The 72,089-nt window shown below is 40.4% G+C and overlaps 4 non-coding genes across 4 annotated transcripts; all 4 read left to right on the top strand.

Annotated features, from left to right (window-relative positions):
* Positions 1–16,718: 16,718 nt before the first annotated feature.
* Positions 16,719–16,791, top strand: TRNAH-AUG (transfer RNA histidin (anticodon AUG)). Its single transcript has one exon. It is a non-coding gene; the product is annotated as a tRNA-His (tRNA).
* A 1,194-nt stretch (positions 16,792–17,985) lies between these two features.
* On the top strand, positions 17,986–18,058 carry TRNAH-AUG (transfer RNA histidin (anticodon AUG)). Its single transcript has one exon. It is a non-coding gene; the product is annotated as a tRNA-His (tRNA).
* Positions 18,059–19,745: 1,687 nt separating this feature from the next.
* Positions 19,746–19,818, top strand: TRNAH-AUG (transfer RNA histidin (anticodon AUG)). The gene has a single exon. It is a non-coding gene; the product is annotated as a tRNA-His (tRNA).
* A 3,987-nt stretch (positions 19,819–23,805) lies between these two features.
* On the top strand, positions 23,806–23,878 carry TRNAH-AUG (transfer RNA histidin (anticodon AUG)). Its single transcript has one exon. It is a non-coding gene; the product is annotated as a tRNA-His (tRNA).
* The last annotated feature ends 48,211 nt before the right edge of the window (positions 23,879–72,089 follow it).

Here is a 72,089-nt window from a genome sequence, read left to right on the forward strand (position 1 = left end):
TATAGTCCAAATTGTCCCCCATCTAACCATACTAAAAACATTGAGCTACGACAAACAGGAACCGAGATATTAAGCAAAATGTTCGTCAACTTTGGTATCGTCTCACTTATTTTTATTATGTTAGTTTTGATTTTTGCACTAAATTTTGGAGGCTCATAACTCTTGTTCTACAAGAGATACTGGGATCTCCTTTGGATATGTTATAGTACTCTTTGCTCCCCATACAAGGATACTTTAAACTTGAGGCTACCTCAATATCGTCGTCAACTTATTTTTTGTCTCACTTATTGTTAGAAGGTTACTTTTGATTTTTGAAAATAAACTTTGCAGGCTCGTATCTCTGGTTCTACCAGAGATACGGGGATGTAAATAATGTGACCTTGACACAAATGTTCGGATAATTATAAAGGTCTTTGCATGTTCCAAGCAAAAAAAAAACTTCGCGGTTTCGAACCTGTGGCCTTCCGGGAGTGAGGCGGATGCGATAACCGCTACACTAAAACAAGCAACCCGTCCAAAGGAAATGCATTAGACTATGCTTTGCAGGCCCATAACTCTGTGTCTACTAGAGATACGGGGATGTCCTTAGGATATGTTATAGTCCAAATTGTCCTTCAGCTAACCATACTAAAAACTTTGGGCTACGACAAACAGCGGCCGAGTACTTAAGCAAAACGTAAAGAAACAAACCCCCTCCATAGGAAATGAGTTAGACTATATTTTGCAGGCTCGTAACTCTGTTTCCACTGGAGATACGGGGATGTCCTTTGAGTATGTTATAGTCCAATTTGTCTCCCATCTAACCATGTTAAAAACATTGAGCTACGACAAACAGGGGCCGAGTAATTAAGCTAAACGTAAACAAACAACCCGTCCATAGGAAATGCATTAGACTATACTTTGCAGGCCCATAACTCTGTGTCTACTAGAGATACCGGGATGTCCTTAGGATATGTTTTAGTCCAATTTGTCCTTCATCTAACCATACTAAAAACATTGAGCTACGACAAACAGGGGCCGAGTAATTAAGCTAAACGTAAACAAACAACCTGTCCATAGGAAATGCATTAGACTATACTTTGCAGGCCCATAACTCTGTGTCTACTAGAGATACGGGGATGTCCTTAGGATATAATATAGTCCAAATTGTCCCCCATCTAACCATACTAAAAACATTGAGCTAAGACAAACAGGGGCCGAGATATTAAGCAAAATGTCCGTCAACTTTGGTATCGTCTCACTTATTTTTATTATGTTACTTATGATTTTTGCACTAAACTTTGGAGGCTCATAACTCTTGTTCTACAAGAGGTACTGGGATCTCCTTTGGATATGTTATAGTACTCTTTGCTCCCCATACAAGGATACTTTAAACTTGAGGCTACCTCAATATCGTCGTCAATTTACTTTTTGTCTCACTTATTGTTAGAAGGTTACTTTTGATTTTTGAAAATATACTTTGCAGGCTCGTAACTCTGTTTCTACTGGAGATACGGGAATGTCCTTTGAGTATGTTATAGACCAATTTGTCCCCCATCTAGCCATACTAAGAATTAGGGCTACGACAAACAGTAGTCGAGTAATTAAGCTAATCGTAAGCAAACAAACCCCTCCATAGGAAATACATTAGACTAAATTCTGGAGGCTCGTAACTCTGGTTCTACCAGAGATACGGGGATGTAAATAATGTGACCTTGACACAAATGTTCGGATAATTATAAAGGTCTTTGCATGTTCCAAGCAAAAAAAAAAAAGCTTCGCGGTTTCAAACCTGTGGCCTTCCGGGAGTGAGGCGGATGCGATAACCGCTACACTAAAGATATGTTATTATTTTTAATCGAAAGAACAGGGTCAAGTAATTAAGCAATACGTGAACAAACAAACCCCTCCATAGAAAATGCATTAGACTATACTTTGCAAGGCCCATAACTCTGTGTCTACTAGACATACCGGGATGTCCTTAGGATATGTTATAGTCCAATTTGTCATTCATCTAACCATACTAAAAACTTTGGGCTACGACAAACAGGGGCCGAGTACTTAAGCGAAACGTAAAGAAACAAACCCCCTCCATAGGAAATGAGTTAGACTATACTTTGCAGGCTCGTAACTCTGTTTCCACTGGAGATACGGGGATGTCCTTTGAGTATGTTATAGTCCAATTTGTCCCCCATCTAACCATACTAAAATCATTGAGCTACGAAAAACAGGGGCCGAGTAATTAAGCTAAACGTAAACAAACAACCCGTCCATAGGAAATGCATTAGACTATACTTTGCAGGCCCATAACTCTGTGTCTACTAGAGATACCGGGATGTCCTTAGGATATGTTTTAGTCCAATTTGTCCTTCATCTAACCATACTAAAAACATTGAGCTACGACAAACAGGGGCCGAGTAATTAAGCTAAACGTAAACAAACAACCTGTCCATAGGAAATGCATTAGACTATACTTTGCAGGCCCATAACTCTGTGTCTACTAGAGATACGGGGATGTCCTTAGGATATAATATAGTCCAAATTGTCCCCCATCTAACCATACTAAAAACATTGAGCTAAGACAAACAGGGGCCGAGATATTAAGCAAAATGTCCGTCAACTTTGGTATCGTCTCACTTATTTTTATTATGTTACTTATGATTTTTGCACTAAACTTTGGAGGCTCATAACTCTTGTTCTACAAGAGGTACTGGGATCTCCTTTGGATATGTTATAGTACTCTTTGCTCCCCATACAAGGATACTTTAAACTTGAGGCTACCTCAATATCGTCGTCAACTTACTTTTTGTCTCACTTATTGTTAGAAGGTTACTTTTGATTTTTGAAAATATACTTTGCAGGCTCGTAACTCTGTTTCTACTGGAGATACGGGAATGTCCTTTGAGTATGTTATAGACCAATTTGTCCCCCATCTAGCCATACTAAGAATTAGGGCTACGACAAACAGTAGTCGAGTAATTAAGCTAATCGTAAGCAAACAAACCCCTCCATAGGAAATACATTAGACTAAATTCTGGAGGCTCGTAACTCTGGTTCTACCAGAGATACGGGGATGTAAATAATGTGACCTTGACACAAATGTTCGGATAATTATAAAGGTCTTTGCATGTTCCAAGCAAAAAAAAAAAAGCTTCGCGGTTTCAAACCTGTGGCCTTCCGGGAGTGAGGCGGATGCGATAACCGCTACACTAAAGATATGTTATTATTTTTAATCGAAAGAACAGGGTCAAGTAATTAAGCAATACGTGAACAAACAAACCCCTCCATAGAAAATGCATTAGACTATACTTTGCAAGGCCCATAACTCTGTGTCTACTAGACATACCGGGATGTCCTTAGGATATGTTATAGTCCAATTTGTCATTCATCTAACCATACTAAAAACTTTGGGCTACGACAAACAGGGGCCGAGTACTTAAGCGAAACGTAAAGAAACAAACCCCCTCCATAGGAAATGAGTTAGACTATACTTTGCAGGCTCGTAACTCTGTTTCCACTGGAGATACGGGGATGTCCTTTGAGTATGTTATAGTCCAATTTGTCCCCCATCTAACCATACTAAAATCATTGAGCTACGAAAAACAGGGGCCGAGTAATTAAGCTAAACGTAAACAAACAACCCGTCCAAAGGAAATGCATTAGACTATGCTTTGCAGGCCCATAACTCTGTGTTTACTAGAGATACGGGGATGTCCTTAGGATATGTTATAGTCCAAATTGTCCCCCATCTAACCATACTAAAAACATTGAGCTACGACAAACAGGGGCCGAGATATTAAGCAAAATGTTCGTCAACTTTGGTATCGTCTCACTTATTTTTGTTATGTTACTTATGATTTTTGCACTAAACTTTGGAGGCTCATAACTCTTGTTCTACAAGAGATACTGGGATCTCCTTTGGATATGTTATAGTACTCTTAGCTTCCCATACAAGGATACTTTAAACTTGAGGCTACCTCAATATCGCCGTCAACTTATTTTTTGTCTCACTTATTGTTAGAAGGTTACTTTTGATTTTTGAAAATAAAGTTTGCAGGCTCGTAACTCTGGTTCTACCAGAGATACGGGGATGTAAATAATGTGACCTTGACACAAATGTTCGGATAATTATAAAGGTCTTTGCATGTTCCAAGCAAAAAAAAAAACTTCGCGGTTTCGAACCTGTGGCCTTCCGGGAGTGAGACGGATGCGATAACCGCTACACTAAAGATAAGTTATTATTTTTAATCGAAAGAACAGGGTCAAGTATTTAAGCAATACGTGAACAAACAAACCCCTCCATACAAAATGCATTAGACTATACTTTGCAGGCCCATAACTCTGTGTCTACTAGAGATACGGGGATGTCCTTAGGATATAATATAGTCCAAATTGTCCCCCATCTAACCATACTAAAAACATTGAGCTAAGACAAACAGGGGCCGAGATATTAAGCAAAATGTCCGTCAACTTTGGTATCGTCTCACTTATTTTTATTATGTTACTTATGATTTTTGCACTAAACTTTGGAGGCTCATAACTCTTGTTCTACAAGAGGTACTGGGATCTCCTTTGGATATGTTATAGTACTCTTTGCTCCCCATACAAGGATACTTTAAACTTGAGGCTACCTCAATATCGTCGTCAACTTACTTTTTGTCTCACTTATTGTTAGAAGGTTACTTTTGATTTTTGAAAATATACTTTGCAGGCTCGTAACTCTGTTTCTACTGGAGATACGGGAATGTCCTTTGAGTATGTTATAGACCAATTTGTCCCCCATCTAGCCATACTAAGAATTAGGGCTACGACAAACAGTAGTCGAGTAATTAAGCTAATCGTAAGCAAACAAACCCCTCCATAGGAAATACATTAGACTAAATTCTGGAGGCTCGTAACTCTGGTTCTACCAGAGATACGGGGATGTAAATAATGTGACCTTGACACAAATGTTCGGATAATTATAAAGGTCTTTGCATGTTCCAAGCAAAAAAAAAAAAGCTTCGCGGTTTCAAACCTGTGGCCTTCCGGGAGTGAGGCGGATGCGATAACCGCTACACTAAAGATATGTTATTATTTTTAATCGAAAGAACAGGGTCAAGTAATTAAGCAATACGTGAACAAACAAACCCCTCCATAGAAAATGCATTAGACTATACTTTGCAAGGCCCATAACTCTGTGTCTACTAGACATACCGGGATGTCCTTAGGATATGTTATAGTCCAATTTGTCATTCATCTAACCATACTAAAAACTTTGGGCTACGACAAACAGGGGCCGAGTACTTAAGCGAAACGTAAAGAAACAAACCCCCTCCATAGGAAATGAGTTAGACTATACTTTGCAGGCTCGTAACTCTGTTTCCACTGGAGATACGGGGATGTCCTTTGAGTATGTTATAGTCCAATTTGTCCCCCATCTAACCATACTAAAATCATTGAGCTACGAAAAACAGGGGCCGAGTAATTAAGCTAAACGTAAACAAACAACCCGTCCAAAGGAAATGCATTAGACTATGCTTTGCAGGCCCATAACTCTGTGTTTACTAGAGATACGGGGATGTCCTTAGGATATGTTATAGTCCAAATTGTCCCCCATCTAACCATACTAAAAACATTGAGCTACGACAAACAGGGGCCGAGATATTAAGCAAAATGTTCGTCAACTTTGGTATCGTCTCACTTATTTTTGTTATGTTACTTATGATTTTTGCACTAAACTTTGGAGGCTCATAACTCTTGTTCTACAAGAGATACTGGGATCTCCTTTGGATATGTTATAGTACTCTTAGCTTCCCATACAAGGATACTTTAAACTTGAGGCTACCTCAATATCGCCGTCAACTTATTTTTTGTCTCACTTATTGTTAGAAGGTTACTTTTGATTTTTGAAAATAAAGTTTGCAGGCTCGTAACTCTGGTTCTACCAGAGATACGGGGATGTAAATAATGTGACCTTGACACAAATGTTCGGATAATTATAAAGGTCTTTGCATGTTCCAAGCAAAAAAAAAAACTTCGCGGTTTCGAACCTGTGGCCTTCCGGGAGTGAGACGGATGCGATAACCGCTACACTAAAGATAAGTTATTATTTTTAATCGAAAGAACAGGGTCAAGTATTTAAGCAATACGTGAACAAACAAACCCCTCCATACAAAATGCATTAGACTATACTTTGCAGGCCCATAACTCTGTGTCTACTAGAGATACCGGGATGTCCTTAGGATATGTTATAGTCCAATTTGTCCTTCATCTAAATATACTAAAAACTTTGGGCTACGACAAACAGGGGCCGAGTACTTAAGCAAAACGTAAAGAAACAAACCCCCTCCATAGGAAATGAGTTAGACTATACTTTGCAGGCTCGTAACTCTGTTTCTACTGGAGATACGGGGATGTCCTTTGAGTATTTTATAGTCCAATTTGTCCCCCATCTAACCATACTAAAAACATTGAGCTACGACAAACAGGGGCCGAGTAATTAAGCTAAACGTAAACAAACAACCCGTCCAAAGGAAATGCATTAGACTACGCTTTGCACGCCCATAACTCTGTGTTTACTAGAGATACGGGGATGTCCTTAGGATATGTTATAGTCCAAATTGTCCCCCATCTAACCATACTAAAAACATTGAGCTACGACAAACAGGAACCGAGATATTAAGCAAAATGTTCGTCAACTTTGGTATCGTCTCACTTATTTTTATTATGTTAGTTTTGATTTTTGCACTAAATTTTGGAGGCTCATAACTCTTGTTCTACAAGAGATACTGGGATCTCCTTTGGATATGTTATAGTACTCTTTGCTCCCCATACAAGGATACTTTAAACTTGAGGCTACCTCAATATCGTCGTCAACTTATTTTTTGTCTCACTTATTGTTAGAAGGTTACTTTTGATTTTTGAAAATAAACTTTGCAGGCTCGTATCTCTGGTTCTACCAGAGATACGGGGATGTAAATAATGTGACCTTGACACAAATGTTCGGATAATTATAAAGGTCTTTGCATGTTCCAAGCAAAAAAAAAACTTCGCGGTTTCGAACCTGTGGCCTTCCGGGAGTGAGGCGGATGCGATAACCGCTACACTAAAACAAGCAACCCGTCCAAAGGAAATGCATTAGACTATGCTTTGCAGGCCCATAACTCTGTGTCTACTAGAGATACGGGGATGTCCTTAGGATATGTTATAGTCCAAATTGTCCTTCAGCTAACCATACTAAAAACTTTGGGCTACGACAAACAGCGGCCGAGTACTTAAGCAAAACGTAAAGAAAGAAACCCCCTCCATAGGAAATGAGTTAGACTATATTTTGCAGGCTCGTAACTCTGTTTCCACTGGAGATACGGGGATGTCCTTTGAGTATGTTATAGTCCAATTTGTCCCCCATCTAACCATACTAAAAACATTGAGCTACGACAAACAGGGGCCGAGTAATTAAGCTAAACGTAAACAAACAACCCGTCCATAGGAAATGCATTAGACTATACTTTGCAGGCCCATAACTCTGTGTCTACTAGAGATACCGGGATGTCCTTAGGATATGTTTTAGTCCAATTTGTCCTTCATCTAACCATACTAAAAACATTGAGCTACGACAAACAGGGGCCGAGTAATTAAGCTAAACGTAAACAAACAACCTGTCCATAGGAAATGCATTAGACTATACTTTGCAGGCCCATAACTCTGTGTCTACTAGAGATACGGGGATGTCCTTAGGATATGTTATAGTCCAAATTGTCCCCCATCTAACCATACTAAAAACATTGAGCTAAGACAAACAGGGGCCGAGATATTAAGCAAAATGTTCGTCAACTTTGGTATCGTCTCACTTATTTTTATTATGTTACTTATGATTTTTGCACTAAACTTTGGAGGCTCATAACTCTTGTTCTACAAGAGGTACTGGGATCTCCTTTGGATATGTTATAGTACTCTTTGCTCCCCATACAAGGATACTTTAAACTTGAGGCTACCTCAATATCGTCGTCAACTTATTTTTTGTCTCACTTATTGTTAGATGGTTGCTTTTGATTTTTGAAAATAAACTTTGCAGGCTCGTAACTCTGTTTCTACTGGAGATACGGGGATGTCCTTTGAGTATGTTATAGACCAATTTGTCCCCCATCTAGCCATACTAAGAATTAGGGCTTCGACAAACAGTAGTCGAGTAATTAAGCTAATCGTAAACAAACAAACCCCTCCATAGGAAATACATTAGACTAAATTCTGGAGGCTGGTAACTCTGGTTCTACCAGAGATACGGGGATGTAAATAATGTGACCTTGACACAAATGTTCGGATAATTATAAAAAAAAACTTCGCGGTTTCGAACCTGTGGCCTTCCGGGAGTGAGGCGGATGCGATAACCGCTACACTAAAGATATGTTATTATTTTTAATCGAAAGAACAGGGTCAAGTAATTAAGCAATACGTGAACAAACAAACCCCTCCATAGAAAATGCATTAGACTATACTTTGCAGGCTCGTAACTCTGTTTCTACTGGAGATACGGTGATGTCCTTTGAGTATGTTATAGTCCAATTTGTCCCCCATCTAACCATCCTAAAAACATTGAGCTACGACAAACAGGGGCCGAAAAATTAAGCTAAACGAAAACAAACAACCCCTCCATAGAAAATGCATTAGACTATACTTTGCAAGGCCCATAACTCTGTGTTTACTAGAGATACCGGGATGTCCTTAGGATATGTTATGGTCCAATTTGTCCTTCATCTAACCATACTAAAAACTTTGGGCTACGACAAACAGGGGCCGAGTACTTAAGCAAAACGTAAAGAAACAAACCCCCTCCATAGGAAATGAGTTAGACTATACTTCGCAGGCTCGTAACTCTGTTTCCACTGGAGATACGGGGATGTCCTTTGAGTATGTTATAGTCCAATTTGTCCCCCATCTAACCATACTAAAAATATTGAGCTACGACAAAAAGGGGCCGAGTAATTAAGCTAAACGTAAACAAACAACCCGTCCATAGGAAATGCATTAGACTATATTTTGCAGGCCCATAACTCTGTGTCTACTAGAGATACGGAGATGTCCTTAGGATATGTTATAGTCCAAATTGTCCCCCATCTAACCATATTAAAAACATTGAGCTACGACAAACAAGGGCCGAGATATTAAGCAAAATGTTCGTCAACTTTGGTATCGTCTCACTTATTTTTATTATGTTACTTATGATTTTTGCACTAAACTTTGGAGGCTCATAACTCTTGTTCTACAAGAGATACTGGGATCTCCTTTGGATATGTTATAGTACTCTTTGCTCCCCATACAAGGATACTTTAAACTTGAGGCTACCTCAATATCGTCGTCAACTTATTTTTTGTCTCACTTATTGTTAGATGGTTGCTTTTGATTTTTGAAAATAAACTTTGCAGGCTAGTAACTCTGTTTCTACTGGAGATACGGGGATGTCCTTTGAGTATGTTATAGACCAATTTGTCCCCCATCTAGCCATACTAAGAATTAGGGCTTCGACAAACAGTAGTCGAGTAATTAAGCTAATCGTAAACAAACAAACCCTTCCATAGGAAATACATTAGACTAAATTCTGGAGGCTGGTAACTCTGGTTCTACCAGAGATACGGGGATGTAAATAATGTGACCTTGACACAAATGTTCGGATAATTATAAAAAAAAACTTCTAGGTTTCGAACCTGTGGCCTTCCGGGAGTGAGGCGGATGCGATAACCGCTACACTAAAGATATGTTATTATTTTTAATCGAAAGAACAGGGTCAAGTAATTAAGCAATACGTGAACAAACAAACCCCTCCATAGAAAATGCATTAGACTATACTTTGCAGGCTCGTAACTCTGTTTCTACTGGAGATACGGGGATGTCCTTTGAGTATGTTATAGTCCAATTTGTCCCCCATCTAACCATACTAAAAATATTGAGCTACGACAAACAGGGGCCGAGTAATTAAGCTAAACGTAAACAAACAACCCGTCCATAGGAAATGCATTAGACTATATTTTGCAGGCCCATAACTCTGTGTCTACTAGAGATACGGGGATGTCCTTAGGATATGATATAGTCCAAATTGTCCCCCATCTAACCATACTAAAAACATTGAGCTACGACAAACAGGGGCCGAGATATTAAGCAAAATGTTCGTCAACTTTGGTATCGTCTCACTTATTTTTATTATGTTACTTATGATTTTTGCACTAAACTTTGGAGGCTCATAACTCTTGTTCTACAAGAGGTACTGGGATCTCCTTTGGATATGTTATAGTACTCTTTGCTCCCCATACAAGGATACTTTAAACTTGAGGCTACCTCAATATCGTCGTCAACTTATTTTTTGTCTCACTTATTGTTAGAAGGTTACTTTTGATTTTTGAAAATAAACTTTGCAGGCTCGTAACTCTGGTTCTACCAGAGATACGGGGATGTAAATAATGTGACCTTGACACAAATGTTCGGATAATTATAAAGGTCTTTGCATGTTCCAAGCAAAAAAAAAACTTCGCGGTTTCGAACCTGTGGCCTTCCGGGAGTGAGGCGGATAACTCTTGTTCTACAAGAGATACTGGGATCTCCTTTGGATATGTTATAGTACTCTTTGCTCCCCATACAAGGATACTTTAAACTTGAGGCTACCTCAATATCGTCGTCAACTTATTTTTTGTCTCACTTATTGTTAGATGGTTGCTTTTGATTTTTGAAAATAAACTTTTGCAGGCTCGTAACTCTGTTTCTACTGGAGATACGGGGATGTCCTTTGAGTATGTTATAGACCAATTTGTCCCCCATCTAGCCATACTAAGAATTAGGGCTTCGACAAACAGTAGTCGAGTAATTAAGCTAATCGTAAACAAACAAACCCCTCCATAGGAAATACATTAGACTAAATTCTGGAGGCTGGTAACTCTGGTTCTACCAGAGATACGGGGATGTAAATAATGTGACCTTGACACAAATGTTCGGATAATTATAAAAAAAAACTTCGCGGTTTCGAACCTGTGGCCTTCCGGGAGTGAGGCGGATGCGATAACCGCTACACTAAAGATATGTTATTATTTTTAATCGAAAGAACAGGGTCAAGTAATTAAGCAATACGTGAACAAACAAACCCCTCCATAGAAAATGCATTAGACTATACTTTGCAGGCTCGTAACTCTGTATCTACTGGAGATACGGGGATGTCCTTAGGATACGTTATAGTCCAATTTGTCATTCATCTAACCATACTAAAAACTTTGGGCTACGACAAACAGGGGCCGAGTACTTAAGCGAAACGTAAAGAAACAAACCCCCTCCATAGGAAATGAGTTAGACTATACTTTGCAGGCTCGTAACTCTGTTTCCACTGGAGATACGGGGATGTCCTTTGAGTATGTTATAGTCCAATTTGTCCCCCATCTAACCATACTAAAAACATTGAGCTACGACAAACATGGGCCGAGATATTAAGCAAAATGTTCGTCAACTTTGGTATCGTCTCACTTATTTTTATTATGTTACTTATGATTTTTGCACTAAACTTTGGAGGCTCATATCTCTTGTTCTACAAGAGATACTGGGATCTCCTTTGGAAATGTTATAGTACTCTTTGCTCCCCATACAAGGATACTTTAAACTTGAGGCTACCTCAATATCGTCGTCAACTTATTTTTTGTTAGAAGGTTACTTTTGATTTTTGAAAATAAAGTTTGCAGGCTCGTAACTCTGGTTCTACCAGAGATACGGGGATGTAAATAATGTGACTTTGACACAAATGTTCGGATAATTATAAAGGTCTTTGCATGTTCCAAGCAAAAAAAAAAAACTTCGCGGTTTCGAACCTGTGGCCTTCCGGGAGTGAGGCGGATGCGATAACCGCTACACTAAAGATATGTTATTATTTTTAATTGAAAGAACAGGTTCAAGTAATTAAGCAATACATGAACAAACAAACCCCTCCTTGTTCACAGTGGCTGGTGCTCTGAAGTGTGAAAAATTGAGATTCCAAATTTTTCGTCGGTTTCTGATAAAATAAGAGATATTCGATTTTATTTTTTATATAGCGGGCGTTGAATGTTTCACGAAAGTACGTTGGTCTTGAATTTACACGCCAGTTTTTTTAGGTTGCGACGCAATAACAGAAGATTTTTTAACACGGTTTGCTAGTTACTCGTTTTTGATGGGGCCGGATTTGGCAACAAAACTAATCGATCACGAGCGAAAGCGAACTGACTTCTCACAAGTAGGGCACCACAGAAAGATAGCAATAATCACGGTAGTGGGAGCGTCGAGAATGCAGTTAGATCTTGTTACCAGTGACTGAAGCTCCAAAGCGTTGAGATCACAATTTAAATCCTCGGTTGTAGATGAGATAAGCGAGAGTAGTTCCTTTCTTTTTTTTTAGAAGCGGGCGTTGATTTTTTTAAGAAGACCGATGCTCTTGGCTTTGCACGCCAGGTCTTTTTTAAGCGACGCAAGAACGGATGTTTTTTGTTTCAGCACGGATTGTAAGTTATGCGTTAATGGTACTTATCACGAGGCAAATACGGGTCTTGGAGAAAGCTGTCCACCAGCAAAAGCGGGATGACTTACGACGATTTGCAAGTAGCTAAGCCGACGGTAGCGATCACAGTGGAAGGCGAGACGTTGAATACGTTAACGGTGATCATTCATACCTGAAAGATAGAATACATTTAGTCCTTGTTCACAGTGGCTGGTGCTCTGAAGAGTGAAAAATTGAGATTCCAAATTTTTCGTCGGTTGCTGATAAAATAAGAGATATTCGATTTTATTTTTTATATAGCGGGCGTTGAATGTTTCACGAAAGTACGTTGGTCTTGAATTTACACGCCATTTTTTTTAGGTTGCGACGCAATAACAGAAGATTTTTTAACACGGTTTGCTAGTTACTCGTTTTTGATGGGGCCGGATTTGGCAACAAAACTAATCGATCACGAGCGAAAGCGAACTGACTTCTCACAAGTAGGGCACAACAGAAAGATAGCAATAATCACGGTAGTGGGAGCGTCGAGAATGCAGTTAGATCTTGTTACCAGTGACTGTAGTATTTCTTCACTATTTTCAAATATGTTCACTGAAACCATTATTTTTATACTTTTTGCTTTAATTCAAGCAAATGTAACGATATTCAATCAAAAAACTGTTAAAATTAAATTTTTCAATCAGAAATCGTTGTCACGGATTTTGTATCTTGAAGAAGAAAAACATGCGATTTTTTCGGTACTTTTTTGAATGCATTTTTTTCTGGAGAAATTTTTGACCCAATTCAGCTTAATTCCCTATAAAACACTCATTAAAAGTGATTTCATCTCGATTGAACAATAAATAAAAATGTACCTCGATTTTTAATAACATTTTCAAAATCGACGTTTCACGGCCAAAGAAGCATATTTTGAGTATTTCTTCACTATTTTCAAATATAACCACTGAAACCATTATTTTTATACTTTTTGCTTTAATTCAAGCAAATGTAACGATATTCAATCAAAAAACTGTTAAAATTAAATTTTTCAATCAGAAATCGTTGTCACGGATTTTGTATCTTGAAGAAGAAAAACATGCGATTTTTTCGGTACACTTTTGAATGCATTTTTTTCTGGAGAAATGTTTGACCGAATTCAGCTTAATTCCCTATAAAACACTCAATAAAAGTGATTTCATCTCGATTGAACAATAAATAAAAATGTACCTCGATTTTTAATAACATTTTCAAAATCGACGTTTCACGGCCAAAGAATCATACTTTGAGTATTTCTTCACTATTTTCAAATATATTCATTGAAACCATTATTTTTATACTTTTTGCTTTAATTCAAGCAATGTAACGATATTCATTCAAAAAACTTAAAATTCAATTTTCAATAAGAAATCGTATTCACGGATTTTGTGTCTTGAAGAAGAAAAACCTGCGATTTTTTCGGTACTTTTTTGAATGCATTTTTTTTTTGGAGAAATTTTTGACCGAATTCAGCTTAATTCCCTATAAAACACTCATTGAAAGTGGTGGTTCGAGCCCACCCGGGACCGGTGTTGTGGGATCTCAAATGTAACGTAAAAACCAAAGTTTTTCCACAATACCTGACAACCATTTAATTTTTGGGTTTCCGTGCAGCATTGGTTAGCGCTTTCGGCTATGAATTGAAAGGTTGGTGGTTCGTGCCCATCCGGGAGCGGTGTTGTGAGGTCTCAGATGTGACGTAAAAAGTCAGAGTTTTTCCACAATACCTGACAAACATTTAATATTTGGGCTTCCGTGGCGCAATGGTTAGCGCGCTCAACTGTTATTCAAAAGGTTGGTGGTTCGAGCGTACCCGGGAGTGGTGTTGTGATGTCTCAGATGTGACGTAAAAAGTCGAGGTTTTTCCACAATACCTGACGACCATTTAATATTTGGGCTTCCGTGGCGCAATGGTTAGCGCGTTCGGCTGTTAACCGAAAGGTTAGTGGTTCGAGCCCACCCGAAAGCGGTGTTGTGAGGTCTCAGATGTAACGTAAAATGTCATAGTTTTTCCACAATAACTGACGAACATTTAATATTTGGGCTTCCGTGGAGCAATGGTTAGCGCGTTCAGCAGTTAACCGAAAGGTTGGTGTTTCGAGCCCACCCAGGAGAGGCGTTGTGGGGTCTCAGATGTAGCGTAAAAAGTCAAAACTTTTCCACAATACGGGACAAACATTTAATTTCTGAATTTCCGTGGCTCAATGGTTAGCTCGTACAGCTGATAACCGAAAGTTTGGTGGTTCGAGCCCACCCGGGAGAGGTGTTGTGAGGTCTCAGATGTGACGTAAAAAGTCAAAGTTTTTCCACAATACCTGACGACCATATAAGTTTCTAGCTTCCATGGCGCAATGGTTGGCGCGTTCGGCTGTTAACCGAAAGGTTGGTGGTTCGAGCCCATCCGGGAGCGGTGTTGTGAGGTCTCAGATGTGACGTAAAAGTCAAGAGTTTTCCACAATACCTGACGACCGTTTAATATTTGGGCTTCCGTGGCGCAATGGTTAGCGCGTTCAGCTGTTATTCAAAAGCTGGTGGTTTAAGCCCTCCCGGGAGCGGTGTTGTGAGGTCTCAGATGTGACGTAGAAAGTCAGAGTTTTTCCACAATACGAGACAAATATATAATTTCTGAACTTCCGTGGCTCAATGGTTAGCGCGTTCGGCTGTTAACCAGTAAGTTGGTGGTTCGAGCCCACCCGAAATCGGTGTTGTGAGGTCTCAGATGTGGCGTAAAAAGTCAAGGTTTTTCCACAATACCTGACGACCATTCAATTTTTGGGCTTCCGTGGCGCAATGGTTAGCGCGTTCGGCTGTTAACCGAAAGGTTAGTGGTTCGAGCCCACCCGAAAGCGGTGTTGTGAGGTCTCAGATGTAACGTAAAATGTCATAGTTTTTCCACAATAACTGACGAACATTTAATATTTGGGCTTCCGTGGAGCAATGGTTAGCGCGTTCAGCAGTTAACCGAAAGGTTGGTGTTTCGAGCCCACCCAGGAGAGGCGTTGTGGGGTCTCAGATGTAGCGTAAAAAGTCAAAACTTTTCCACAATACGGGACAAACATTTAATTTCTGAATTTCCGTGGCTCAATGGTTAGCTCGTACAGCTGATAACCGAAAGTTTGGTGGTTCGAGCCCACCCGGGAGAGGTGTTGTGAGGTCTCAGATGTGACGTAAAAAGTCAAAGTTTTTCCACAATACCTGACGACCATATAAGTTTCTAGCTTCCATGGCGCAATGGTTGGCGCGTTCGGCTGTTAACCGAAAGGTTGGTGGTTCGAGCCCATCCGGGAGCGGTGTTGTGAGGTCTCAGATGTGACGTAAAAGTCAAGAGTTTTCCACAATACCTGACGACCGTTTAATATTTGGGCTTCCGTGGCGCAATGGTTAGCGCGTTCAGCTGTTATTCAAAAGCTGGTGGTTTAAGCCCTCCCGGGAGCGGTGTTGTGAGGTCTCAGATGTGACGTAGAAAGTCAGAGTTTTTCCACAATACGAGACAAATATATAATTTCTGAACTTCCGTGGCTCAATGGTTAGCGCGTTCGGCTGTTAACCAGTAAGTTGGTGGTTCGAGCCCACCCGAAATCGGTGTTGTGAGGTCTCAGATGTGGCGTAAAAAGTCAAGGTTTTTCCACAATACCTGACGACCATTCAATTTTTGGGCTTCCGTGGCGCAATGGTTAGCGCGTTCAGCTGTTATTCAAAAGAGTGGTGGTTTGAGCCCTCCCGGGAGCGGTGCTGTGAGGTCTCAGATGTAACGTAAAATGTCAGAGTTTTTCCACAATAACTGACGAACATTTAATTTTTGGGCTTCCGTGGCGCAATGGTTAGTGCGTTCAGCAGTTAACCGAAAGGTGGGTGGTTCGAGCCCACCCGGGAGAGGTGTTGTGGGGTCCCAGATGTAGCGTAAAAAGTCAAAACTTTTCCACAATACGGGACAACCATTTAATTCCTGAGCTTCCGTGGCTCAATGGTTAGCGCGTTCGGCTGTTAACCAATAGGTTGGTGGTTCGAGCCCAACCGGGAGCGGTGTTGTGGGGTCTCAGATGTAGCATAAAAATTCAAAACTTTTCCACGATACGTGATAACCATTTAATTTCTGAGCTTCCGTGGCTTAATTGTTAGCGCGTTCGGCTGTTAACCAATAGGTTGGTGGTTCGAGCCCACCCGGGACCGGTGTTGTGGGATCTCAAATGTAACGTAAAAACCAAAGTTTTTCCACAATACCTGACGACCATTGAATTTTTGGGTTTCCGTAGCGCATTGGTTAGCGCGTTCGGCTATGAACCGAAAGGTTGGTGGTTCGTGCCCATCCGGGAGCGGTGTTGTGAGGTCTCAGATGTGACGTAAAAAGTCAGAGTTTTTCCACAATACCTGACGAACATTTAATTTTTGGGCTTCCGTGGCGCAATGGTTAGCGCGCTCAGCTGTTAATCGAAAGGTTGGTGGTTCGAGCCCATCCGGGGGCGGTGTTGTGAGGTCTCAGATGTGAAGTAAAAAGTCAAAGTTTTACCTCAGTACCTGACGAACATTTAATTTCTGAACTTCCGTGGCTCAATGGTTAGCGCGTTCGGCTGTTAACCAATAGGTTGGTGGTTCGAGCCCATCTGGGAGCGGTGTTGTGAGGTCTCAGATGTAACGTAAAAAGTCAAACGTTTTCCACAATAACTGACGAACCGAAAGTTTGGTGGTTCGAGCCCATCCGGGAGCGTTTTGTGGTGTCTCAGATGTAACGTGAAAAGTCAGAGTTTTTCCACAATACCTGACGAACATTTAATTTTTGGGCTTCCGTGGCGCAATGGTTAGTGCGCTCAGCTGTTATTCTAAAGGTTGGTGGTTCGAGCCCCTCCGGGAGCGTTTTGTGGGGTCTCAGATGTAACGTAAAAAGTCAGAGTTTTTCCACAATACGAGACAACCATATAATTTCTGAACTTCCGTGGCTCAATGGTTAGCGCGTTCGGCTGTTAACCAGTAAGTTGGTGGTTCGAGCCCACCCGAAACCGGTGTTGTGAGGTCTCAGATGTGGCGTAAAAAGTCAAGGTTTCTCCACAATACCTGACAACCATTTAATTACTGAGCTTCCGTGGCTCAATGGTTGGCGCGTTCGGCTGTTAACCGAAAATTTGGTGGTTCGAGCCCATCCGGGAGCGGTGTTGTGAGGTCTCAGATGTGACGTAAAAGTCAAGAGTTTTCCACAATACCTGACGACCGTTTATTATTTGGGCTTCCGTGGCGCAATGGTTAGCGCGTTCAGCTGTTATTCAAAAGCTGGTGGTTTAAGCCCTCCCGGGAGCGGTGTTGTGAGGTCTCAGATGTGACGTAGAAAGTCAGAGTTTTTCCACAATACGAGACAAATATATAATTTCTGAACTTCCGTGGCTCAATGGTTAGCGCGTTCGGCTGTTAACCAGTAAGTTGGTGGTTCGAGCCCACCCGAAATCGGTGTTGTGAGGTCTCAGATGTGGCGTAAAAAGTCAAGGTTTTTCCACAATACCTGACGACCATTGAATTTTTGGGTTTCCGTAGCGCATTGGTTAGCGCGTTCGGCTATGAACCGAAAGGTTGGTGGTTCGTGCCCATCCGGGAGCGGTGTTGTGAGGTCTCAGATGTGACGTAAAAAGTCAGAGTTTTTCCACAATACCTGACGAACATTTAATTTTTGGGCTTCCGTGGCGCAATGGTTAGCGCGCTCAGCTGTTAATCGAAAGGTTGGTGGTTCGAGCCCATCCGGGAGCGGTGTTGTGAGGTCTCAGATGTGAAGTAAAAAGTCAAAGTTTTACCTCAATACCTGACGAAAATTTAATTTTTGGGCTTCAGTGGCGCAATGGTTAGCGCGTTCGGCTGTTAACCAATAGGTTGGTGGTTCGAGCTCATCCGGGAGAGGTGTTGTGACGTCTCAGATGTAACGTAAAATGTCAGAGTTTTTCCACAATACCTGACGACCATTTAATATTTGGGCTTCCGTGGCGCAATGGTTAGCGCGTTCGGCTGTTAACCGAAAGGTTGGTGGTTCGAGCCCACCCGAAAGCGTTTTGTGGGGTCTCAGATGTAACGTAAAAAGTCAGAGTTTTTCCACAATACGAGACAACCATATAATTTCTGAACTTCCGTGGCTCAATGGTTAGCGCGTTCGGCTGTTAACCAGTAAGTTGGTGGTTCGAGCCCATCCGAAATCGGTGTTGTGAGGTCTCAGATGTGGCGTAAAAAGTCAAGGTTTCTCCACAATACCTGACAACCATTTAATTACTGAGCTTCCGTGGCTCAATGGTTGGCGCGTTCGGCTGTTAACCGAAAGGTTGGTGGTTCGAGCCCATCCGGGAGCGGTGTTGTGAGGTCTCAGATGTGACGTAAAAGTCAAGAGTTTTCCACAATACCTGACGACCGTTTAATATTTGGGCTTCCGTGGCGCAATGGTTAGCGCGTTCAGCTGTTATTCAAAAGCTGGTGGTTTAAGCCCTCCCGGGAGCGGTGTTGTGAGGTCTCAGATGTGACGTAGAAAGTCAGAGTTTTTCCACAATACGAGACAAATATATAATTTCTGAACTTCCGTGGCTCAATGGTTAGCGCGTTCGGCTGTTAACCAGTAAGTTGGTGGTTCGAGCCCACCCGAAATCGGTGTTGTGAGGTCTCAGATGTGGCGTAAAAAGTCAAGGTTTTTCCACAATACCTGACGACCATTCAATTTTTGGGCTTCCGTGGCGCAATGGTTAGCGCGTTCAGCTGTTATTCAAAAGAGTGGTGGTTTGAGCCCTCCCGGGAGCGGTGCTGTGAGGTCTCAGATGTAACGTAAAATGTCAGAGTTTTTCCACAATAACTGACGAACATTTAATTTTTGGGCTTCCGTGGCGCAATGGTTAGTGCGTTCAGCAGTTAACCGAAAGGTGGGTGGTTCGAGCCCACCCGGGAGAGGTGTTGTGGGGTCCCAGATGTAGCGTAAAAAGTCAAAACTTTTCCACAATACGGGACAACCATTTAATTCCTGAGCTTCCGTGGCTCAATGGTTAGCGCGTTCGGCTGTTAACCAATAGGTTGGTGGTTCGAGCCCACCCGGGAGCGGTGTTGTGGGGTCTCAGATGTAGCATAAAAATTCAAAACTTTTCCACGATACGTGATAACCATTTAATTTCTGAGCTTCCGTGGCTTAATTGTTAGCGCGTTCGGCTGTTAACCAATAGGTTGGTGGTTCGAGCCCACCCGGGACCGGTGTTGTGGGATCTCAAATGTAACGTAAAAACCGAAGTTTTTCCACAATACCTGACGACCATTGAATTTTTGGGTTTCCGTAGCGCATTGGTTAGCGCGTTCGGCTATGAACCGAAAGGTTGGTGGTTCGTGCCCATCCGGGAGCGGTGTTGTGAGGTCTCAGATGTGACGTAAAAAGTCAGAGTTTTTCCACAATACCTGACGAACATTTAATTTTTGGGCTTCCGTGGCGCAATGGTTAGCGCGCTCAGCTGTTAATCGAAAGGTTGGTGGTTCGAGCCCATCCGGGAGCGGTGTTGTGAGGTCTCAGATGTGAAGTAAAAAGTCAAAGTTTTACCTCAATACCTGACGAAAATTTAATTTTTGGGCTTCAGTGGCGCAATGGTTAGCGCGTTCGGCTGTTAACCAATAGGTTGGTGGTTCGAGCCCTCCCGGGAGCGGTGCTGTGAGGTCTCAGATGTAACGTAAAATGTCAGAGTTTTTCCACAATAACTGACGAACATTTAATTTTTGGGCTTCCGTGGCGCAATGGTTAGTGCGTTCAGCAGTTAACCGAAAGGTGGGTGGTTCGAGCCCACCCGGGAGAGGTGTTGTGGGGTCCCAGATGTAGCGTAAAAAGTCAAAACTTTTCCACAATACGGGACAACCATTTAATTCCTGAGCTTCCGTGGCTCAATGGTTAGCGCGTTCGGCTGTTAACCAATAGGTTGGTGGTTCGAGCCCACCCGGGAGCGGTGTTGTGGGGTCTCAGATGTAGCATAAAAATTCAAAACTTTTCCACGATACGTGATAACCATTTAATTTCTGAGCTTCCGTGGCTTAATTGTTAGCGCGTTCGGCTATGAACCGAAAGGTTGGTGGTTCGTGCCCATCCGGGAGCGGTGTTGTGAGGTCTCAGATGTGACGTAAAAAGTCAGAGTTTTTCCACAATACGAGACAAATATATAATTTCTGAACTTCCGTGGCTCAATGGTTAGCGCGTTCGGCTGTTAACCAGTAAGTTGGTGGTTCGAGCCCACCCGAAATCGGTGTTGTGAGGTCTCAGATGTGGCGTAAAAAGTCAAGGTTTTTCCACAATACCTGACGACCATTCAATTTTGGGGCTTCCGTGGCGCAATGGTTAGCGCGTTCAGCTGTTATTCAAAAGAGTGGTGGTTTGAGCCCTCCCGGGAGCGGTGCTGTGAGGTCTCAGATGTAACGTAAAATGTCAGAGTTTTTCCACAATAACTGACGAACATTTAATTTTTGGGCTTCCGTGGCGCAATGGTTAGTGCGTTCAGCAGTTAACCGAAAGGTGGGTGGTTCGAGCCCACCCGGGAGAGGTGTTGTGGGGTCCCAGATGTAGCGTAAAAAGTCAAAACTTTTCCACAATACGGGACAACCATTTAATTCCTGAGCTTCCGTGGCTCAATGGTTAGCGCGTTCGGCTGTTAACCAATAGGTTGGTGGTTCGAGCCCACCCGGGAGCGGTGTTGTGGGGTCTCAGATGTAGCATAAAAATTCAAAACTTTTCCACGATACGTGATAACCATTTAATTTCTGAGCTTCCGTGGCTTAATTGTTAGCGCGTTCGGCTATGAACCGAAAGGTTGGTGGTTCGTGCCCATCCGGGAGCGGTGTTGTGAGGTCTCAGATGTGACGTAAAAAGTCAGAGTTTTTCCACAATACGAGACAAATATATAATTTCTGAACTTCCGTGGCTCAATGGTTAGCGCGTTCGGCTGTTAACCAGTAAGTTGGTGGTTCGAGCCCACCCGAAATCGGTGTTGTGAGGTCTCAGATGTGGCGTAAAAAGTCAAGGTTTTTCCACAATACCTGACGACCATTCAATTTTGGGGCTTCCGTGGCGCAATGGTTAGCGCGTTCAGCTGTTATTCAAAAGAGTGGTGGTTTGAGCCCTCCCGGGAGCGGTGCTGTGAGGTCTCAGATGTAACGTAAAATGTCAGAGTTTTTCCACAATAACTGACGAACATTTAATTTTTGGGCTTCCGTGGCGCAATGGTTAGTGCGTTCAGCAGTTCACCGAAAGGTGGGTGGTTCGAGCCCACCCGGGAGAGGTGTTGTGGGGTCCCAGATGTAGCGTAAAAAGTCAAAACTTTTCCACAATACGGGACAAACATTTAATTCCTGAGCTTCCGTGGCTCAATGGTTAGCGCGTTCGGCTGTTAACCAATAGGTTGGTGGTTCGAGCCCACCCGGGAGCGGTGTTGTGGGGTCTCAGATGTAGCATAAAAATTCAAAACTTTTCCACGATACGTGATAACCATTTAATTTCTGAGCTTCCGTGGCTTAATTGTTAGCGCGTTCGGCTGTTAACCAATAGGTTGGTGGTTCGAGCCCACCCGGGACCGGTGTTGTGGGATCTCAAATGTAACGTAAAAACCAAAGTTTTTCCACAATACCTGACGACCATTGAATTTTTGGGTTTCCGTAGTGCATTGGTTAGCGCGTTCGGCTATGAACCGAAAGGTTGGTGGTTCGTGCCCATCCGGGAGCGGTGTTGTGAGGTCTCAGATGTGACGTAAAAAGTCAGAGTTTTTCCACAATGCCTGACGAACATTTAATTTTTCTGCTTCCGTGGCGCAATGGTTAGCGCGCTCAGCTGTTAATCGAAAGGTTGGTGGTTCGAGCCCATCCGGGAGCGGTGTTGTGAGGTCTCAGATGTGAAGTAAAAAGTCAAAGTTTTACCTCAATACCTGACGAAAATTTAATTTTTGGGCTTCAGTGGCGCAATGGTTAGCGCGTTCGGCTGTTAACCGAAAGGTTGGTGGTTCGAGCGTACCCGGGAGCGGTGTTGTGATGTCTCAGATGTGACGTAAAAAGTCGAGGTTTTTCCACAATACCTGACGACCATTTAATATTTGGGCTTCCGTGGCGCAATGGTTAGCGCGTTCAGCAGTTAACCGAAAGGTTGGTGTTTCGAGCCCAACCAGGAGAGGTGTTGTGGGGTCTCAGATGTAGCGTAAAAAGTCAAAACTTTTTCACAATACGGGACAAACATTTAATTTCTGAACTTCCGTGGCTCAATGGTTAGCGCGTTCGGCTGTTAACCAATAGGTTGGTGGTTCGAGCCCATCTGGGAGCGGTGTTGTGAGGTCTCAGATGTAACGTAAAAAGTCAAACGTTTTCCACAATAACTGACGAACCGAAAGTTTGGTGGTTCGAGCCCATCCGGGAGCGTTTTGTGGTGTCTCAGATGTAACGTGAAAAGTCAAGAGTTTTCCACAATACCTGACGACCGTTTAATATTTGGGCTTCCGTGGCGCAATGGTTAGCGCGTTCAGCTGTTATTCAAAAGCTGGTGGTTTAAGCCCTCCCGGGAACGGTGTTGTGAGGTCTCAGATGTGACGTAGAAAGTCAGAGTTTTTCCACAATACGAGACAACCATATAATTTCTGAACTTCCGTGGCTCAATGGTTAGCGCGTTCGGCTGTTAACCAGTAAGTTGGTGGTTCGAGCCCACCCGAAATCGGTGTTGTGAGGTCTCAGATGTGGCGTAAAAAGTCAAGGTTTTTCCACAATACCTGACGACCATTCAATTTTTGGGCTTCCGTGGCGCAATGGTTAGCGCGTTCAGCTGTTATTCAAAAGAGTGGTGGTTTGAGCCCTCCCGGGAGCGGTGCTGTGAGGTCTCAGATGTAACGTAAAATGTCAGAGTTTTTCCACAATAACTGACGAACATTTAATTTTTGGGCTTCCGTGGCGCAATGGTTAGTGCGTTCAGCAGTTAACCGAAAGGTGGGTGGTTCGAGCCCACCCGGGAGAGGTGTTGTGGGGTCCCAGATGTAGCGTAAAAAGTCAAAACTTTTCCACAATACGGGACAACCATTTAATTCCTGAGCTTCCGTGGCTCAATGGTTAGCGCGGTCGGCTGTTAACCAATAGGTTGGTGGTTCGAGCCCACCCGGGAGCGGTGTTGTGGGGTCTCAGATGTAGCATAAAAATTCAAAACTTATCCACAATACGTGATAACCATTTAATTTCTGAGCTTCCGTGGCTTAATTGTTAGCGCGTTCGGCTGTTAACCAATAGGTTGGTGGTTCGAGCCCACCCGGGACCGGTGTTGTGGGATCTCAAATGTAACGTAAAAACCAAAGTTTTTCCACAATACCTGACGACCATTGAATTTTTGGGTTTCCGTAGCGCATTGGTTAGCGCGTTCGGCTATGAACCGAAAGGTTGGTGGTTCGTGCCCATCCGGGAGCGGTGTTGTGAGGTCTCAGATGTAGCGTGAAAAGTCAAACTTTTCCATAATACGTGATAACCATTTATTTTCTGAGCTTCCGTGGCTCAATTGTTAGCGCGTTCGGCTTTTAACCAATAGGTTGGTGGTTCGAGCCCACCCGGGAGCGGTGTTTTGGGATCTCAAATGTAACGTAAATAGCCTAAGTTTTACCTCAATACCTGACGAACATTTCATTTTTGGGCGTCCGTGGCGCAATGGTTAGCGCGTTCGGCTGTTAACCGAGAGGTTGGTGGTTCGAGCCCATCCTGGAGCGGTGTTGTGACGTCTCAGATGTTACGTAAAATGTCAGAGTTTTTCCACAATACCTGACGAACATTTCATTTTTGGGCTTCCGTGGCGCAATAATTAGCGCGTCCAGCTGTTAATCGAAAGGTTGGTGGTTCGAGCCCACCCGGGAGCGGTGTTGTGGGATCTGTAATGTAACGTAAAAACCCAAATTTTCCCACAATACCTGACGACCATTTAATTTTTGGGCGTCCGTGGCGCAATGGTTAGCGCGTTCGGCTGTTAACCGAAAGGTTGGTGGTTCGTGCCCATCCGGGAGCGGTGTTGTGAGGTCTCAGATGTGACGTAAAAAGTCAGAGTTTTTCCACAATACCTGACGAACATTTAATTTTTGGGCTTCCGTGGCGCAATGGTCTGCGCGCTCAACTGTTATTCAAAAGGTTGGTGGTTCGAGCGTACCCGGGAGCGGTGTTGTGATGTCTCAGATGTGACGTAAAAAGTCGAGGGTTTTCCACAATACCTGACGACCATTTAATATTTGGGCTTCCGTGGCGCAAAGGTTAGCGCGTTCAGCTGTTAATCGAAAGGTTGGTGTTTCGAGCCCATCCGGGAGCGGTGTTGTGTGGTCTCAGATGTGAAGTAAAAAGTCAAAGTTTTACCTCAATACCAGACGAAAATTTAATTTTTGGGCTTCAGTGGCGCAATGGTCAGCGCGTTCAGCTGTTAACCAATAGGTTGGTGGTTCGAGCCCACCCGGGAGCGGTGTTTTGGGATCTCAAATGTAACGTAAATAGCCAAAGTTTTTCCACAATACCTGACGACCATTTAATTTTTGGGCGTCCGTGGCGCAATGGTTAGCGCGTTCGGCTGTTAACCGAAAGGTTGGTGGTTCGAGCCCATCCGGGAGCGGTGCTGTGAGGTCTCAGATGTGAAGTAAAAAGTCAAAGTTTTACCTCAATACCTGACGAAAATTTAATTTTTGGGCTTCAGTGGCGCAATGGTCAGCGCGTTCAGCTGTTAACCGAAAGGTTGGTGGTTCGAGCCCACCCGGGAGCGGTGTTTTTGGATCTCAAATGTAACGTAAATAGCCAAAGTTTTTCCACAATACCTGACGACCATTTAATTTTTGGGCGTCCGTGGCGAATGGTTAGCGCGTTCGGCTGTTAACCGAAAGGTTGGTGGTTCGAGCCCATCCGGGAGCGGTGTTGTGAGGTCTCAGATGTGAAGTAAAAAGTCAAAGTTTTACCTCAATACCTGACGAAAATTTAATTTTTGGGCTTCAGTGGCGCAATGGTTAGCGCGTTCGGCTGTTAACCAATAGGTTGGTGGTTCGAGCCCATCCGGGAGAGGTGTTGTGACGTCTCAGATGTAACGTAAAATGTCAGAGTTTTTCCACAATACCTGACGAACATTTAATTTTTGGGCTTCCGTGGCTCAATGGTTAGAGCGTTCGGCTGTTAACCAATAGGTTGGTGGTTCGGGCCCTCCCGGGAGCGGTGTTGTGACGTCTCAGATGTAACGTAAAATGTCAGAGTTTTTCTACAATACCTGACGAACATTTAATTTTTGGGCTTCCGTGGCTCAATGGTTAGAGCGTTCGGCTGTTAACCAATAGGTTGGTGGTTCGGGCCCTCCCGGGAGCGGTGTTGTGACGTCTCAGATGTAACGTAAAATGTCAGAGTTTTTCTACAATACCTGACGAACATTTAATTTTTGGGCTTCCGTGGCTCAATGGTTAGAGCGTTCGGCTGTTAACCAATAGGTTGGTGGTTCGGGCCCTCCCGGGATCGGTGTTGTGACGTCTCAGATGTAACGTAAAATGTCAGAGTTTTTCCACAATACCTGACGAACATTTAATTTTTGGGCTTCCGTGGCTCAATGGTTAGAGCGTTCGGCTGTTAACCAATAGGTTGGTGGTTCGGGCCCTCCCGGGAGCGGTGTTGTGACGTCTCAGATGTAACGTAAAATGTCAGAGTTTTTCCACAATACCTGACGAACATTTAATTTTTGGGCTTCCGTGGCTCAATGGTTAGCGCGTTCGGCTGTTAATCGAAAGGTTGGTGGTTCGAGGCCATCCGGGAGCGGTGTTGTGAGGTCTCAGATGTAGCGTGAAAAGTCAAACTTTTTCCATAATACGTGATAACCATTTATTTTCTTAGCTTCCGTGGCTCAATTGTTAGCGCGTTCGGCTGTTAACCAATAGGTTGGTGGTTCGAGCCCATCCGGGAGAGGTGTTGTGACGTCTCAGATGTAACGTAAAATGTCAGAGTTTTTCCACAATACCTGACGAACATTTAATTTTTGGGCTTCCGTGGCTCAATGGTTAGAGCGTTCGGCTGTTAACCAATAGGTTGGTGGTTCGGGCCCTCCCGGGAGCGGTGTTGTGACGTCTCAGATGTAACGTAAAATGTCAGAGTTTTTCTACAATACCTGACGAACATTTAATTTTTGGGCTTCCGTGGCTCAATGGTTAGAGCGTTCGGCTGTTAACCAATAGGATGGTGGTTCGGGCCCTCCCGGGAGCGGTGTTGTGACGTCTCAGATGTAACGTAAAATGGCAGAGTTTTTCTTCAATACCTGACGAACATTTAATTTTTGGGCTTCCGTGGCTCAATGGTTAGAGCTTTCGGCTGTTAACCAATAGGTTGGTGGTTCGGGCCCTCCCGGGAGCGGTGTTGTGACGTCTCAGATGTAACGTAAAATGTCAGAGTTTTTCCACAATACCTGACGAACATTTAATTTTTGGGCTTCCGTGGCTCAATGGTTAGAGCGTTCGGCTGTTAACCAATAGGTTGGTGGTTCGGGCCCTCCCGGGAGCGGTGTTGTGACGTCTCAGATGTAACGTAAAATGTCGGAGTTTTTCCACAATACCTGACGAACATTTAATTTTTGGGCTTCCGTGGCTCAATGGTTAGAGCGTTCGGCTGTTAACCAATAGGTTGGTGGTTCGGGCCCTCCCGGGAGTGGTGTTGTGACGTCTCAGATGTAACGTAAAATGTCAGAGTTTTTCCACAATACCTGACGAACATTTAATTTTTGGGCTTCCGTGGCTCAATGGTTAGCGCGTTCGGCTGTTAATCGAAAGGTTGGTGGTTCGAGGCCATCCGGGAGCGGTGTTGTGAGGTCTCAGATGTAGCGTGAAAAGTCAAACTTTTTCCATAATACGTGATAACCATTTATTTTCTTAGCTTCCGTGGCTCAATTGTTAGCGCGTTCGGCTGTTAACCAATAGGTTGGTGGTTCGAGCCCATCCGGGAGAGGTGTTGTGACGTCTCAGATGTAACGTAAAATGTCAGAGTTTTTCCACAATACCTGACGAACATTTAATTTTTGGGCTTCCGTGGCTCAATGGTTAGAGCGTTCGGCTGTTAACCAATAGGATGGTGGTTCGGGCCCTCCCGGGAGCGGTGTTGTGACGTCTCAGATGTAACGTAAAATGTCAGAGTTTTTCTACAATACCTGACGAACATTTAATTTTTGGGCTTCCGTGGCTCAATGGTTAGAGCTTTCGGCTGTTAACCAATAGGTTGGTGGTTCGGGCCCTCCCGGGAGCGGTGTTGTGACGTCTCAGATGTAACGTAAAATGTCAGAGTTTTTCCACAATACCTGACGAACATTTAATTTTTGGGCTTCCGTGGCTCAATGGTTAGAGCGTTCGGCTGTTAACCAATAGGTTGGTGGTTCGGGCCCTCCCGGGAGCGGTGTTGTGACGTCTCAGATGTAACGTAAAATGTCAGAGTTTTTCCACAATACCTGACGAACATTTAATTTTTGGGCTTCCGTGGCTCAATGGTTAGCGCGTTCGGCTGTTAATCGAAAGGTTGGTGGTTCGAGGCCATCCGGTAGCGGTGTTGTGAGGTCTCAGATGTAGCGTGAAAAGTCAAACTTTTTCCATAATTCGTGATAACCATTTATTTTCTTAGCTTCCGTGGCTCAATTGTTAGCGCGTTCGGCTGTTAACCAATAGGTTGGTGGTTCGAGCCCATCCGGGAGAGGTGTTGTGACGTCTCAGATGTAACGTAAAATGTCAGAGTTTTTCCACAATACCTGACGAACATTTAATTTTTGGGCTTCCGTGGCTCAATGGTTAGAGCGTTCGGCTGTTAACCAATAGGATGGTGGTTCGGGCCCTCCCGGGAGCGGTGTTGTGACGTCTCAGATGTAACGTAAAATGTCAGAGTTTTTCCACAATACCTGACGAACATTTAATTTTTGGGCTTCCGTGGCTCAATGGTTAGAGCGTTCGGCTGTTAACCAATAGGTTGGTGGTTCGGGCCCTCCCGGGAGCGGTGTTGTGACGTCTCAGATGTAACGTAAAATGTCAGAGTTTTTCCACAATACCTGACGAACATTTAATTTTTGGGCTTCCGTGGCTCAATGGTTAGCGCGTTCGGCTGTTAATCGAAAGGTTGGTGGTTCGAGGCCATCCGGGAGCGGTGTTGTGAGGTCTCAGATGTAGCGTGAAAAGTCAAACTTTTTCCATAATTCGTGATAACCATTTATTTTCTTAGCTTCCGTGGCTCAATTGTTAGCGCGTTCGGCTGTTAACCAATAGGTTGGTGGTTCGAGCCCATCCGGGAGAGGTGTTGTGACGTCTCAGATGTAACGTAAAATGTCAGAGTTTTTCCACAATACCTGACGAACATTTAATTTTTGGGCTTCCGTGGCTCAATGGTTAGAGCGTTCGGCTGTTAACCAATAGGATGGTGGTTCGGGCCCTCCCGGGAGCGGTGTTGTTACGTCTCAGATGTAACGTAAAATGTCAGAGTTTTTCTACAATACCTGACGAACATTTAATTTTTGGGCTTCCGTGGCTCAATGGTTAGAGCTTTCGGCTGTTAACCAATAGGTTGGTGGTTCGGGCCCTCCCGGGAGCGGTGTTGTGACGTCTCAGATGTAACGTAAAATGTCAGAGTTTTTCCACAATACCTGACGAACATTTAATTTTTGGGCTTCCGTGGCTCAATGGTTAGAGCGTTCGGCTGTTAACCAATAGGTTGGTGGTTCGGGCCCTCCCGGGAGCGGTGTTGTGACGTCTCAGATGTAACGTAAAATGTCAGAGTTTTTCCACAATACCTGACGAACATTTAATTTTTGGGCTTCCGTGGCTCAATGGTTAGCGCGTTCGGCTGTTAATCGAAAGGTTGGTGGTTCGAGGCCATCCGAGAGCGGTGTTGTGAGGTCTCAGATGTAGCGTGAAAAGTCAAACTTTTTCCATAATACGTGATAACCATTTATTTTCTTAGCTTCCGTGGCTCAATTGTTAGCGCGTTCGGCTGTTAACCAATAGGTTGGTGGTTCGGGCCCTCCCGGGAGCGGTGTTGTGACGTCTCAGATGTAACGTAAAATGTCAGAGTTTTTCCACAATACCTGACGAACATTTAATTTTTGGGCTTCCGTGGCTCAATGGTTAGAGCGTTCGGCTGTTAACCAATAGGATGGTGGTTCGGGCCCTCCCGGGAGCGGTGTTGTGACGTCTCAGATGTAACGTAAAATGTCAGAGTTTTTCTACAATACCTGACGAACATTTAATTTTTGGGCTTCCGTGGCTCAATGGTTAGAGCTTTCGGCTGTTAACCAATAATTTGGTGGTTCGGGCCCTCCCGGGAGCGGTGTTGTGACGTCTCAGATGTAACGTAAAATGTCAGAGTTTTTCCACAATACCTGACGAACATTTAATTTTTGGGCTTCCGTGGCTCAATGGTTAGAGCGTTCGGCTGTTAACCAATAGGTTGGTGGTTCGGGCCCTCCCGGGAGCGGTGTTGTGACGTCTCAGATGTAACGTAAAATGTCAGAGTTTTTCCACAATACCTGACGAACATTTAATTTTTGGGCTTCCGTGGCTCAATGGTTAGCGCGTTCGGCTGTTAATCGAAAGGTTGGTGGTTCGAGGCCAGCCGGGAGCGGTGTTGTGAGGTCTCAGATGTAGCGTGAAAAGTCAAACTTTTTCCATAATACGTGATAACCATTTATTTTCTTAGCTTCCGTGGCTCAATTGTTAGCGCGTTCGGCTGTTAACCAATAGGTTGGTGGTTCGAGCCCATCCGGGAGAGGTGTTGTGACGTCTCAGATGTAACGTAAAATGTCAGAGTTTTTCCACAATACCTGACGAACATTTAATTTTTGGGCTTCCGTGGCTCAATGGTTAGAGCGTTCGGCTGTTAACCAATAGGATGGTGGTTCGGGCCCTCCCGGGAGCGGTGTTGTGACGTCTCAGATGTAACGTAAAATGTCAGAGTTTTTCCACAATACCTGACGAACATTTAATTTTTGGGCTTCCGTGGCTCAATGGTTAGAGCGTTCGGCTGTTAACCAATAGGTTGGTGGTTCGGGCCCTCCCGGGAGCGGTGTTGTGACGTCTCAGATGTAACGTAAAATGTCAGAGTTTTTCCACAATACCTGACGAACATTTAATTTTTGGGCTTCCGTGGCTCAATGGTTAGCGCGTTCGGCTGTTAATCGAAAGGTTGGTGGTTCGAGGCCATCCGGGAGCGGTGTTGTGAGGTCTCAGATGTAGCGTGAAAAGTCAAACTTTTTCCATAATACGTGATAACCATTTATTTTCTTAGCTTCCGTGGCTCAATTGTTAGCGCGTTCGGCTGTTAACCAATAGGTTGGTGGTTCGACCCCATCCGGGAGAGGTGTTGTGACGTCTCAGATGTAACGTAAAATGTCAGAGTTTTTCCACAATACCTGACGAACATTTAATTTTTGGGCTTCCGTGGCTCAATGGTTAGAGCGTTCGGCTGTTAACCAATAGGATGGTGGTTCGGGCCCTCCCGGGAGCGGTGTTGTGACGTCTCAGATGTAACGTAAAATGTCAGAGTTTTTCTACAATACCTGACGAACATTTAATTTTTGGGCTTCCGTGGCTCAATGGTTAGAGCTTTCGGCTGTTAACCAATAGGTTGGTGGTTCGGGCCCTCCCGGGAGCGGTGTTGTGACGTCTCAGATGTAACGTAAAATGTCAGAGTTTTTCCACAATACTTGACGAACATTTAATTTTTGGGCTTCCGTGGCTCAATGGTTAGAGCGTTCGGCTGTTAACCAATAGGTTGGTGGTTCGGGCCCTCCCGGGAGCGGTGTTGTGACGTCTCAGATGTAACGTAAAATGTCAGAGTTTTTCCACAATACCTGACGAACATTTAATTTTTGGGCTTCCGTGGCTCAATGGTTAGAGCTTTCGGCTGTTAACCAATAGGTTGGTGGTTCGGGCCCTCCCGGGAGCGGTGTTGTGACGTCTCAGATGTAACGAAAAATGTCAGAGTTTTTCCACAATACCTGACGAACATATAATTTTTGGGCTTCCGTGGCTCAATGGTTAGAGCGTTCGGCTGTTAACCAATAGGATGGTGGTTCGGGCCCTCCCGGGAGCGGTGTTGTGACGTCTCAGATGTAACGTAAAATGTCAGAGTTTTTCTACAATACCTGACGAACATTTAATTTTTGGGCTTCCGTGGCTCAATGGTTAGAGCGTTCGGCTGTTAACCAATAGGTTGGTGGTTCGGGCCCTCCCGGGAGCGGTGTTGTGACGTCTCAGATGTAACGTAAAATGTCAGAGTTTTTCCACAATACCTGACGAACATTTAATTTTTGGGCTTCCGTGGCTCAATGGTTAGCGCGTTCGGCTGTTAATCGAAAGGTTGGTGGTTCGAGGCCATCCGGGAGCGGTGTTGTGAGGTCTCAGATGTAGCGTGAAAAGTCAAACTTTTTCCATAATACGTGATAACCATTTATTTTCTTAGCTTCCGTGGCTCAATTGTTAGCGCGTTCGGCTGTTAACCAATAGGTTGGTGGTTCGAGCCCATCCGGGAGAGGTGTTGTGACGTCTCAGATGTAACGTAAAATGTCAGAGTTTTTCCACAATACCTGACGAACATTTAATTTTTGGGCTTCCGTGGCTCAATGGTTAGAGCGTTCGGCTGTTAACCAATAGGATGGTGGTTCGGGCCCTCCCGGGAGCGGTGTTGTGACGTCTCAGATGTAACGTAAAATGTCAGAGTTTTTCTACAATACCTGACGAACATTTAATTTTTGGGCTTCCGTGGCTCAATGGTTAGAGCTTTCGGCTGTTAACCAATAGGTTGGTGGTTCGGGCCCTCCCGGGAGCGGTGTTGTGACGTCTCAGATGTAACGTAAAATGTCAGAGTTTTTCCACAATACCTGACGAACATTTAATTTTTGGGCTTCCGTGGCTCAATGGTTAGAGCGTTCGGCTGTTAACCAATAGGTTGGTGGTTCGGGCCCTCCCGGGAGCGGTGTTGTGACGTCTCAGATGTAACGTAAAATGTCAGAGTTTTTCCACAATACCTGACGAACATTTAATTTTTGGGCTTCCGTGGCTCAATGGTTAGCGCGTTCGGCTGTTAATCGAAAGGTTGGTGGTTCGAGGCCATCCGGGAGCGGTGTTGTGAGGTCTCAGATGTAGCGTGAAAAGTCAAACTTTTTCCATAATACGTGATAAACATTTATTTTCTGAGCTTCCGTGGCTCAATTGTTAGCGCGTTCGGCTGTTAACCAATAGGTTGGTGGTTCGAGCCCACCCGGGAGCGGTGTTTTGGGATCTCAAATGTAACGTAAAAACCCAAAGTTTTTCCACAATACCTGACGACCATTTAATTTTTGGCCGTCCGTGGCGCAATGGTTAGCGCGTTTGGCTGTTAACCGAAAGGTTGGTGGTTCGAGCCCATCCGGGAGCGGTGTTGTGACGTCTCAGATGTTACGTAAAATGTCAGAGTTTTTCCACAATACCTGACGACCATTTAATATTTGGGCTTCCGTTGCGCAATGGTTAGCGCGTTCGGCTGTTAACCGAAAGGTTGGTGGTTCGAGCCCACCCGGGAGCGGTGTTGTGGGATCTCTAATGTAACGTAAAAACCCAAAGTTTATCCACACTGAAACCATTATTTTTATACTTTTTGCTTTAATTCAAGCAAATGTAACGATATTCAATCTAAAAACTGTTAAAATTAAATTTTTCAATAAGAAATCGTTGTCACGGATTTTGTATCTTGAAGAAGAAAAACATGCGATTTTTTCGGTACTTTTTTGAATGCATTTTTTCTGGAGAAATTTTTGACCGAATTCAGCTTAATTCCCTATAAAACACTCATTAAAAGTGATTTCATCTCGATTGAACAATAAATAAAAATGTACCTCGATTTTTAATAACATTTTCAAAATCGACGTTTCACGGCCAAAGAAGCATATTTTGAGTATTTCTTCACTATTTTCAAATATAAACACTGAAACCATTATTTTTATACTTTTTGCTTTAATTCAAGCAAATGTAACGATAATCATTCAAAAAACTGTTAAAATTCAATTTTTCCATAAGAAATCGTTGTCACGGATTTTGTATCTTGAAGAAGAAAAACATGCGATTTTTTCGGTACTTTTTTGAATGCATTTTTTTCAGGAGAAATTTTTGACCAAATTCAGCTTAATTCCCTATAAAACACTCATTAAAAGTGATTTCATCTCGATTGAACAATAAATAAAAATGTACCTCGATTTTTAATAGCATTTTCAAAATCGACGTTTCACGGCCAAAGAAGCATATTTTGAGTATTTCTTCACTATTTTCAAAAATAACCACTGAAACCATTATTTTTATACTTTTTGCTTTGATTCAAGCAAATGTAACGATATTCAATCAAAAAACTGTTAAAATTAAATTTTTCAATAAGAAATCGTTGTCACGGATTTTGTATCTTGAAGAAGAAAAACATGCGATTTTTTCGGTACTTTTTTGAATGCATTTTTTTCAGGAGAAATTTTTGACCGAATTCAGCTTAATTCCCTATAAAACACTCATTAAAAGTGATTTCATCTCGATTGAACAATAAATAAAAATGTACCTCGATTTTTAATAACATTTTCAAAATCGACGTTTCACGGCCAAAGAAGCATATTTTGAGTATTTCTTCACTATTTTCAAATATAACCACTGAAACCATTATTTTTATACTTTTTGCTTTAATTCAAGCAATGTAACGATATTCATTCAAAAAACTGTTAAAATTCAATTTTCAATAAGAAATCGTTGTCACGGATATTGTATCTTGAATAAAAAAAACATGCGATTTTTTCGGTACACTTTAGAATGCATTTTTTTTGGAGAAATGTTTGACCGAATTCAGCTTAATTCCCTATAAAACACTCTTTGAAAGTGATTTCATCTTGATTGAACAATAATTAAAAATTTACCTCGATTTTTAATAACATTTTCAAAATCGACGTTTCACGGCCAAAGAAGCATACTTTGAGTATTTCTTCACTATTTTCAAATATGTTCACTGAAACCATTATTTTTATACTTTTTGCTTTAATTCAAGCAAATGTAACGATATTCATTCAAAAAACTGTTAAAATTCAATTTTCAGTAAGAAATCGTATTCACGGATTTTGTGTCTTGAAGAAGAAAAACCTGCGATTTTTTCGGTACTTTTTTGAATGAATTTTTTTCTGGAGAAATTTTTGACCGAATTCAGCTTAATTCCCTATAAAACACTCATTGAAAGTGATTTCATCTCGATTGAACAATAAATAAAAATGTACCTCGATTTTTAATAACATTTTCAAAATCGACGTAACTCGGCCTAAGGAAAACATTTTGAGTATTTGTTCACTGTTTTCAAATATAACCACTGAAACCATTATTTTTGTAATTTTTGCGTTAATTCAAGCAAATGTAACGATATTCATTCAACAAACTGTTAAAATTCAATTTTAAATAAGAAATCGTTGTCACGGATTTTGTATCTTGAAGAAAAAAAACATGCGATTTTTTCGGTACACTTTTGAATGCATTTTTTTCTGGAGAAATGTTTGACCGAATTCAGCTTAATTCCCTATAAAACACTCATTGAAAGTGATTTCATCTCGATTGAACAATAAATAAAAATGTACCTCGATTTTTAATAACATTTTCAAAATCGACGTTTCACGGCCAAAGAAGCATATTTTGAGTATAGCTTGGAACATGCAAAGACTTTTATTATTATCCGAACATTTGTGTCAAGGTCATATTATTTACATCCCCGTATCTCTGGTTGAACCAGAGTTACGAGCCTGCAAACTTTATTTTCAAAAATCAAAAGTAACCTTCTAACAATATGTGAGACAAAAAATAAGTTGACGACGATATTGAGGTAGCCTCAAGTTTAAAGTATCCTTGTATGGGGAGCAAAGAGTACTATAACATATCCAAAGGAGATCCCAGTATCTCTTGTAGAACAAAAGTTATGAGCCTCCAAAGTTTAGTGCAAAAATCATAAGTAACATAATAAAAATAAGTGAGACGATACCAAAGTTGACGAACATTTTGCTTAATATCTCGGCCCCTGTTTGTCGTAGCTCAATGTTTTTACTATGGTTAGATGGGGGACAATTTGGACTATAACATATCCTAAGGACATCCCCGTATCTCTAGTAAACACAGAGTTATGGGCCTGCAAAGCATAGTCTAATGCATTTCCTTTGGACGGGTTGTTTGTTTACGTTTAGCTTAATTACTCGGCCCCTGTTTTTCGAAGCTCAATGTTTTTAGTATGGTTAGATGGGGGACAAATTGGACTATAACATACTCAAAGGACATCCCCGTATCTCCAGTGGAAACAGAGTTACGAGCCTGCAAAGTATAGTCTAACTCATTTCCTATGGAGGGGGTTTGTTTCTTTACGTTTCGCTTAAGTACTCGGCCCCTGTTTGTCGTAGCCCAAAGTTTTTAGTATGGTTAGATGAATGACAAATTGGACTATAACATATCCTAAGGACATCCCGGTATGTCTAGTAGACACAGAGTTATGGGCCTTGCAAAGTATAGTCTAATGCATTTTCTATGGAGGGGTTTGTTTGTTCACGTATTGCTTAATTACTTGACCCTGTTCTTTCGATTAAAAATAATAACATATCTTTAGTGTAGCGGTTATCGCATCCGCCTCACTCCCGGAAGGCCACAGGTTCGAAACCGCGAAGCTTTTTTTTTTTTGCTTGGAACATGCAAAGACCTTTATAATTATCCGAACATTTGTGTCAAGGTCACATTATTTACATCCCCGTATCTCTGGTAGAACCAGAGTTACGAGCCTGCAAAGTTTATTTTCAAAAATCAAAAGTAACCTTCTAACAATAAGTGAGACAAAAAATAAGTTGACGACGATATTGAGGTAGCCTCAAGTTTAAAGTATCCTTGTATGGGGAGCAAAGAGTACTATAACATATCCAAAGGAGATCCCAGTACCTCTTGTAGAACAAGAGTTATGAGCCTCCAAAGTTTAGTGCAAAAATCATAAGTAACATAATAAAAATAAGTGAGACGATACCAAAGTTGACGAACATTTTGCTTAATATCTCGGCCCCTGTTTGTCGTAGCTCAATGTTTTTAGTATGGTTAGATGGGGCACAATTTGGACTATATCATATCCTAAGGACATCTCCGTATCTCTAGTAGACACAGAGTTATGGGCCTGCAAAATATAGTCTAATGCATTTCCTATGGACGGGTTGTTTGTTTACGTTTAGCTTAATTACTCGGCCCCTGTTTGTCGTACCTCAATATTTTTAGTATGGTTAGATGGGGGACAAATTGGATTATAACATACTCAAAGGACATCCCCGTATCTCCAGTAGAAACAGAGTTACGAGCCTGCAAAGTATAGTCTAATGCATTTCCTATGGAGGGGGTTTGTTTCGTTACGTTTTGCTTAAGTACTCGGCCCCTGTTTGTCGTAGCCCAAAGTTTTTAGTATGGTTAGATGGGGGACAATTTGGACTATAACATATCCTAACGACATCCCCGTATCTCTAGTAGACACAGAGTTATGGGCCTGCAAAGTATAGTCTAATGCATTTCCTATGGAGGGGTTTGTTTGTTTACGATTAGCTTAATTACTCGACTACTGTTTGTCGTAGCTCAATGTTTTTAGTATGGTTAGATGCGGGACAAATTGGACTATAACATACTCAAAGGACATCCCCGTATCTCCAGTAGAAACAGAGTTACGAGCCTGCAAAGTATAATCTAATGCATTTCCTATGGAGGGGTTGTTTGTTTACGTTTAGCTTAATTACTCGGCCCCTGTTTGTCGTAGCCCAAAGTTTTTAGTATGGTTAGATGGGGGACAATTTGGACTATATCATATCCTAAGGACATCCCCGTATCTCTAATAGACACAGAGTTATGGGCCTGCAAAGTATAGTCTAATGCATTTCCTATGGACGGGTTGTTTGTTTACGATTAGCTTAATTACTCGACTACTGTTTGTCGTAGCTCAATGTTTTTAGTATGGTTAGATGGGGGACAAATTGGACTGTAACATACTCAAAGGACATCCCCGTATCTACAGTAGAAACAGAGTTACGAGCCTGCAAAGTATAGTCTAATGCATTTTCTATGGAGGGGTTTGTTTGTTCACGTATTGCTTAATTACTTGACCCTGTTCTTTCGATTAAAAATAATAACATATCTTTAGTGTAGCGGTTATCGCATCCGCCTCACTCCCGGAAGGCCACAGGTTCGAAACCGCGAAGCTTTTTTTTTTTTGCTTGGAACATGCAAAGACCTTTATAATTATCCGAACATTTGTGTCAAGGTCACATTATTTACATCCCCGTATCTCTGGTTGAACCAGAGTTACGAGCCTGCAAACTTTATTTTCAAAAATCAAAAGTAACCTTCTAACAATAAGTGAGACAAAAAATAAGTTGACGACGATATTGAGGTAGCCTCAAGTTTAAAGTATCCTTGTATGGGGAGCAAAGAGTACTATAACATATCCAAAGGAGATCCCAGTACCTCTTGTAGAACAAAAGTTATGAGCCTCCAAAGTTTAGTGCAAAAATCATTAGTAACATAATAAAAATAAGTGAGACGATACCAAAGTTGACGAACATTTTGCTTAATATCTCGGCCCCTGTTTGTCGTAGCTCAATGTTTTTAGTATGGTTAGATGGGGGACAATTTGGACTATATTATATCCTAAGGACATCTCCGTATCTCTAGTAGACACAGAGTTATGGGCCTGCAAAATATAGTCTAATGCATTTCCTATGGACGGGTTGTTTGTTTACGTTTAGCTTAATTACTTGGCCCCTGTTTGTCGTAGCTCAATATTTTTAGTATGGTTAGATGAGGGACAAATTGGACTATAACATACTCAAAGGACATCCCCGTATCTCCAGTAGAAACAGAGTTACGAGCCTGCAAAGTATAGTCTAATGCATTTCCTATGGAGGGGGTTTGTTTCGTTACGTTTTGCTTAAGTACTCGGCCCCTGTTTGTCGTAGCCCAAAGTTTTTAGTATGGTTAGATGGGGGACAATTTGGACTATAACATATCCTAACGACATCCCCGTATCTCTAGTAGACACAGAGTTACGAGCCTGCAAAGTATAGTCTAATGCATTTCCTATGGAGGGGTTGTTTGTTTACGTTTAGCTTAATTACTCGGCCCCTGTTTGTCGTAGCCCAAAGTTTTTAGTATGGTTAGATGGGGGACAATTTGGACTATATCATATCCTAAGGACATCCCCGTATCTCTAATAGACACAGAGTTATGGGCCTGCAAATTATAGTCTAATGCATTTCCTATGGACGGTTTGTTTGTTTACGTTTAGCTTAATTACTCGGCCCCTGTTTGTCGTAGCTCAATGTTTTTAAAATGGTTAGATGGGGGACAAATTGGACTATAACATACTCAAAGGACATCCCCGTATCTCCAGTAGATACAGAGTTACGAGCCTGCAAATTATAGTCTAATGCATTTTCTATGGAGGGGTTTGTTTGTTCACGTATTGCTTAATTACTTGACCCTGTTCTTTCGATTAAAAATAATAACATATCTTTAGTGTAGCGGTTATCGCATCCGCCTCACTCTCGGAAGGCCACAGGTTCGAAACCGCGAAGTTTTTTTTTGCTTGGAACATGCATAGACCTTTATAATTATCCGAACATTTGTGTCAAGGTCACATTATTTACATCCCCGTATCTCTGGTAGAACCAGAGTTACGAGCCTGCAAACTTTATTTTCAAAAATCAAAAGTAACCTTCTAACAATAAGTGAGACAAAAAATAAGTTGACGACGATATTGAGGTAGCCTCAAGTTTAAAGTATCCTTGTATGGGGAGCAAAGAGTACTATAACATATCCAAAGGAGATCCCAGTATCTCTTGTAGAACAAGAGTTATGAGCCTCCAGAATTTAGTCTAATGTATTTCCTATGGAGGGGTTTGTTTGTTTACGATTAGCTTAATTACTCGACTACTGTTTGTCGTAGCCCTAATTCTTAGTATGGCTAGATGGGGGACAAATTGGTCTATAACATACTCAAAGGACATCCCCGTATCTCCAGTAGAAACAGAGTTACGAGCCTGCAAAGTATATTTTCAAAAATCAAAAGTAACCTTCTAACAATAAGTGAGACAAAAAGTAAGTTGGCGACGATATTGAGGTAGCCTCAAGTTTAAAGTATCCTTGTATGGGGAGCAAAGAGTACTATAACATATCCAAAGGAGATCCCAGTATCTCTTGTAGAACAAGAGTTATGAGCCTCCAAAGTTTAGTGCAAAAATCATAAGTAACATAATAAAAATAAGTGAGACGATACCAAAGTTGACGAACATTTTGCTTAATATCTCGGCCCCTGTTTGTCGTAGCCCAAAGTTTTTAGTATGGTTAGATGGGGGACTATTTGGACTATAACATATCCTAACGACATCCCCGTATCTCTAGTAGACACAGAGTTATGGGCCTGCAAAGTATAGTCTAATGCATTTCCTAAGGAGGGGTTTGTTTGTTTACGATTAGCTTAATTACTCGACTACTGTTTGTCGTAGCTCAATGTTTTTAGTATGGTTAGATGGGGGACAAATTGGACTATAACATACTCAAAGGACATCCCCGTATCTCCAGTAGAAACAGAGTTACGAGCCTGCAAAGTATAGTCTAATGCATTTCCTATGGAGGGGTTGTTTGTTTACGTTTAGCTTAATTACTCGGCCCCTGTTTGTCGTAGCCCAAAGTTTTTAGTATGGTTAGATGGGGGACAATTTGGACTATAACATATCCTAAGGACATCCCCGTATCTCTAATAGACACAGAGTTATGGGCCTGCAAAGTATAGTCTAATGCATTTCCTATGGACGGGTTGTTTGTTTACGATTAGCTTAATTACTCGACTACTGTTTGTCGTAGCTCAATGTTTTTAGTATGGTTAGATGGGGGACAAATTGGACTGTAACATACTCAAAGGACATCCCCGTATCTACAGTAGAAACAGAGTTACGAGCCTGCAAATTATAGTCTAATGCATTTTCTATGGAGGGGTTTGTTTGTTCACGTATTGCTTAATTACTTGACCCTGTTCTTTTGATTAAAAATAATAACATATCTTTAGTGTAGCGGTTATCGCATCCGCCTCACTCCCGGAAGGCCACAAGTTCGAAACCGCGAAGCTTTTTTTTTTTTGCTTGGAACATGCAAAGACCTTTATAATTATCCGAACATTTGTGTCAAGGTCACATTATTTACATCACCGTATCTCTGGTAGAACCAGAGTTACGAGCCTGCAAACTTTATTTTCAAAAATCAAAAGTAACCTTCTAACAATAAGTGAGACAAAAAATAAGTTGACGACGATATTGAGGTAGCCTCAAGTTTAAAGTATCCTTGTATGGGGAGCAAAGAGTTCTATAACATATCCAAAGGAGATCCCAGTATCTCTTGTAGAACAAGAGTTATGAGCCTCCAAAGTTTAGTGCAAAAATCATAAGTAACATAATAAAAATAAGTGAGACGATACCAAAGTTGACGAACATTTTGCTTAATATCTCGGCCCCTGTTTGTCGTAGCTCAATGTTTTTAGAATGGTTAGATGGGGGACAATTTGACCTATAACATATCCTAAGGACATCCCCGTATCTCTAGTAAACACAGAGTTATGGGCCTGCAAAGCATAGTCTAATGCATTTCCTTTGGACGGGTTGTTTGTTTACGTTTAGCTTAATTACTCGGCCCCTGTTTTTCGTAGCTCAATGTTTTTAGTATGGTTAGATGGGGGACAAATTGGACTATAACATACTCAAAGGACATCCCCGTATCTCTAATAGACACAGAGTTATGGGCCTGCAAAGTATAGTCTAACTCATTTCCTATGGAGGGGGTTTGTTTCTTTACGTTTCGCTTAAGTACTCGGCCCCTGTTTGTCGTAGCCCAAAGTTTTTAGTATAGTTAGATGAATGTCAAATTGGACTATAACATATCCTAAGGACATCCCGGTATGTCTAGTAGACACAGAGTTATGGGCCTTGCAAAGTATAGTCTAATGCATTTTCTATGGAGGGGTTTGTTTGTTCACGTATTGCTTAATTACTTGACCCTGTTCTTTCGATTAAAAATAATAACATATCTTTAGTGTAGCGGTTATCGCATCCGCCTCACTCCCGGAAGGCCACAGGTTCGAAACCGCGAAGCTTTTTTTTTTTGCTTGGAACATGCAAAGACCTTTATAATTATCCGAACATTTGTGTCAAGGTCACATTATTTACATCCCCGTATCTCTGGTAGAACCAGAGTTACGAGCCTGCAAACTTTATTTTCAAAAATCAAAAGTAACCTTCTAACAATAAGTGAGACAAAAAATAAGTTGACGACGATATTGAGGTAGCCTCAAGTTTAAAGTATCCTTGTATGGGGAGCAAAGAGTACTATAACATATCCAAAGGAGATCCCAGTATCTCTTGTAGAACAAGAGTTATGAGCCTCCAAAGTTTAGTGCAAAAATCATAAGTAACATAATAAAAATAAGTGAGACGATACCAAAGTTGACGAACATTTTGCTTAATATCTCGGCCCCTGTTTGTCGTAGCTCAATGTTTTTAGTATGGTTAGATGGGGGACAATTTGGACTATAACATATCCTAAGGACATCCCCGTATCTCTAGTAAACACAGAGTTATGGGCCTGCAAAGCATAGTCTAATGCATTTCCTTTGGACGGGTTGTTTGTTTACGTTTAGCTTAATTACTCGGCCCCTGTTTTTCGTAGCTCAATGTTTTTAGTATGGTTAGATGGGGGACAAATTGGACTATAACATACTCAAAGGACATCCCCGTATCTCTAATAGACACAGAGTTATGGGCCTGCAAAGTATAGTCTAACTCATTTCCTATGGAGGGGTTTGTTTGTTCACGTATTGCTTAATTACTTGACCCTGTTCTTTCGATTAAAAATAATAACATATCTTTAGTGTAGCGGTTATCGCATCCGCCTCACTCCCGGAAGGCCACAGGTTCGAAACCGCGAAGCTTTTTTTTTTTTGCTTGGAACATGCAAAGACCTTTATAATTATCCGAACATTTGTGTCAAGGTCACATTATTTACATCCCCGTATCTCTGGTAGAACCAGAGTTACGAGCCTGCAAAGTTTATTTTCAAAAATCAAAAGTAACCTTCTAACAATAAGTGAGACAAAAAATAAGTTGACGACGATATTGAGGTAGCCTCAAGTTTAAAGTATCCTTGTATGGGGAGCAAAGAGTACTATAACATATCCAAAGGAGATCCCAGTACCTCTTGTAGAACAAAAGTTATGAGCCTCCAAAGTTTAGTGCAAAAATCATTAGTAACATAATAAAAATAAGTGAGACGATACCAAAGTTGACGAACATTTTGCTTAATATCTCGGCCCCTGTTTGTCGTAGCCCAAAGTTTTTAGTATGGTTAGATGGGGGACTATTTGGACTATAACATATCCTAACGACATCCCCGTATCTCTAGTAGACACAGAGTTATGGGCCTGCAAAGTATAGTCTAATGCATTTCCTAAGGAGGGGTTTGTTTGTTTACGATTAGCTTAATTACTCGACTACTGTTTGTCGTAGCTCAATGTTTTTAGTATGGTTAGATGGGGGACAAATTGGACTATAACATACTCAAAGGACATCCCCGTATCTCCAGTAGAAACAGAGTTACGAGCCTGCAAAGTATAGTCTAATGCATTTCCTATGGAGGGGTTGTTTGTTTACGTTTAGCTTAATTACTCGGCCCCTGTTTGTCGTAGCCCAAAGTTTTTAGTATGGTTAGATGGGGGACAATTTGGACTATAACATATCCTAAGGACATCCCCGTATCTCTAATAGACACAGAGTTATGGGCCTGCAAAGTATAGTCTAATGCATTTCCTATGGACGGGTTGTTTGTTTACGATTAGCTTAATTACTCGACTACTGTTTGTCGTAGCTCAATGTTTTTAGTATGGTTAGATGGGGGACAAATTGGACTGTAACATACTCAAAGGACATCCCCGTATCTACAGTAGAAACAGAGTTACGAGCCTGCAAATTATAGTCTAATGCATTTTCTATGGAGGGGTTTGTTTGTTCACGTATTGCTTAATTACTTGACCCTGTTCTTTTGATTAAAAATAATAACATATCTTTAGTGTAGCGGTTATCGCATCCGCCTCACTCCCGGAAGGCCACAAGTTCGAAACCGCGAAGCTTTTTTTTTTTTGCTTGGAACATGCAAAGACCTTTATAATTATCCGAACATTTGTGTCAAGGTCACATTATTTACATCACCGTATCTCTGGTAGAACCAGAGTTACGAGCCTGCAAACTTTATTTTCAAAAATCAAAAGTAACCTTCTAACAATAAGTGAGACAAAAAATAAGTTGACGACGATATTGAGGTAGCCTCAAGTTTAAAGTATCCTTGTATGGGGAGCAAAGAGTTCTATAACATATCCAAAGGAGATCCCAGTATCTCTTGTAGAACAAGAGTTATGAGCCTCCAAAGTTTAGTGCAAAAATCATAAGTAACATAATAAAAATAAGTGAGACGATACCAAAGTTGACGAACATTTTGCTTAATATCTCGGCCCCTGTTTGTCGTAGCTCAATGTTTTTAGAATGGTTAGATGGGGGACAATTTGACCTATAACATATCCTAAGGACATCCCCGTATCTCTAGTAAACACAGAGTTATGGGCCTGCAAAGCATAGTCTAATGCATTTCCTTTGGACGGGTTGTTTGTTTACGTTTAGCTTAATTACTCGGCCCCTGTTTTTCGTAGCTCAATGTTTTTAGTATGGTTAGATGGGGGACAAATTGGACTATAACATACTCAAAGGACATCCCCGTATCTCTAATAGACACAGAGTTATGGGCCTGCAAAGTATAGTCTAACTCATTTCCTATGGAGGGGGTTTGTTTCTTTACGTTTCGCTTAAGTACTCGGCCCCTGTTTGTCGTAGCCCAAAGTTTTTAGTATAGTTAGATGAATGTCAAATTGGACTATAACATATCCTAAGGACATCCCGGTATGTCTAGTAGACACAGAGTTATGGGCCTTGCAAAGTATAGTCTAATGCATTTTCTATGGAGGGGTTTGTTTGTTCACGTATTGCTTAATTACTTGACCCTGTTCTTTCGATTAAAAATAATAACATATCTTTAGTGTAGCGGTTATCGCATCCGCCTCACTCCCGGAAGGCCACAGGTTCGAAACCGCGAAGCTTTTTTTTTTTGCTTGGAACATGCAAAGACCTTTATAATTATCCGAACATTTGTGTCAAGGTCACATTATTTACATCCCCGTATCTCTGGTAGAACCAGAGTTACGAGCCTGCAAACTTTATTTTCAAAAATCAAAAGTAACCTTCTAACAATAAGTGAGACAAAAAATAAGTTGACGACGATATTGAGGTAGCCTCAAGTTTAAAGTATCCTTGTATGGGGAGCAAAGAGTACTATAACATATCCAAAGGAGATCCCAGTATCTCTTGTAGAACAAGAGTTATGAGCCTCCAAAGTTTAGTGCAAAAATCATAAGTAACATAATAAAAATAAGTGAGACGATACCAAAGTTGACGAACATTTTGCTTAATATCTCGGCCCCTGTTTGTCGTAGCTCAATGTTTTTAGTATGGTTAGATGGGGGACAATTTGGACTATAACATATCCTAAGGACATCCCCGTATCTCTAGTAAACACAGAGTTATGGGCCTGCAAAGCATAGTCTAATGCATTTCCTTTGGACGGGTTGTTTGTTTACGTTTAGCTTAATTACTCGGCCCCTGTTTTTCGTAGCTCAATGTTTTTAGTATGGTTAGATGGGGGACAAATTGGACTATAACATACTCAAAGGACATCCCCGTATCTCTAATAGACACAGAGTTATGGGCCTGCAAAGTATAGTCTAACTCATTTCCTATGGAGGGGTTTGTTTGTTCACGTATTGCTTAATTACTTGACCCTGTTCTTTCGATTAAAAATAATAACATATCTTTAGTGTAGCGGTTATCGCATCCGCCTCACTCCCGGAAGGCCACAGGTTCGAAACCGCGAAGCTTTTTTTTTTTTGCTTGGAACATGCAAAGACCTTTATAATTATCCGAACATTTGTGTCAAGGTCACATTATTTACATCCCCGTATCTCTGGTAGAACCAGAGTTACGAGCCTGCAAAGTTTATTTTCAAAAATCAAAAGTAACCTTCTAACAATAAGTGAGACAAAAAATAAGTTGACGACGATATTGAGGTAGCCTCAAGTTTAAAGTATCCTTGTATGGGGAGCAAAGAGTACTATAACATATCCAAAGGAGATCCCAGTACCTCTTGTAGAACAAAAGTTATGAGCCTCCAAAGTTTAGTGCAAAAATCATTAGTAACATAATAAAAATAAGTGAGACGATACCAAAGTTGACGAACATTTTGCTTAATATCTCGGCCCCTGTTTGTCGTAGCTCAATGTTTTTAGTATGGTTAGATGGGGGACAATTTGGACTATATTATATCCTAAGGACATCTCCGTATCTCTAGTAGACACAGAGTTATGGGCCTGCAAAATATAGTCTAATGCATTTCCTATGGACGGGTTGTTTGTTTACGTTTAGCTTAATTACTTGGCCCCTGTTTGTCGTAGCTCAATATTTTTAGTATGGTTAGATGAGGGACAAATTGGACTATAACATACTCAAAGGACATCCCCGTATCTCCAGTAGAAACAGAGTTACGAGCCTGCAAAGTATAGTCTAATGCATTTCCTATGGAGGGGGTTTGTTTCGTTACGTTTTGCTTAAGTACTCGGCCCCTGTTTGTCGTAGCCCAAAGTTTTTAGTATGGTTAGATGGGGGACAATTTGGACTATAACATATCCTAACGACATCCCCGTATCTCTAGTAGACACAGAGTTATGGGCCTGCAAAGTATAGTCTAATGCATTTCCTAAGGAGGGGTTTGTTTGTTTACGATTAGCTTAATTACTCGACTACTGTTTGTCGTAGCTCAATGTTTTTAGTATGGTTAGATGGGGGACAAATTGGACTATAACATACTCAAAGGACATCCCCGTATCTCCAGTAGAAACAGAGTTACGAGCCTGCAAAGTATAGTCTAATGCATTTCCTATGGAGGGGTTGTTTGTTTACGTTTAGCTTAATTACTCGGCCCCTGTTTGTCGTAGCCCAAAGTTTTTAGTATGGTTAGATGGGGGACAATTTGGACTATATCATATCCTAAGGACATCCCCGTATCTCTAATAGACACAGAGTTATGGGCCTGCAAAGTATAGTCTAATGCATTTCCTATGGACGGGTTGTTTGTTTACGTTTAGCTTAATTACTCGGCCCCTGTTTGTCGTAGCTCAATGTTTTTAGTATGGTTAGATGGGGGACAAATTGGACTATAACATACTCAAAGGACATCCCCGTATCTCCAGTAGATACAGAGTTACGAGCCTGCAAATTATAGTCTAATGCATTTTCTATGGAGGGGTTTGTTTGTTCACGTATTGCTTAATTACTTGACCCTGTTCTTTCGATTAAAAATAATAACATATCTTTAGTGTAGCGGTTATCGCATCCGCCTCACTCTCGGAAGGCCACAGGTTCGAAACCGCGAAGTTTTTTTTTGCTTGGAACATGCATAGACCTTTATAATTATCCGAACATTTGTGTCAAGGTCACATTATTTACATCCCCGTATCTCTGGTAGAACCAGAGTTACGAGCCTCCAGAATTTAGTCTAATGTATTTCCTATGGAGGGGTTTGTTTGTTTACGATTAGCTTAATTACTCGACTACTGTTTGTCGTAGCCCTAATTCTTAGTATGGCTAGATGGGGGACAAATTGGTCTATAACATACTCAAAGGACATCCCCGTATCTCCAGTAGAAACAGAGTTACGAGCCTGCAAATTATATTTTCAAAAATCAAAAGTAACCTTCTAACAATAAGTGAGACAAAAAGTAAGTTGGCGACGATATTGAGGTAGCCTCAAGTTTAAAGTATCCTTGTATGGGGAGCAAAGAGTACTATAACATATCCAAAGGAGATCCCAGTATCTCTTGTAGAACAAGAGTTATGAGCCTCCAAAGTTTAGTGCAAAAATCATAAGTAACATAATAAAAATAAGTGAGACGATACCAAAGTTGACGAACATTTTGCTTAATATCTCGGCCCTTGTTTGTCGTAGCTCAATGTTTTTAGTATGGTTAGATGGGGGACAATTTGGACTATAACATATCCTAAGGACATCCCCGTATCTCTAATAGACACAGAGTTATGGGCCTGCAAAGTATAGTCTAATGCATTTCCTATGGACGGGTTGTTTGTTTACGATTAGCTTAATTACTCGACTACTGTTTGTCGTAGCTCAATGTTTTTAGTATGGTTAGATGGGGGACAAATTGGACTGTAACATACTCAAAGGACATCCCCGTATCTACAGTAGAAACAGAGTTACGAGCCTGCAAATTATAGTCTAATGCATTTTCTATGGAGGGGTTTGTTTGTTCACGTATTGCTTAATTACTTGACCCTGTTCTTTTGATTAAAAATAATAACATATCTTTAGTGTAGCGGTTATCGCATCCGCCTCACTCCCGGAAGGCCACAAGTTCGAAACCGCGTAGCTTTTTTTTTTTTTGCTTGGAACATGCAAAGACCTTTATAATTATCCGAACATTTGTGTCAAGGTCACATTATTTACATCCCCGTATCTCTGGTAGAACCAGAGTTACGAGCCTGCAAACTTTATTTTCAAAAATCAAAAGTAACCTTCTAACAATAAGTGAGACAAAAAATAAGTTGACGACGATATTGAGGTAGCCTCAAGTTTAAAGTATCCTTGTATGGGGAGCAAAGAGTTCTATAACATATCCAAAGGAGATCCCAGTATCTCTTGTAGAACAAGAGTTATGAGCCTCCAAAGTTTAGTGCAAAAATCATAAGTAACATAATAAAAATAAGTGAGACGATACCAAAGTTGACGAACATTTTGCTTAATATCTCGGCCCCTGTTTGTCGTAGCTCAATGTTTTTAGAATGGTTAGATGGGGGACAATTTGACCTATAACATATCCTAAGGACATCCCCGTATCTCTAGTAAACACAGAGTTATGGGCCTGCAAAGCATAGTCTAATGCATTTCCTTTGGACGGGTTGTTTGTTTACGTTTAGCTTAATTACTCGGCCCCTGTTTTTCGTAGCTCAATGTTTTTAGTATGGTTAGATGGGGGACAAATTGGACTAAAACATACTCAAAGGACATCCCCGTATCTCTAATAGACACAGAGTTATGGGCCTGCAAATTATAGTCTAACTCATTTCCTATGGAGGGGGTTTGTTTCTTTACGTTTCGCTTAAGTACTCGGCCCCTGTTTGTCGTAGCCCAAAGTTTTTAGTATAGTTAGATGAATGACAAATTGGACTATAACATATCCTAAGGACATCCCGGTATGTCTAGTAGACACAGAGTTATGGGCCTTGCAAAGTATAGTCTAATGCATTTTCTATGGAGGGGTTTGTTTGTTCACGTATTGCTTAATTACTTGACCCTGTTCTTTCGATTAAAAATAATAACATATCTTTAGTGTAGCGGTTATCGCATCCGCCTCACTCCCGGAAGGCCACAGGTTCGAAACCGCGAAGCTTTTTTTTTTTTGCTTGGAACATGCAAAGACCTTTATAATTATCCGAACATTTGTGTCAAGGTCACATTATTTACATCCCCGTATCTCTGGTAGAACCAGAGTTACGAGCCTGCAAACTTTATTTTCAAAAATCAAAAGTAACCTTCTAACAATAAGTGAGACAAAAAATAAGTTGACGACGATATTGAGGTAGCCTCAAGTTTAAAGTATCCTTGTATGGGGAGCAAAGAGTACTATAACATATCCAAAGGAGATCCCAGTATCTCTTGTAGAACAAGAGTTATGAGCCTCCAAAGTTTAGTGCAAAAATCATAAGTAACATAATAAAAATAAGTGAGACGATACCAAAGTTGACGAACATTTTGCTTAATATCTCGGCCCCTGTTTGTCGTAGCTCAATGTTTTTAGTATGGTTAGATGGGGGACAATTTGCACTATAACATATCCTAAGGACATCCCCGTATCTCTAGTAAACACAGAGTTATGGGCCTGCAAAGCATAGTCTAATGCATTTCCTTTGGACGGGTTGTTTGTTTACGTTTAGCTTAATTACTCGGCCCCTGTTTGTCGTAGCTCAATGTTTTTAGTATGGTTAGATGGGGGACAAATTGGACTATAACATACTCAAAGTACATCCCCGTATCTCCAGTAGATACAGAGTTACGAGCCTGCAAATTATAGTCTAATGCATTTTCTATGGAGGGGTTTGTTTGTTCACGTATTGCTTAATTACTTGACCCTGTTCTTTCGATTAAAAATAATAACATATCTTTAGTGTAGCGGTTATCGCATCCGCCTCACTCTCGGAAGGCCACAGGTTCGAAACCGCGAAGTTTTTTTTTGCTTGGAACATGCATAGACCTTTATAATTATCCGAACATTTGTGTCAAGGTCACATTATTTACATCCCCGTATCTCTGGTAGAACCAGAGTTACGAGCCTCCAGAATTTAGTCTAATGTATTTCCTATGGAGGGGTTTGTTTGTTTACGATTAGCTTAATTACTCGACTACTGTTTGTCGTAGCCCTAATTCTTAGTATGGCTAGATGGGGGACAAATTGGTCTATAACATACTCAAAGGACATCCCCGTATCTCCAGTAGAAACAGAGTTACGAGCCTGCAAAGTATATTTTCAAAAATCAAAAGTAACCTTCTAACAATAAGTGAGACAAAAAGTAAGTTGGCGACGATATTGAGGTAGCCTCAAGTTTAAAGTATCCTTGTATGGGGAGCAAAGAGTACTATAACATATCCAAAGGAGATCCCAGTATCTCTTGTAGAACAAGAGTTATGAGCCTCCAAAGTTTAGTGCAAAAATCATAAGTAACATAATAAAAATAAGTGAGACGATACCAAAGTTGACGAACATTTTGCTTAATATCTCGGCCCTTGTTTGTCGTAGCTCAATGTTTTTAGTATGGTTAGATGGGGGACAATTTGGACTATAACATATCCTAAGGACGCCCGTATCTCTAATAGACTTAGAGTTATGGGCCTGCAAAGTATAGTCTAATGCATTTCCCATGGACGGGTTGTTTGTTTACGATTAGCTTAATTACTCGACTACTGTTTGTCGTAGCTCAATGTTTTTAGTATGGTTAGATGGGGGACAAATTGGACTGTAACATACTCAAAGGACATCCCCGTATCTACAGTAGAAACAGAGTTACGAGCCTGCAAATTATAGTCTAATGCATTTTCTATGGAGGGGTTTGTTTGTTCACGTATTGCTTAATTACTTGACCCTGTTCTTTTGATTAAAAATAATAACATATCTTTAGTGTAGCGGTTATCGCATCCGCCTCACTCCCGGAAGGCCACAAGTTCGAAACCGCGAAGCTTTTTTTTTTTTGCTTGGAACATGCAAAGACCTTTATAATTATCCGAACATTTGTGTCAAGGTCACATTATTTACATCCCCGTATCTCTGGTAGAACCAGAGTTACGAGCCTGCAAACTTTATTTTCAAAAATCAAAAGTAACCTTCTAACAATAAGTGAGACAAAAAATAAGTTGACGACGATATTGAGGTAGCCTCAAGTTTAAAGTATCCTTGTATGGGGAGCAAAGAGTTCTATAACATATCCAAAGGAGATCCCAGTATCTCTTGTAGAACAAGAGTTATGAGCCTCCAAAGTTTAGTGCAAAAATCATAAGTAACATAATAAAAATAAGTGAGACGATACCAAAGTTGACGAACATTTTGCTTAATATCTCGGCCCCTGTTTGTCGTAGCTCAATGTTTTTAGAATGGTTAGATGGGGGACAATTTGACCTATAACATATCCTAAGGACATCCCCGTATCTCTAGTAAACACAGAGTTATGGGCCTGCAAAGCATAGTCTAATGCATTTCCTTTGGACGGGTTGTTTGTTTACGTTTAGCTTAATTACTCGGCCCCTGTTTTTCGTAGCTCAATGTTTTTAGTATGGTTAGATGGGGGACAAATTGGACTATAACATACTCAAAGGACATCCCCGTATCTCTAATAGACACAGAGTTATGGGCCTGCAAAGTATAGTCTAACTCATTTCCTATGGAGGGGGTTTGTTTCTTTACGTTTCGCTTAAGTACTCGGCCCCTGTTTGTCGTAGCCCAAAGTTTTTAGTATAGTTAGATGAATGACAAATTGGACTATAACATATCCTAAGGACATCCCGGTATGTCTAGTAGACACAAAGTTATGGGCCTTGCAAAGTATAGTCTAATGCATTTTCTATGGAGGGGTTTGTTTGTTCACGTATTGCTTAATTACTTGACCCTGTTCTTTCGATTAAAAATAATAACATATCTTTAGTGTAGCGGTTATCGCATCCGCCTCACTCCCGGAAGGCCACAGGTTCGAAACCGCGAAGCTTTTTTTTTTTGCTTGGAACATGCAAAGACCTTTATAATTATCCGAACATTTGTGTCAAGGTCACATTATTTACATCCCCGTATCTCTGGTAGAACCAGAGTTACGAGCCTGCAAACTTTATTTTCAAAAATCAAAAGTAACCTTCTAACAATAAGTGAGACAAAAAATAAGTTGACGACGATATTGAGGTAGCCTCAAGTTTAAAGTATCCTTGTATGGGGAGCAAAGAGTACTATAACATATCCAAAGGAGATCCCAGTATCTCTTGTAGAACAAGAGTTATGAGCCTCCAAAGTTTAGTGCAAAAATCATAAGTAACATAATAAAAATAAGTGAGACGATACCAAAGTTGACGAACATTTTGCTTAATATCTCGGCCCCTGTTTGTCGTAGCTCAATGTTTTTAGTATGGTTAGATGGGGGACAATTTGGACTATAACATATCCTAAGGACATCCCCGTATCTCTAGTAAACACAGAGTTATGGGCCTGCAAAGCATAGTCTAATGCATTTCCTTTGGACGGGTTGTTTGTTTACGTTTAGCTTAATTACTCGGCCCCTGTTTTTCGTAGCTCAATGTTTTTAGTATGGTTAGATGGGGGACAAATTGGACTATAACATACTCAAAGGACATCCCCGTATCTCTAATAGACACAGAGTTATGGGCCTGCAAAGTATAGTCTAACTCATTTCCTATGGAGGGGGTTTGTTTCTTTACGTTTCGCTTAAGTACTCGGCCCCTGTTTGTCGTAGCCCAAAGTTTTTAGTATAGTTAGATGAATGACAAATTGGACTATAACATATCCTAAGGACATCCCGGTATGTCTAGTAGACACAGAGTTATGGGCCTTGCAAAGTATAGTCTAATGCATTTTCTATGGAGGGGTTTGTTTGTTCACGTATTGCTTAATTACTTGACCCTGTTCTTTCGATTAAAAATAATAACATATCTTTAGTGTAGCGGTTATCGCATCCGCCTCACTCCCGGAAGGCCACAGGTTCGAAACCGCGAAGCTTTTTTTTTTTTGCTTGGAACATGCAAAGACCTTTATAATTATCCGAACATTTGTGTCAAGGTCACATTATTTACATCCCCGTATCTCTGGTAGAACCAGAGTTACGAGCCTGCAAACTTTATTTTCAAAAATCAAAAGTAACCTTCTAACAATAAGTGAGACAAAAAATAAGTTGACGACGATATTGAGGTAGCCTCAAGTTTAAAGTATCCTTGTATGGGGAGCAAAGAGTACTATAACATATCCAAAGGAGATCCCAGTATCTCTTGTAGAACAAGAGTTATGAGCCTCCAAACATAATAAAAATAAGTGAGACGATACCAAAGTTGACGAACATTTTGCTTAATATCTCAGCCCCTGTTTGTCGTAGCTCAATGTTTTTAGTATGGTTAGATGGGGGACAATTTGGACTATAACATATCCTAAGGACATCCCCGTATCTCTAGTAAACACAGAGTTATGGGCCTGCAAAGCATAGTCTAATGCATTTCCTTTGGACGGGTAGTTTGTTTACGTTTAGCTTAATTCCCTTACAAAAATCTTCTTAAGAACTCTTAAGAAAATTCCTTGGGAAATTTCTTTGGAAATCCTTAAGGCGTTCTTTAGGAAATTGGGGAATATTGGCCTCTTTTTCTTTGGAAATTACTTTGGAAATATCTTTGGAATTTTCTTGGGAAATATCTTTGGAATTTCCTTGCGAAATATCTTTGGAATTTTCTTGGGAAATATCTTTGGAATTTTCTTGGGAAATATCTTTGGAATTTTCTTGGGAAATATCTTTGGAATTTTCTTGGGAAATATCTTTGGAATGTTCTTGGGAAATATCTTTGGAATTTCCTTGGGAAATATCTTTGGAATGTTCTTGGGAAATATCTTTGGAATTTCCTTGGGAAATATCTTTGGATTTTTCTTGGGAAATATCTTTGGAATTTCCTTGGGAAATATCTTTGGAATTTTCTTGGGAAATATCTTTGGAATCTTCTTGGGAAATATCTTTGGAATTATCTTGGGAAATATCTTTGGAATTCTCTTGGGAAATATCTTTGGAATGTTCTTGGGTAATATCTTTGGAATTTTCTTGGGAAATATATAGAGAAGTGGGTAAATTAATTTAGCCACTTGAAACGAGGATAGTTCTTACATGCAGAACCATATCCCAATACAGGAAGTGTAGTTCTTTTACGCTGAACTACACCCCTTATAGAGAGGGAAGTTCTCGCATGCAGAGTGAAGTTCTCGCATGCAGAGTTGAAGTTGCTTTAAAAGTCAGACATTTAATCGACTTATTAAAAACATCCGTAAACGGCAGAAAGTTTTAAACCTTGTGCAATTGTATGGGGTACTAAGTGGGTTTTGGAGGCTTTAACGGCCAAGCAGTAGATACAGACGTCGTTGCTAAATTTAATAATGTATATTCACTGATAGTTTTTCGAGTATCAGAAACGCGTTTAACCTAATTTCCTCTACAATGTTTTTAAAAAAATATTTATTTTGGACTCTAATTACGCTCGAAATAAAGATAAAACATGCCATAAGAGAATTAAGCAAAAATTCCGACTGACAGCTTAGATTCCCTGTAAATCTAAACATAACGATTTTAATTACTCTTATTTTACTTTTAATCTATTTTATCCTTTACATAAACACCTCACGGATTATTGAAGGCAAAAAATATAATAAAAAAATAGGTAAATGTAACATTCCATTTCAGCGCTTGCCTAGCCTTAGCTACGGGACAAGCCTTCGTGAAACGTTTTTAATTTTTTTAACCATCAAGTTAATGTCTATCTAGGAAAACTTTAGCTAAACAATTTGGGTAAAAATATTTTGAGATAATTATATGTAAAGCATAATTGCAATATATCTGGCCCTTTGAAATTCATCTCTTGAATTCCAAACGAATTTCGTTGGAAGATAAACCCTAGATCTTCTCTGGAAAACCAACCCTAGAGCTTCATTGGACATTTATCTCAATAATGCTAACGAATTTCTTTTGGAAATAAACCATGGACCTTCTTTGGAAATTGATCTGAAGAATTCTAAAGAATTTCGTTGGAAAATATTCCCTAGACATTCTTTGGAAATTTATCTCAAGCATTTCTAAAGAACTTCTTTGGAAAACAACCCCTAGACCTACTTTGGAAATTTATCCCTAGAATTCCTAAATAATTTCGTTACAAAATAATACCAAGAAATTCTTTGGAAATTTATCTCTAGACTTCCAAAAGAGTTTCTTTAGAAAGTAATCCCAAGACATTCTTTGGAAATTTATCTCTAGAATTCCTAAAGAATTTCTTTCGAAAATAATCCCAAGACCCTCTTAGGAAATTTATCTCTAGAATTCCTAAAGAATTTCTTTAGAAAATAGTCCCTAGACCTTCTTAGGAAATTCATCTTTAGAATTCCTAAAGAATTTCTTTAGAAAATAGTCCCAAGACATTCTTTGGAAATTTATCTCCAGAATTCCTAAAGAATTTCTTTAGAAAATAATCCCTAGACCTTCTTAGGAAATTTATCTTTAGAATTCCTAACGAATTTCTTTAGAAAATAATCCCAAGACATTCTTTGGAAATTTATCTCTAGAATACCTAAAGAATTTCTTTAGAAAATAATCCCTAGACCTTCTTAGGAAATTTATCTTTAGAATTCCTAAAGAATTTCTTTAGAAAATAATCCCTAGACCTTCTTAGGAAATTTATCTTTAGAATTCCTAAAGATTTTCTTTAGAAAATAATCCCAAGCCATTCTTTGGAAATTTATCTCAAGAATTCTTTAGGAAATTCCATGGAAGTCTTGGGAAATAGTTTCTTTGGAAAATGATCCCAAGGGCTCCGTAGGGTTCCAAAGAAATTCCTTTAGAACTCTTAAGAAGATTTTTGTAAGGGTTACTCGGCCCCTGTTTTTCGTAGCTCAATGTTTTTAGTATGGTTAGATGGGGGACAAATTGGACTATAACATACTCAAAGGACATCCCCGTATCTCCAGTGGAAACAGAGTTACGAGCCTGCAAAGTATAGTCTAACTCATTTCCTATGGAGGGGGTTTGTTTCTTTACGTTTCGCTTAAGTACTCGGCCCCTGTTTGTCGTAGCCCAAAGTTTTTAGTATGGTTAGATGAATGACAAATTGGACTATAACATATCCTAAGGACATCCCGGTATGTCTAGTAGACACAGAGTTATGGGCCTTGCAAAGTATAGTCTAATGCATTTTCTATGGAGGGGTTTGTTTGTTCACGTATTGCTTAATTACTTGACCCTGTTCTTTCGATTAAAAATAATAACATATCTTTAGTGTAGCGGTTATCGCATCCGCCTCACTCCCGGAAGGCCACAGGTTCGAAACCGCGAAGCTTTTTTTTTTGCTTGGAACATGCAAAGACCTTTATAATTATCCGAACATTTGTGTCAAGGTCACATTATTTACATCCCCGTATCTCTGGTAGAACCAGAGTTACGAGCCTGCAAAGTTTATTTTCAAAAATCAAAAGTAACCTTCTAACAATAAGTGAGACAAAAAATAAGTTGACGACGATATTGAGGTAGCCTCAAGTTTAAAGTATCCTTGTATGGGGAGCAAAGAGTACTATAACATATCCAAAGGAGATCCCAGTACCTCTTGTAGAACAAAAGTTATGAGCCTCCAAAGTTTAGTGCAAAAATCATTAGTAACATAATAAAAATAAGTGAGACGATACCAAAGTTGACGAACATTTTGCTTAATATCTCGGCCCCTGTTTGTCGTAGCTCAATGTTTTTAGTATGGTTAGATGGGGGACAATTTGGACTATATTATATCCTAAGGACATCTCCGTATCTCTAGTAGACACAGAGTTATGGGCCTGCAAAATATAGTCTAATGCATTTCCTATGGACGGGTTGTTTGTTTACGTTTAGCTTAATTACTTGGCCCCTGTTTGTCGTAGCTCAATATTTTTAGTATGGTTAGATGAGGGACAAATTGGACTATAACATACTCAAAGGACATCCCCGTATCTCCAGTAGAAACAGAGTTACGAGCCTGCAAAGTATAGTCTAATGCATTTCCTATGGAGGGGGTTTGTTTCGTTACGTTTTGCTTAAGTACTCGGCCCCTGTTTGTCGTAGCCCAAAGTTTTTAGTATGGTTAGATGGGGGACAATTTGGACTATAACATATCCTAACGACATCCCCGTATCTCTAGTAGACACAGAGTTACGAGCCTGCAAAGTATAGTCTAATGCATTTCCTATGGAGGGGTTGTTTGTTTACGTTTAGCTTAATTACTCGGCCCCTGTTTGTCGTAGCCCAAAGTTTTTAGTATGGTTAGATGGGGGACAATTTGGACTATATCATATCCTAAGGACATCCCCGTATCTCTAATAGACACAGAGTTATGGGCCTGCAAATTATAGTCTAATGCATTTCCTATGGACGGGTTGTTTGTTTACGTTTAGCTTAATTACTCGGCCCCTGTTTGTCGTAGCTCAATGTTTTTAAAATGGTTAGATGGGGGACAAATTGGACTATAACATACTCAAAGGACATCCCCGTATCTCCAGTAGATACAGAGTTACGAGCCTGCAAATTATAGTCTAATGCATTTTCTATGGAGGGGTTTGTTTGTTCACGTATTGCTTAATTACTTGACCCTGTTCTTTCGATTAAAAATAATAACATATCTTTAGTGTAGCGGTTATCGCATCCGCCTCACTCTCGGAAGGCCACAGGTTCGAAACCGCGAAGTTTTTTTTTGCTTGGAACATGCATAGACCTTTATAATTATCCGAACATTTGTGTCAAGGTCACATTATTTACATCCCCGTATCTCTGGTAGAACCAGAGTTACGAGCCTGCAAACTTTATTTTCAAAAATCAAAAGTAACCTTCTAACAATAAGTGAGACAAAAAATAAGTTGACGACGATATTGAGGTAGCCTCAAGTTTAAAGTATCCTTGTATGGGGAGCAAAGAGTACTATAACATATCCAAAGGAGATCCCAGTATCTCTTGTAGAACAAGAGTTATGAGCCTCCAGAATTTAGTCTAATGTATTTCCTATGGAGGGGTTTGTTTGTTTACGATTAGCTTAATTACTCGACTACTGTTTGTCGTAGCCCTAATTCTTAGTATGGCTAGATGGGGGACAAATTGGTCTATAACATACTCAAAGGACATCCCCGTATCTCCAGTAGAAACAGAGTTACGAGCCTGCAAAGTATATTTTCAAAAATCAAAAGTAACCTTCTAACAATAAGTGAGACAAAAAGTAAGTTGGCGACGATATTGAGGTAGCCTCAAGTTTAAAGTATCCTTGTATGGGGAGCAAAGAGTACTATAACATATCCAAAGGAGATCCCAGTATCTCTTGTAGAACAAGAGTTATGAGCCTCCAAAGTTTAGTGCAAAAATCATAAGTAACATAATAAAAATAAGTGAGACGATACCAAAGTTGACGAACATTTTGCTTAATATCTCGGCCCCTGTTTGTCGTAGCCCAAAGTTTTTAGTATGGTTAGATGGGGGACTATTTGGACTATAACATATCCTAACGACATCCCCGTATCTCTAGTAGACACAGAGTTATGGGCCTGCAAAGTATAGTCTAATGCATTTCCTAAGGAGGGGTTTGTTTGTTTACGATTAGCTTAATTACTCGACTACTGTTTGTCGTAGCTCAATGTTTTTAGTATGGTTAGATGGGGGACAAATTGGACTATAACATACTCAAAGGACATCCCCGTATCTCCAGTAGAAACAGAGTTACGAGCCTGCAAAGTATAGTCTAATGCATTTCCTATGGAGGGGTTGTTTGTTTACGTTTAGCTTAATTACTCGGCCCCTGTTTGTCGTAGCCCAAAGTTTTTAGTATGGTTAGATGGGGGACAATTTGGACTATAACATATCCTAAGGACATCCCCGTATCTCTAATAGACACAGAGTTATGGGCCTGCAAAGTATAGTCTAATGCATTTCCTATGGACGGGTTGTTTGTTTACGATTAGCTTAATTACTCGACTACTGTTTGTCGTAGCTCAATGTTTTTAGTATGGTTAGATGGGGGACAAATTGGACTGTAACATACTCAAAGGACATCCCCGTATCTACAGTAGAAACAGAGTTACGAGCCTGCAAATTATAGTCTAATGCATTTTCTATGGAGGGGTTTGTTTGTTCACGTATTGCTTAATTACTTGACCCTGTTCTTTTGATTAAAAATAATAACATATCTTTAGTGTAGCGGTTATCGCATCCGCCTCACTCCCGGAAGGCCACAAGTTCGAAACCGCGAAGCTTTTTTTTTTTTGCTTGGAACATGCAAAGACCTTTATAATTATCCGAACATTTGTGTCAAGGTCACATTATTTACATCACCGTATCTCTGGTAGAACCAGAGTTACGAGCCTGCAAACTTTATTTTCAAAAATCAAAAGTAACCTTCTAACAATAAGTGAGACAAAAAATAAGTTGACGACGATATTGAGGTAGCCTCAAGTTTAAAGTATCCTTGTATGGGGAGCAAAGAGTTCTATAACATATCCAAAGGAGATCCCAGTATCTCTTGTAGAACAAGAGTTATGAGCCTCCAAAGTTTAGTGCAAAAATCATAAGTAACATAATAAAAATAAGTGAGACGATACCAAAGTTGACGAACATTTTGCTTAATATCTCGGCCCCTGTTTGTCGTAGCTCAATGTTTTTAGAATGGTTAGATGGGGGACAATTTGACCTATAACATATCCTAAGGACATCCCCGTATCTCTAGTAAACACAGAGTTATGGGCCTGCAAAGCATAGTCTAATGCATTTCCTTTGGACGGGTTGTTTGTTTACGTTTAGCTTAATTACTCGGCCCCTGTTTTTCGTAGCTCAATGTTTTTAGTATGGTTAGATGGGGGACAAATTGGACTATAACATACTCAAAGGACATCCCCGTATCTCTAATAGACACAGAGTTATGGGCCTGCAAAGTATAGTCTAACTCATTTCCTATGGAGGGGGTTTGTTTCTTTACGTTTCGCTTAAGTACTCGGCCCCTGTTTGTCGTAGCCCAAAGTTTTTAGTATAGTTAGATGAATGTCAAATTGGACTATAACATATCCTAAGGACATCCCGGTATGTCTAGTAGACACAGAGTTATGGGCCTTGCAAAGTATAGTCTAATGCATTTTCTATGGAGGGGTTTGTTTGTTCACGTATTGCTTAATTACTTGACCCTGTTCTTTCGATTAAAAATAATAACATATCTTTAGTGTAGCGGTTATCGCATCCGCCTCACTCCCGGAAGGCCACAGGTTCGAAACCGCGAAGCTTTTTTTTTTTGCTTGGAACATGCAAAGACCTTTATAATTATCCGAACATTTGTGTCAAGGTCACATTATTTACATCCCCGTATCTCTGGTAGAACCAGAGTTACGAGCCTGCAAACTTTATTTTCAAAAATCAAAAGTAACCTTCTAACAATAAGTGAGACAAAAAATAAGTTGACGACGATATTGAGGTAGCCTCAAGTTTAAAGTATCCTTGTATGGGGAGCAAAGAGTACTATAACATATCCAAAGGAGATCCCAGTATCTCTTGTAGAACAAGAGTTATGAGCCTCCAAAGTTTAGTGCAAAAATCATAAGTAACATAATAAAAATAAGTGAGACGATACCAAAGTTGACGAACATTTTGCTTAATATCTCGGCCCCTGTTTGTCGTAGCTCAATGTTTTTAGTATGGTTAGATGGGGGACAATTTGGACTATAACATATCCTAAGGACATCCCCGTATCTCTAGTAAACACAGAGTTATGGGCCTGCAAAGCATAGTCTAATGCATTTCCTTTGGACGGGTTGTTTGTTTACGTTTAGCTTAATTACTCGGCCCCTGTTTTTCGTAGCTCAATGTTTTTAGTATGGTTAGATGGGGGACAAATTGGACTATAACATACTCAAAGGACATCCCCGTATCTCTAATAGACACAGAGTTATGGGCCTGCAAAGTATAGTCTAACTCATTTCCTATGGAGGGGTTTGTTTGTTCACGTATTGCTTAATTACTTGACCCTGTTCTTTCGATTAAAAATAATAACATATCTTTAGTGTAGCGGTTATCGCATCCGCCTCACTCCCGGAAGGCCACAGGTTCGAAACCGCGAAGCTTTTTTTTTTTTGCTTGGAACATGCAAAGACCTTTATAATTATCCGAACATTTGTGTCAAGGTCACATTATTTACATCCCCGTATCTCTGGTAGAACCAGAGTTACGAGCCTGCAAAGTTTATTTTCAAAAATCAAAAGTAACCTTCTAACAATAAGTGAGACAAAAAATAAGTTGACGACGATATTGAGGTAGCCTCAAGTTTAAAGTATCCTTGTATGGGGAGCAAAGAGTACTATAACATATCCAAAGGAGATCCCAGTACCTCTTGTAGAACAAAAGTTATGAGCCTCCAAAGTTTAGTGCAAAAATCATTAGTAACATAATAAAAATAAGTGAGACGATACCAAAGTTGACGAACATTTTGCTTAATATCTCGGCCCCTGTTTGTCGTAGCCCAAAGTTTTTAGTATGGTTAGATGGGGGACTATTTGGACTATAACATATCCTAACGACATCCCCGTATCTCTAGTAGACACAGAGTTATGGGCCTGCAAAGTATAGTCTAATGCATTTCCTAAGGAGGGGTTTGTTTGTTTACGATTAGCTTAATTACTCGACTACTGTTTGTCGTAGCTCAATGTTTTTAGTATGGTTAGATGGGGGACAAATTGGACTATAACATACTCAAAGGACATCCCCGTATCTCCAGTAGAAACAGAGTTACGAGCCTGCAAAGTATAGTCTAATGCATTTCCTATGGAGGGGTTGTTTGTTTACGTTTAGCTTAATTACTCGGCCCCTGTTTGTCGTAGCCCAAAGTTTTTAGTATGGTTAGATGGGGGACAATTTGGACTATAACATATCCTAAGGACATCCCCGTATCTCTAATAGACACAGAGTTATGGGCCTGCAAAGTATAGTCTAATGCATTTCCTATGGAGGGGTTTGTTTGTTTACGATTAGCTTAATTACTCGACTACTGTTTGTCGTAGCTCAATGTTTTTAGTATGGTTAGATGCGGGACAAATTGGACTATAACATACTCAAAGGACATCCCCGTATCTCCAGTAGAAACAGAGTTACGAGCCTGCAAAGTATAATCTAATGCATTTCCTATGGAGGGGTTGTTTGTTTACGTTTAGCTTAATTACTCGGCCCCTGTTTGTCGTAGCCCAAAGTTTTTAGTATGGTTAGATGGGGGACAATTTGGACTATATCATATCCTAAGGACATCCCCGTATCTCTAATAGACACAGAGTTATGGGCCTGCAAAGTATAGTCTAATGCATTTCCTATGGACGGGTTGTTTGTTTACGATTAGCTTAATTACTCGACTACTGTTTGTCGTAGCTCAATGTTTTTAGTATGGTTAGATGGGGGACAAATTGGACTGTAACATACTCAAAGGACATCCCCGTATCTACAGTAGAAACAGAGTTACGAGCCTGCAAATTATAGTCTAATGCATTTTCTATGGAGGGGTTTGTTTGTTCACGTATTGCTTAATTACTTGACCCTGTTCTTTTGATTAAAAATAATAACATATCTTTAGTGTAGCGGTTATCGCATCCGCCTCACTCCCGGAAGGCCACAAGTTCGAAACCGCGAAGCTTTTTTTTTTTTGCTTGGAACATGCAAAGACCTTTATAATTATCCGAACATTTGTGTCAAGGTCACATTATTTACATCACCGTATCTCTGGTAGAACCAGAGTTACGAGCCTGCAAACTTTATTTTCAAAAATCAAAAGTAACCTTCTAACAATAAGTGAGACAAAAAATAAGTTGACGACGATATTGAGGTAGCCTCAAGTTTAAAGTATCCTTGTATGGGGAGCAAAGAGTTCTATAACATATCCAAAGGAGATCCCAGTATCTCTTGTAGAACAAGAGTTATGAGCCTCCAAAGTTTAGTGCAAAAATCATAAGTAACATAATAAAAATAAGTGAGACGATACCAAAGTTGACGAACATTTTGCTTAATATCTCGGCCCCTGTTTGTCGTAGCTCAATGTTTTTAGAATGGTTAGATGGGGGACAATTTGACCTATAACATATCCTAAGGACATCCCCGTATCTCTAGTAAACACAGAGTTATGGGCCTGCAAAGCATAGTCTAATGCATTTCCTTTGGACGGGTTGTTTGTTTACGTTTAGCTTAATTACTCGGCCCCTGTTTTTCGTAGCTCAATGTTTTTAGTATGGTTAGATGGGGGACAAATTGGACTATAACATACTCAAAGGACATCCCCGTATCTCTAATAGACACAGAGTTATGGGCCTGCAAAGTATAGTCTAACTCATTTCCTATGGAGGGGGTTTGTTTCTTTACGTTTCGCTTAAGTACTCGGCCCCTGTTTGTCGTAGCCCAAAGTTTTTAGTATAGTTAGATGAATGTCAAATTGGACTATAACATATCCTAAGGACATCCCGGTATGTCTAGTAGACACAGAGTTATGGGCCTTGCAAAGTATAGTCTAATGCATTTTCTATGGAGGGGTTTGTTTGTTCACGTATTGCTTAATTACTTGACCCTGTTCTTTCGATTAAAAATAATAACATATCTTTAGTGTAGCGGTTATCGCATCCGCCTCACTCCCGGAAGGCCACAGGTTCGAAACCGCGAAGCTTTTTTTTTTTGCTTGGAACATGCAAAGACCTTTATAATTATCCGAACATTTGTGTCAAGGTCACATTATTTACATCCCCGTATCTCTGGTAGAACCAGAGTTACGAGCCTGCAAACTTTATTTTCAAAAATCAAAAGTAACCTTCTAACAATAAGTGAGACAAAAAATAAGTTGACGACGATATTGAGGTAGCCTCAAGTTTAAAGTATCCTTGTATGGGGAGCAAAGAGTACTATAACATATCCAAAGGAGATCCCAGTATCTCTTGTAGAACAAGAGTTATGAGCCTCCAAAGTTTAGTGCAAAAATCATAAGTAACATAATAAAAATAAGTGAGACGATACCAAAGTTGACGAACATTTTGCTTAATATCTCGGCCCCTGTTTGTCGTAGCTCAATGTTTTTAGTATGGTTAGATGGGGGACAATTTGGACTATAACATATCCTAAGGACATCCCCGTATCTCTAGTAAACACAGAGTTATGGGCCTGCAAAGCATAGTCTAATGCATTTCCTTTGGACGGGTTGTTTGTTTACGTTTAGCTTAATTACTCGGCCCCTGTTTTTCGTAGCTCAATGTTTTTAGTATGGTTAGATGGGGGACAAATTGGACTATAACATACTCAAAGGACATCCCCGTATCTCTAATAGACACAGAGTTATGGGCCTGCAAAGTATAGTCTAACTCATTTCCTATGGAGGGGTTTGTTTGTTCACGTATTGCTTAATTACTTGACCCTGTTCTTTCGATTAAAAATAATAACATATCTTTAGTGTAGCGGTTATCGCATCCGCCTCACTCCCGGAAGGCCACAGGTTCGAAACCGCGAAGCTTTTTTTTTTTTGCTTGGAACATGCAAAGACCTTTATAATTATCCGAACATTTGTGTCAAGGTCACATTATTTACATCCCCGTATCTCTGGTAGAACCAGAGTTACGAGCCTGCAAAGTTTATTTTCAAAAATCAAAAGTAACCTTCTAACAATAAGTGAGACAAAAAATAAGTTGACGACGATATTGAGGTAGCCTCAAGTTTAAAGTATCCTTGTATGGGGAGCAAAGAGTACTATAACATATCCAAAGGAGATCCCAGTACCTCTTGTAGAACAAAAGTTATGAGCCTCCAAAGTTTAGTGCAAAAATCATTAGTAACATAATAAAAATAAGTGAGACGATACCAAAGTTGACGAACATTTTGCTTAATATCTCGGCCCCTGTTTGTCGTAGCTCAATGTTTTTAGAATGGTTAGATGGGGGACAATTTGACCTATAACATATCCTAAGGACATCCCCGTATCTCTAGTAAACACAGAGTTATGGGCCTGCAAAGCATAGTCTAATGCATTTCCTTTGGACGGGTTGTTTGTTTACGTTTAGCTTAATTACTCGGCCCCTGTTTTTCGTAGCTCAATGTTTTTAGTATGGTTAGATGGGGGACAAATTGGACTATAACATACTCAAAGGACATCCCCGTATCTCTAATAGACACAGAGTTATGGGCCTGCAAAGTATAGTCTAACTCATTTCCTATGGAGGGGGTTTGTTTCTTTACGTTTCGCTTAAGTACTCGGCCCCTGTTTGTCGTAGCCCAAAGTTTTTAGTATAGTTAGATGAATGACAAATTGGACTATAACATATCCTAAGGACATCCCGGTATGTCTAGTAGACACAGAGTTATGGGCCTTGCAAAGTATAGTCTAATGCATTTTCTATGGAGGGGTTTGTTTGTTCACGTATTGCTTAATTACTTGACCCTGTTCTTTCGATTAAAAATAATAACATATCTTTAGTGTAGCGGTTATCGCATCCGCCTCACTCCCGGAAGGCCACAGGTTCGAAACCGCGAAGCTTTTTTTTTTTGCTTGGAACATGCAAAGACCTTTATAATTATCCGAACATTTGTGTCAAGGTCACATTATTTACATCCCCGTATCTCTGGTAGAACCAGAGTTACGAGCCTGCAAACTTTATTTTCAAAAATCAAAAGTAACCTTCTAACAATAAGTGAGACAAAAAATAAGTTGACGACGATATTGAGGTAGCCTCAAGTTTAAAGTATCCTTGTATGGGGAGCAAAGAGTACTATAACATATCCAAAGGAGATCCCAGTATCTCTTGTAGAACAAGAGTTATGAGCCTCCAAAGTTTAGTGCAAAAATCATAAGTAACATAATAAAAATAAGTGAGACGATACCAAAGTTGACGAACATTTTGCTTAATATCTCGGCCCCTGTTTGTCGTAGCTCAATGTTTTTAGTATGGTTAGATGGGGGACAATTTGGACTATAACATATCCTAAGGACATCCCCGTATCTCTAGTAAACACAGAGTTATGGGCCTGCAAAGCATAGTCTAATGCATTTCCTTTGGACGGGTTGTTTGTTTACGTTTAGCTTAATTACTCGGCCCCTGTTTTTCGTAGCTCAATGTTTTTAGTATGGTTAGATGGGGGACAAATTGGACTATAACATACTCAAAGGACATCCCCGTATCTCTAATAGACACAGAGTTATGGGCCTGCAAAGTATAGTCTAACTCATTTCCTATGGAGGGGTTTGTTTGTTCACGTATTGCTTAATTACTTGACCCTGTTCTTTCGATTAAAAATAATAACATATCTTTAGTGTAGCGGTTATCGCATCCGCCTCACTCCCGGAAGGCCACAGGTTCGAAACCGCGAAGCTTTTTTTTTTTTGCTTGGAACATGCAAAGACCTTTATAATTATCCGAACATTTGTGTCAAGGTCACATTATTTACATCCCCGTATCTCTGGTAGAACCAGAGTTACGAGCCTGCAAAGTTTATTTTCAAAAATCAAAAGTAACCTTCTAACAATAAGTGAGACAAAAAATAAGTTGACGACGATATTGAGGTAGCCTCAAGTTTAAAGTATCCTTGTATGGGGAGCAAAGAGTACTATAACATATCCAAAGGAGATCCCAGTACCTCTTGTAGAACAAAAGTTATGAGCCTCCAAAGTTTAGTGCAAAAATCATTAGTAACATAATAAAAATAAGTGAGACGATACCAAAGTTGACGAACATTTTGCTTAATATCTCGGCCCCTGTTTGTCGTAGCTCAATGTTTTTAGTATGGTTAGATGGGGGACAATTTGCACTATAACATATCCTAAGGACATCCCCGTATCTCTAGTAAACACAGAGTTATGGGCCTGCAAAGCATAGTCTAATGCATTTCCTTTGGACGGGTTGTTTGTTTACGTTTAGCTTAATTACTCGGCCCCTGTTTGTCGTAGCTCAATGTTTTTAGTATGGTTAGATGGGGGACAAATTGGACTATAACATACTCAAAGTACATCCCCGTATCTCCAGTAGATACAGAGTTACGAGCCTGCAAATTATAGTCTAATGCATTTTCTATGGAGGGGTTTGTTTGTTCACGTATTGCTTAATTACTTGACCCTGTTCTTTCGATTAAAAATAATAACATATCTTTAGTGTAGCGGTTATCGCATCCGCCTCACTCTCGGAAGGCCACAGGTTCGAAACCGCGAAGTTTTTTTTTGCTTGGAACATGCATAGACCTTTATAATTATCCGAACATTTGTGTCAAGGTCACATTATTTACATCCCCGTATCTCTGGTAGAACCAGAGTTACGAGCCTCCAGAATTTAGTCTAATGTATTTCCTATGGAGGGGTTTGTTTGTTTACGATTAGCTTAATTACTCGACTACTGTTTGTCGTAGCCCTAATTCTTAGTATGGCTAGATGGGGGACAAATTGGTCTATAACATACTCAAAGGACATCCCCGTATCTCCAGTAGAAACAGAGTTACGAGCCTGCAAAGTATATTTTCAAAAATCAAAAGTAACCTTCTAACAATAAGTGAGACAAAAAGTAAGTTGGCGACGATATTGAGGTAGCCTCAAGTTTAAAGTATCCTTGTATGGGGAGCAAAGAGTACTATAACATATCCAAAGGAGATCCCAGTATCTCTTGTAGAACAAGAGTTATGAGCCTCCAAAGTTTAGTGCAAAAATCATAAGTAACATAATAAAAATAAGTGAGACGATACCAAAGTTGACGAACATTTTGCTTAATATCTCGGCCCTTGTTTGTCGTAGCTCAATGTTTTTAGTATGGTTAGATGGGGGACAATTTGGACTATAACATATCCTAAGGACATCCCCGTATCTCTAATAGACTTAGAGTTATGGGCCTGCAAAGTATAGTCTAATGCATTTCCCATGGACGGGTTGTTTGTTTACGATTAGCTTAATTACTCGACTACTGTTTGTCGTAGCTCAATGTTTTTAGTATGGTTAGATGGGGGACAAATTGGACTGTAACATACTCAAAGGACATCCCCGTATCTACAGTAGAAACAGAGTTACGAGCCTGCAAATTATAGTCTAATGCATTTTCTATGGAGGGGTTTGTTTGTTCACGTATTGCTTAATTACTTGACCCTGTTCTTTTGATTAAAAATAATAACATATCTTTAGTGTAGCGGTTATCGCATCCGCCTCACTCCCGGAAGGCCACAAGTTCGAAACCGCGAAGCTTTTTTTTTTTGCTTGGAACATGCAAAGACCTTTATAATTATCCGAACATTTGTGTCAAGGTCACATTATTTACATCCCCGTATCTCTGGTAGAACCAGAGTTACGAGCCTGCAAACTTTATTTTCAAAAATCAAAAGTAACCTTCTAACAATAAGTGAGACAAAAAATAAGTTGACGACGATATTGAGGTAGCCTCAAGTTTAAAGTATCCTTGTATGGGGAGCAAAGAGTTCTATAACACATCCAAAGGAGATCCCAGTATCTCTTGTAGAACAAGAGTTATGAGCCTCCAAAGTTTAGTGCAAAAATCATAAGTAACATAATAAAAATAAGTGAGACGATACCAAAGTTGACGAACATTTTGCTTAATATCTCGGCCCCTGTTTGTCGTAGCTCAATGTTTTTAGTATGGTTAGATGGGGGACAATTTGCACTATAACATATCCTAAGGACATCCCCGTATCTCTAGTAAACACAGAGTTATGGGCCTGCAAAGCATAGTCTAATGCATTTCCTTTGGACGGGTTGTTTGTTTACGTTTAGCTTAATTACTCGGCCCCTGTTTGTCGTAGCTCAATGTTTTTAGTATGGTTAGATGGGGGACAAATTGGACTATAACATACTCAAAGTACATCCCCGTATCTCCAGTAGATACAGAGTTACGAGCCTGCAAATTATAGTCTAATGCATTTTCTATGGAGGGGTTTGTTTGTTCACGTATTGCTTAATTACTTGACCCTGTTCTTTCGATTAAAAATAATAACATATCTTTAGTGTAGCGGTTATCGCATCCGCCTCACTCTCGGAAGGCCACAGGTTCGAAACCGCGAAGTTTTTTTTTGCTTGGAACATGCATAGACCTTTATAATTATCCGAACATTTGTGTCAAGGTCACATTATTTACATCCCCGTATCTCTGGTAGAACCAGAGTTACGAGCCTCCAGAATTTAGTCTAATGTATTTCCTATGGAGGGGTTTGTTTGTTTACGATTAGCTTAATTACTCGACTACTGTTTGTCGTAGCCCTAATTCTTAGTATGGCTAGATGGGGGACAAATTGGTCTATAACATACTCAAAGGACATCCCCGTATCTCCAGTAGAAACAGAGTTACGAGCCTGCAAAGTATATTTTCAAAAATCAAAAGTAACCTTCTAACAATAAGTGAGACAAAAAGTAAGTTGGCGACGATATTGAGGTAGCCTCAAGTTTAAAGTATCCTTGTATGGGGAGCAAAGAGTACTATAACATATCCAAAGGAGATCCCAGTATCTCTTGTAGAACAAGAGTTATGAGCCTCCAAAGTTTAGTGCAAAAATCATAAGTAACATAATAAAAATAAGTGAGACGATACCAAAGTTGACGAACATTTTGCTTAATATCTCGGCCCTTGTTTGTCGTAGCTCAATGTTTTTAGTATGGTTAGATGGGGGACAATTTGGACTATAACATATCCTAAGGACATCCCCGTATCTCTAATAGACTTAGAGTTATGGGCCTGCAAAGTATAGTCTAATGCATTTCCCATGGACGGGTTGTTTGTTTACGATTAGCTTAATTACTCGACTACTGTTTGTCGTAGCTCAATGTTTTTAGTATGGTTAGATGGGGGACAAATTGGACTGTAACATACTCAAAGGACATCCCCGTATCTACAGTAGAAACAGAGTTACGAGCCTGCAAATTATAGTCTAATGCATTTTCTATGGAGGGGTTTGTTTGTTCACGTATTGCTTAATTACTTGACCCTGTTCTTTTGATTAAAAATAATAACATATCTTTAGTGTAGCGGTTATCGCATCCGCCTCACTCCCGGAAGGCCACAAGTTCGAAACCGCGAAGCTTTTTTTTTTTGCTTGGAACATGCAAAGACCTTTATAATTATCCGAACATTTGTGTCAAGGTCACATTATTTACATCCCCGTATCTCTGGTAGAACCAGAGTTACGAGCCTGCAAACTTTATTTTCAAAAATCAAAAGTAACCTTCTAACAATAAGTGAGACAAAAAATAAGTTGACGACGATATTGAGGTAGCCTCAAGTTTAAAGTATCCTTGTATGGGGAGCAAAGAGTTCTATAACATATCCAAAGGAGATCCCAGTATCTCTTGTAGAACAAGAGTTATGAGCCTCCAAAGTTTAGTGCAAAAATCATAAGTAACATAATAAAAATAAGTGAGACGATACCAAAGTTGACGAACATTTTGCTTAATATCTCGGCCCCTGTTTGTCGTAGCTCAATGTTTTTAGAATGGTTAGATGGGGGACAATTTGACCTATAACATATCCTAAGGACATCCCCGTATCTCTAGTAAACACAGAGTTATGGGCCTGCAAAGCATAGTCTAATGCATTTCCTTTGGACGGGTTGTTTGTTTACGTTTAGCTTAATTACTCGGCCCCTGTTTTTCGTAGCTCAATGTTTTTAGTATGGTTAGATGAAGGACAAATTGGACTATAACATACTCAAAGGACATCCCCGTATCTCTAATAGACACAGAGTTATGGGCCTGCAAAGTATAGTCTAACTCATTTCCTATGGAGGGGGTTTGTTTCTTTACGTTTCGCTTAAGTACTCGGCCCCTGTTTGTCGTAGCCCAAAGTTTTTAGTATAGTTAGATGAATGACAAATTGGACTATAACATATCCTAAGGACATCCCGGTATGTCTAGTAGACACAAAGTTATGGGCCTTGCAAAGTATAGTCTAATGCATTTTCTATGGAGGGGTTTGTTTGTTCACGTATTGCTTAATTACTTGACCCTGTTCTTTCGATTAAAAATAATAACATATCTTTAGTGTAGCGGTTATCGCATCCGCCTCACTCCCGGAAGGCCACAGGTTCGAAACCGCGAAGCTTTTTTTTTTGCTTGGAACATGCAAAGACCTTTATAATTATCCGAACATTTGTGTCAAGGTCACATTATTTACATCCCCGTATCTCTGGTAGAACCAGAGTTACGAGCCTGCAAACTTCATTTTCAAAAATCAAAAGTAACCTTCTAACAATAAGTGAGACAAAAAATAAGTTGACGACGATATTGAGGTAGCCTCAAGTTTAAAGTATCCTTGTATGGGGAGCAAAGAGTACTATAACATATCCAAAGGAGATCCCAGTATCTCTTGTAGAACAAGAGTTATGAGCCTCCAAACATAATAAAAATAAGTGAGACGATACCAAAGTTGACGAACATTTTGCTTAATATCTCAGCCCCTGTTTGTCGTAGCTCAATGTTTTTAGTATGGTTAGATGGGGGACAATTTGGACTATAACATATCCTAAGGACATCCCCGTATCTCTAGTAAACACAGAGTTATGGGCCTGCAAAGCATAGTCTAATGCATTTCCTTTGGACGGGTAGTTTGTTTACGTTTAGCTTAATTCCCTTACAAAAATCTTCTTAAGAACTCTTAAGAAAATTCCTTGGGAAATTTCTTTGGAAATCCTTAAGGCGTTCTTTAGGAAATTGGGGAATATTGGCCTCTTTTTCTTTGGAAATTACTTTGGAAATATCTTTGGAATTTTCTTGGGAAATATCTTTGGAATTTCCTTGCGAAATATCTTTGGAATTTTCTTGGGAAATATCTTTGGAATTTTCTTGGGAAATATCTTTGGAATTTTCTTGGGAAATATCTTTGGAATTTTCTTGGGAAATATCTTTGGAATGTTCTTGGGAAATATCTTTGGAATTTCCTTGGGAAATATCTTTGGAATGTTCTTGGGAAATATCTTTGGAATTTCCTTGGGAAATATCTTTGGATTTTTCTTGGGAAATATCTTTGGAATTTCCTTGGGAAATATCTTTGGAATTTTCTTGGGAAATATCTTTGGAATCTTCTTGGGAAATATCTTTGGAATTATCTTGGGAAATATCTTTGGAATTCTCTTGGGAAATATCTTTGGAATGTT

The sequence above is a fragment of the Phalangium opilio genome, unplaced genomic scaffold, assembly GCF_054372755.1.
Source record: "Phalangium opilio isolate 3A_F unplaced genomic scaffold, DU_Popi_V2 ptg001675l_1, whole genome shotgun sequence".
Classification (NCBI taxonomy): Eukaryota; Metazoa; Arthropoda; class Arachnida; order Opiliones; family Phalangiidae; genus Phalangium; species Phalangium opilio.